Below are 72089 nucleotides of genomic sequence, written 5' to 3' on the forward strand. Positions count from 1 at the left end.
TATTGCCAGGAAAACTCATGACGTCATCATATCATCATCTGAAATCAAAAAAGTGGAATTAATTTTTTTGAGGTACTCTTTCTGACATTCATTTACTCGTATCTCTATTGTTTAAGCTTAATATCACCCCAAATTCAGATATGTTTTACTTTGAACATTTGCCTTTCAAGTCCATGTCATGGTTTTGAAATTTGATGACGTCATCATACTTTAAATTGTGATTAAAGGTAAAGACGCAAAATCGGACAAGTTTACGTGTTATGTCTATGGGAGGTGATTTTTTTTAAAAACCATACATTGACTTGACAACGTTTAAGCACCTTTATCTCAGATGATTTTGCTTCATTTCCTCTGAAAATTAAGTATGTTGTAGCTGTGACAATAAGCTGCAGTAATCATGCATTTTATTCTTTGAAATCTCCTCATCAGGTTGACAATTTTGCAATTTAAAACTGAAAATGAGAATGGAATGCGGACGAAACGATTCCTGATTCATCTTTCACGTACATAAGTTTACGTTCCTCTAATTTTCTCGTCGAGACGTATGGCCGAGTGGTTAGAGATGTCGTCACAGAAACGTGAGGTTGCACACGTACGGGTTCGAACCTCACAAGAGCACGAAAGAAAATAATAATTTTTTTTTTACTTTTTTTCTTCAATGGATACTACACTTTCGTCCATGTAGAAGTCACGTTCGCATGTAAACACACCTATACGCACACACTCACACAGTATCCCTTTGTTTATCGTTGGCGACTGCATTGCTTCGACTGCTGCAAAATATTGCAGGCTGGGCTTTTCAAGCTGATCATGGTATATTGTAACAAAATGAAATTTGTTCATATCAATTCAGTAACACAATGTAGTCGTGGTTACTTTGTGCTGATTTTATACATGTAAGAAGCTATACATTGTAAAAAAGGTATTTGAATTGTTCCTTTAAGTCAGTCTTCTGTATTGCTGATTATTTGTCAATTAGTGGTTTTTGTGGAGTTTCAGATAATGATAAAAAGTATGTATGATAAGTGCAGCGATACTTTCTACAGTTAGTTCAAAGTTGTGTTACAGAGGTTTGATACATACATTTAGCATTGTGTTTGTGTGTCCACGTGTGTATACAGGTTGGCCATATGGCACATTCTAGACAATAAATCTTAATTAATTAGCAAACGCGATCAGCTATGGAACTGAATATGGTACTAATGTATGATGTTCATGATTCTCATTAAACTGTGACGAGTTTAAAGAGCTAGCTTAACTGTGTGTAAAAATAAAGCAATAATAAGGAAATTTTAAGGGAATTTGATAACCATGCCTATAATAATTTCATACAGGTACTAATAGCTGCCTCATATTCGTATGATTGATCGTCATGTCAATAGCAAACTGACAACGTACGATTAATATATTATACAATAAACAACTGTCTTTCAAATCCATATCGACGTTTTCTAGTTTGATGACGTCATCATACTTTAAATTGTGATCAAAGTAAAGACACAAAATCGGACAAGTTTACGTGTTATGTCTATGGGAGGTGATTTTTCTTAAAACCATGCATTGACTTGACAACGTTTAAGCACCTCTATCTCAGCTGATTTTGCTTCATTTCCTCTGAAACTTTAGTATGTTGCAGCTGAGACAATAAGCTGCAGTAATCATGCATTTTATTCTTTGAAATCTCCTCATCAGATTGACAATTTTGCAGTTTAAAACTGAACATGAAAATGGAATGTGGACAAAACGATTCCTCATGTATCTTTCACATACATAAGTTTACGTTCCCCATATTTTCTCGTCGAGACGTATGGCCGAGTGGCTAAAGGCGACGTCTCAGAGACGTAAGGTTGCGGGTTGGAACCCCACAAGATCACGAAACAAAATACTTAGCTATTTTACTTTTTTTTCTTCAATTTTGTATTACATATTCGTCCATGTAGAAATCACGTACGTATATAAACGCACCTATACACACACACAGACACACACACACACACGCCATATCCCTCTTTTTTGTGTGTTGGAGACCACATTGCTTCGACTGCAGCACAATTTTGCAGGTTGACTTTGTCAAACCGATCATAGTATGTAATGACGACGACTGAGGTGTTGTACTTTGAACAATTGTCTTTCAAGACGATGTCATTGTTTTGTAATTTGATGACGTCATTACACTGAAAATTGTGATTAAAGGCAAGGTATCAAAACCAGCCGATTATAGGTTTTATGTCTGCGGGACGTATTTTTCCCAAGTTGCCAGAAATGGCATAGCGACTTCAGTCGTTACAAGGCCGCTTTTCCGTCTAGCAATGCAATAGATGTTCACACGGCCACGTTGGTTGAGTGGGCATTGACTTTCCCCCTGTTATATCTATACATTGTTTTTTTTTTTGTCTTACCATTTCCGTGGATGACCCGTGGCCGAGTGGTTACAGAAACGGTTTCGCATGTACGCTCAATATAACTTCAAGGTGCCTATATCACATTCTTTTCTTTGTCGATCACAGATGACTGTCATCTGATGACCACAAGCGTATCACCTAACTCGTCCTCAATGTGACGAGTTTTCATGTCTCGTTAATTATTAAGTTCTTTTCTGCAACAACGGTTTTACCGGTACTTTCAGGAGGAAAGAGCACATGCCTCTCCAGGAATAGTATTTTTGAAATATATTGAAAATGTCAAGAAGTTACATGCCTTTTGCATTAAAAAGCACAATTAAATGATTTTTTTTTGCATCATGATGACTGTAAACCTTCCTTTAGATAATTCCCGCATGTCTTTTCATGCTGCTTTTCCGAGCATGACATTTTCTTCCAACCCTAAAAGAAGTATGTTAGTAAGCTTCTCACGGTGATAACAACAAATACATTGCATCTAAGGAAAAAGTTGGTTGGACTGGAATTTAGGACCTGTTTCAAAGTCAAGAGCCTTAACCACAATTAAATGGTCAAAATTTGTTCCACTCTACCATAGTTCCTCTTAATATGCATAAAGGTAGGACGATATTCCGATGTGAAAGTCATGATTTTCTTCACGGGCAAGAGTAGAGGGAATGTCCATACTTACCATGAAGATGGTTGAATTCATAATGATAAAGCAATCTCATAGATACTCATATTCGGAAGAAAAGGAAGGTGGGCAATACTGCAGATCAGTTCCAGAGAAAGAGTATTTAGTTGACCATAGTTATCATCCAAGTACATACTACACTGTAAAACCAGAAACATTTGCAGCACTTAACTGTTGTAAATTGGAGCTGAGAGCCTTTTTCATGGCATGAAACTTTTGCAAATTGCCACTAGCATTCAATGCAATGTGTAGACAAAACCTTTTGTGTGCATTTTGCTTTCACGAATCTTTCCTCATCGCAAAATTCGTTAAAGTTTCACGCACAAGAAAATTTCTGGTTTGATGATAACCTATGATGTTATCTTGTCACTCTCTGGATACCCCCTCAAGGTACATATTCCCCAAGTTCGATCTGTGCTGGACGGAGCTGGTGGGCCTCAGGGTGCGAGTCCCGTGCCCCACCCTGCCCTACATCGAGGCCAACTACGGCCGTGAGTGGAACCGCAAGGTCACCAAGTGGAACTGGAAGGAGAGCCCGCCCAATGTGCGACCCAACGGCAGGTGGCCCGCGGCAGAGTGGCCAAAGGTGATGCAGACTTTTCCGATCATGTAGAGCGAGGGCGTCCTCACCAACTTTTGCCACTCTCAATGGTATGAAAATGAATTTCATAAAAAAACAACAACAAACAAACAATTGGTGCTATGACAATAACATTGTGATTGATTGAGCTATATTGCCACATATGAAGAGCTGGAATGGATCCCAAGACTCATGGTGGGCATAATGTAATGGCTAATGAAATATCAGACGAAATTATTTGCAACTCTTTATCATACAAGATGCACATCTGTCAATCTGTACTATCTTCAAACTCATTAAATGTCAAACAAGGACCAAATTTATGTTTCACTAAAAAGATAAAGTTAGTCAGTCGTGATGGAGGGTAAATATTTGTATTAACCCATTCTGTGCCAGGGACTTTGGACAGTGTACAACTCTATGGCCAGAATTCACGAAGGTGGTACAAATGAAACCATGGTTTAAACCATCGACAAAAACCATAGAGCGCCAAGTGTCGCACGGAATATTTAGTTACAAAATTTGACATTTCGTCGACAAAATGACCGTTTCGTTAACGAAATTATCATTTTGTGGATGAAATGTTCATTTCGTTACAAAATGTCATTTCGTTACAAAATGTCATTTCGTTACAAAATAATCATTTCATCGACAAAAAGACTGATTTCATAACGAAATATTCCGTGCGAAACTTGGCGCTCCATGGTTTTTGTCCATGGTTTAAACCTTCGTTTCATATGTACCACCTTCTTGAATTCGAGCCAAGGAGGTTTACTGTGCCAATCGGCACTCGAAGCATGCAGAGGGTTAAAGTGACCACTAATCAAAGTCACTTCTTGATTAAAGATGGCATAAGCATTGAGAAAAACAAAACAAAACAAAACAAAACTGGGATGCGTCCATTTTGTGCAGACATCGCCAATGTCAATTTGATCATTTGCTAGGCATATATTACTAAGGAGTTTTACTGACACTAGTCGTCAAATAGTTTTGTAGCAGCAATGTCAGAAAATTTGCCGTCAGTATGATGGCAACAGTAGAGATAAGACAGACTGATGTTACATTAAATTTATTCACACTTATACTTGTGTAACTTCTATTAATATTCTAAGTCAATTTTCATCTTACAATTGGGTCTCTTGATTAGATTGATTCCATCCAGCCATTTTTTTTTTAAGCATGCTACCTTTGAATGTTATTTTTTACGCAGTCATACTGGTATGGAGAAGAGTTGCCTTCTGTTGTGCCAAGTTAGCAGTTGGGTAAAAGTCAAAGAAATTCTCATCCTAAATACAGCTGGTGAAAAATATATGTCATATTTAATGCTGAGAATTGATTGATGTGTGAGGTGTTACCAACAGCTGGCCTTTAAAATGCTTGAGTTATGATTAATATGCTTAATTTTAAATGTCTCACACAGTCACTGAAATCTATGATTGGTATGATTGGTCACACTTTATTGATTTATCATTCATAAAGTGACATCATATTGTCTTTATAAATTCAGACCTTCAAACCTTGAACTACTTGATAAATGTAGTGGAGTGTGTGAGGTGTTGCCATGGAAATGTTAGAAGACTTTGCGTCAAATGGATTGTTAAACCTTCTGCCATAATTGACAGTTTGCATAGCTTTCATGTGCATTCATGTTGCTATAGAATGTGGAGAATGTGCTTAATTTTAGCTACTCTTAGCTGCAAAGCTGCATTGGCCTTTTAAACAAATCTGTTGTTAAAATTATGTTTTTTGGTAAATAGGTATAATTTGGCAATTACAACTCTTACTAGCAGCACCCGTGGAAATCCACGGGTCTGAGGGGTTTTATTTTTTTTTTTCTCATAATACGATTTTGCACATTTTTATTGAAGAAATAAAAAGAAAAGTCTTCTCATTCTTTCGTTAATTGTGCTGTCTTCTAAATGACCACCCTTCCCAGAAATTTTATAATACATTTTTGTAGTATATGCCAGGCGATCCGGTCCATTGGTAGGGATCATTCCCGCCACTACTTGCTTTTATTATAGAACTTGAGTTTCGAGGGGTTATTTGCACCCGTTGAAGTCCAACAGTTGTCTTGTTGCCCCTCACCCCTCCCCCCCCCCCTCACGCACACACACATTTCCACCTCCGCAGGGCAAAAAACAAAAACATTCAGGGAAAAATTACCAAAAACGCAAATGAGATTCCCGAAAGTTCTGCCCACAGGTTGTTCCCGTTGAAACGGGAAGATATTAACACTATGACTTTGATTACCCCCTGCTCTTGCATCCACGCGGGCACCCGCGGGAATCCACGGCTGGTCTCAAGGCCTCGGTTTGTTTTGTGTGTTTTTTTTTCATGTTTCTTTTCCCCACGTTATGAGAGAAAAATAAGATATTTTCGTCTTCATAATTTTGCTCCCTCCTTGTTGTTTTTAATCACCAAAACTTGGCTTGATATATCATATCAATATAGAACTACATCTGCTTCAGATTGTACATTATCATAATTAATATTAGGCCTACAATTATTGCTCCTATTATTGTTATTATTATATCATTATTATCATTATCCTTATCATTATTATTATTATTATTATTATTATTATTATTATTATTATTATTATCATCATTGTTATTATTTGGGGAGGGGGAGATCATAGTCATCAGGTTTAATAGGCACCCGTGGGAGTAGGTTCTCACGACCTCGTATTTTTTTTCTTTAATATTTTTCCCATGTTATTAGTCTGGTAGGAATGGGGGGTCCCCATGCACCCCCCGAACACATTTTTTTAACTTACTTTTTTGTAACCCTTAGGGTGTCTAGTTAATGATTTTTTTTGTTCCCAAGAAAAAATCGTGTCCCATGGGGGTCATTGGCGGCCATCTTGGCAGCCATCTTGGATTTTCAGGGAAAATCATTATCTTCCATAACTTTTGAACTACACAGCATAAAATTATAAATAAAGCATTTCTTCAGGGTAAACGTGACACGAGGAATCGATTGCAATGGTTATTTATGTAATTAAAGCAAGTCTGAAACAAGAAAAGCCTAAAAATATGCAAATTTCGGTGTCATTTTCACCGAAAAATACCTAAATAGTTTAACTTTTGAATAACACAACATACAGGGACAAATAAAACAGTAATTCCTAGTTAATATGGCATGAGGAATCGTTTGAGAGAGTTATTTACATGATTAAAGCAAGTTACATACAAGAAAAGTCCAAACATGTGAGGAAAACCAGTGTCGTATACTCTAGAAATATTCCCAAGTATACATATATACATGACAATCTCATATCTCCTAAGAGTAAACTAACCTCTTTTTCTTAACAGTCTGGTAGGAATGGGGGGTGGGGGGTCCCGTGCACCCTCCTTTTTGTATCCCTTAGGGTGTCTATTTGATTTTTTTTTGTCTCCAAGTGAAAATCGTGTCACATGGGGGTCATTGGCAGCCATCTTGGATTTGCGAGGAAAATCATTAATTTCTATAACTTTTGAACTTTCCAACATACAAGGACAAATAAATAATTTCTCCAGGGTAAATTTGGCATGAGGAATCGATTGACATTGTTATTTACATGATTAAAACAATTATGATACATGAAAAATCCAAACATGCGAATAAAAAAACAGTGTTGTTTGCTCTGCCCAAATAGTCCATATACATACATGACAATTATGATTGACTAACCACTAAAGTCTAGGATTGGGGGATCCTCATGCACCCTAAATTTTTGTATCCCTTATGGTGTCTATTTGATGATTTTTTTTTTTTTTTTTTTGGTTTCCAAGTAAAAATCGTGTCGGGGGGGGGGGGGGGGGGGGGGGGAGTCATTAGCGGCCATTTTTTATTTGAGAGGAAAATCAGTAAATTCTGTAACTTTTGAATTTCACAACATACAGGGATAAATATAACATTTCCTTCGGGGTAACTGTGTCATGAGGAATCGATTGAGATGGTTATTTATATGATTAAAGCAAGTTTGATACAAAAAGTCCAAAATAGGAAAAATTTGGTGTCATTTACACCGTAGAGTATACCCAAAATCCGTATACATACATGACAAACTACTTCACAAAAGTGACTTGGCACTTTGTCTTTAGATCATAGCTCAAATATGGTGTTTTGTATATCCAAAAAAAAAAAAAAAAAAAAAATATATATATATATATATATATATATATGCAACATGCAACTCCAAGCATTTTGACGCCTCACTTGTTGAAATCAAATGAAAAATGTAAGCACAATGGCAATTCATATGCAGATACCCCTAAAAAAGCAGATCGAAAGAGGTGAACATACAAATTTTGATAACAACATGTGAAAGTGACTAATCGACAAAATTCAAACCTAAAATATAATTGAACACTTTTTGTGTGCATCTTCTATTTCTTATAATTTTGTATTTGAAGAGTTTGAGTAAGTGTATTTTCATAAAGGAAATCACTGTACCAAAACGCTCTGTCGGTTTCACCAATTTAGATGTCTGATTGTTATCATTAAACTTATTTAAGATTAAGTTAAAAATGGTTCATTCAAACGTATTTGTTTAAAGCCTTCCTGTCTGAAAATAAACATATGAAAAGCACTTGATAGTCAGAAATCCACTCTCTCTCTATGACTTTAATTTGTCTAACATATTCTTAATTCTCATCCTATGCACTTATACAAACCACAGATTCGGTAAGCGATAATATGTTAGCTTTTGGTTTTACACTTCTGGTAATTTCCAGTCATCATCAAAACGATCATTGTAATCAATGTCTGGCTCCTCCTCTTCATCCTCCTCCGTCTACGGAGTAACTTTCTGAAGCAAGTCAATGAGGGAAGTGGGAAGGATAGGGCCACTTGACCACACCGGATCCATGATACCGAAGGCTGTCTTATGCCACCTTTGTCCAGGATTAAAGAGGTAGCGCACCAGAAGATTGGCTAGTCAGATCGCTTGAAGACGGCAAGGTGGTACCCATGGTTCACACATTGAAAGTGTGAAATAAGGTTGCCTCTGCCAGGTGGGAGCAAGGAGAAATCCACCTTGGATTTGGTCATCAGTTGCTCGCCCTCTCCCACCATCTGTTTCAGCATGATGCTGCGAACGCCATTATGATAGACTTCTCCCGGGCCTCTCTATACATTTTAGGCATGTGAATGCTTCAATGTCATCTGTCGCCTCTGGCTCCACAGACCACCCATCACCAAGATTTGTGAGGAAAAAGCACTCAACTTGGCATATTGTAAAGTCATATTCTAAGATTTTAGTAGTGTTTATTATGATAATATAATACTGAGCAACTTATTAGATTTCAGTAAAATACTTCTGAAATCATGAAATCAAACAGCTCTCACCTGAATGCTATGTGGTATATGGGAAGACTTTTGTAGATTCTTTAGGGGTCCAACTTTTCCCAACCCATTAAGGCACTTTAATTGTTACATCTTCCCCGGTAAACACATACAGTCCAGGTATTTTGGTATACAGTATATGAGCTCCCGTTGATTCTATATAAATGCAAGTTAATTGACATTGACAACCTGGCAATACGTGAGAGTCCGTTTATTAAGAAAGATACTACATTGTAGAATGGATTAAGCAAGGACCAAGGGGATCAAGAAAATGTGTGTCTGGATTCCTCACCAAAGCTACCTTGTACCCAAGTTTAGCAGCGCACTTGAGGTAGAGCACGAGTAAACAAAAGGAATGTAACAGAAATCACATTATCTGAAGCTTAAGTGATTCCTGTTACATTCTTTTTGTTCACCTAATTATTCATCCCAGGAGACAATAAGCTCTATCCATGAGCTGCCGTCTAACCAGGAGAAGGACACCAGGGTAGCGCTCTACCTCGAGTATTCCACTATTAAGCTTGGGTACAAAGCAGCTGTGGTAAGGACACCAGACACAGACATTTTCTTGATCTTCTTGCACCATGCTTACTCCGTCACCCTCACTATCCTCCTTGATAAATGGACTGTCGAGCATTGCCAGATTGTGAATGTCGTTGAACTGGCATACAGAATCAAAGGGAGCTGGCTACTGTACCACAATACTTGGACGACATGTGTTTACAGGGGAAGATGTAACAAGTGCCTTCGGACCCCTAAAGAATCTACAAAGCTACCCCATGTACCATACAGCATTCAGGAGAGAGTAGTATGACATTATAATCTCTGCAATATTTTACTGAAATGTGGTAAATTGTTCAATATTACATTATAATGAACACTGCTGAAATCTTACAACATGACTTTGAAATGTGCCAATGTTTTTTGTCCCCCACTTAAACCTTGGAGATGGGTGGTCTGTAGAGCCAATAAAAGGTGACAGAAGACATTGGAGCATTCACATGCCTAATGTATGACCATAAGAGGTGGAGAAGTCTATTTACAGCAGCATCATCCAAAGCAGATGATGGGAGAGGGCGAACAAATGACGACAAACTCCAATGTAGATTTCTTCATGCTCCCACCTTGCAGAGACAACCTTATCCCACACATTAAATGTGTGACCCATCGCCTTGCCATCTTAAAGAGAGCTGACCAACCAACTTCTGGTGCTCTGTATATGACTCCTTTGATTCTGGACAAGGATGGCAGAAGGTAGCCTTTGTTATGATGGAGCCAGTGTGGTCAAGTGGCCCTATCTTTCCGACTTCCCTCATTGACTTGCTTCAGAAAATTACTGAGGAAATGAAGGAGGATGAAGAAGAGGAGCCAGATATTGATTACAATGATGGTTTTGATGATGACTACCGGTAGAGAAATTAAAGAAGTGTGAAATGAAAACCTGATATATCGCATAACCGCTTCTGTGGTTTGTACAGTTACACAGGATGAGCATTCAGAATACTTTTTAAAGAAAAGTGAAGTCATATTGTGTTACTTTATATTTTTTCAATATATACGTTAATTCCATACTTCATGAAAAGCATATACACAATGTCATGTCACAAACGTTGAAATATATAGATGATGACTGGCGGCGGAGGGAACATACCCAATGTTCCACTCGAAGGGTTTGAAATGCTATTGAGGGAGGTTATAAGTGCGGTGCGGTCCTAGGCCTTAATTCTGTCATTTGTCACGTGGAAATGTTTTCCCATGGGAGAACATTACAAGAATGTTCGCCCATGGGCGAACATAACGAATTTACTTCCATCACGTGACTGTGTTCAGCCAATCACTAATCGGTATGTGACTAATCCTTTCAAAATATCGTTTTGTCTTTTGATAATAGCTTGAATATTGCGTCTTATATCAGACAACTTTTAACAGAATTCGAAAGGAAACTTAATTCCAATCAATGTGAACTTGAATTGAATGCATACAGGATGTAAGCACAAGAGCGATTCATATGCAAATATTTCTAAATTAAAGTAGCAGCAATCCACATTGATATACAGTCCCTATTCATAGGCTAGATTTCCGGCTGTGAAAGAAAATGAAATGTTTCTCTTTTTATTTTCGGACAATATACTTTAAACAAATACATTTGAATGAACTGCTTTTTTAACCTGAGAATAAATGAAACCATTTTGGCATCTAAATTTTTTAAATCGGCTCGACATTTTGACACAGTGATTGTTTCCTTGAATATATCCCAACTCAAACTCGTTTTAAATATAAAATGAAACGAAATTGAACGCGCACAAAGAGTGTTAAATTTCAGTTCAAGTTTTATCTTTGTCCATTAGTCACTTTTAAGTGTTGTGATCAACATTATTATCATGCAATGTGTCACCTCTTTTTACGGGTATTTGCATATGAATTACCACAGTGCTTACATTCTTATTCTATTTTACCAAGTGACGGGTGACAATGCTTGATATTAATTTTCTCTTCAGATTCAATTTAATGTTTTTGATACAAAACAAAAAAGGCCCATTTGGGCAATGATCTAAAGACAGAGTTGTTAGTCACTTTTGTGAGGTATGCAATTTGTCATGTATGTAGCATGAAATATTTGGGCCATTTCCAGAGTAACAGCACTTAATTTTTCATTTTTGGGACATTTCTTGTATCAAATTTGCTTTCATCATGTAAATGACAATCTCAATTGATTCCTCATGCTGTGTTTCGTCTGAAGAAATGTTTTATTTGTCCCCTGTATGTTGTGTATAGTTCAAAAGTTGAACTATTTGGGTACTTTTCAGTGTAACCGATAAAGAATTTTTCATATTTTGGACTTTTCTTGTATCAAGCATTTTTTAATCATGTAAATAACCATCTCAATCGATTCCTCATGTCACATTTACTCTGAAAAAATGTTCTATTTTTCCTTGTATTTTGGAAACTTCAAAAGTTATAGAAACTAATGATTTTCCTCGCAAATCCAAGATGGCTGCCAATGACCCCCATGTGACACGATTTTCACTTGGAGACAAAAAAAAATCAAATAGACACCCTAAGGGATATAAAAAGGAGGGTGCACGGGACCCCCCCCCCCCCCCATTCCTACCAGACTGTTAAGAAAAAGAGGTAAGTTTACTCTTAGGAGGTATGAGATTGTCATGTATATATGTATATAGACTACTTGGGAATATTTCTAGAGTAAACGACACTGGTTTTCCTCGCATGTTTGGACTTTTCTTGTATGTAACTTGCTTTAATCATGTAAATAACTCTCTCAAACGATTCCTCATGCCATATTAACTAGGAATTACTGTTTTATTTGTCCCTGTATGTTATGTAATTCAAAAGTTAGACTATTTGGGTAGTTTTCGGTGAAAATGACACCGAAATTTGCATGTTTTTAGGCTTTTCTTATTTCAGACTTGCTTTAATCATGTAAATAACCATTGCAATCGATTCCTCGTGTCATGTTTACCCTGCAGAAATGCTTTATTTATAATTTTATGCTGTGTAGTTCAAAAGTTATGGAAGATAATGATTTTCACTGAAAATCCAAGATGGCTGCCAAGATGGCCGCCAATGACCCCCATGGGACACGATTTTTTCTTGGGAACAAAAAAATTCATTAACTAGACACCCTAAGGGTTACAAAAAAGTAAGTTAAAAAAATGTGTTCGGGGGGTGCATGGGGACCCCCCATTCCTACCAGACTATATGGAAGAAAGAAGAATATATACATCACTGCATTCGTCTTCATTTGCTCCCTCTTTTTTTGTCACCAAAACTTGGTTTGATAGACCATAGAACCACACATTCTATTTCCACTTGCAATTTTAAAAATAGGCGGTCGGCAAAGCGAGGTTTTCCTCTACGTCCGCTCATCTTATGAATATGTATGATTACAGCAGCTCTGCAGTAAACGAATGGACACAGCTGCGCGTGTAATCTGATATGTAAGGGTACGATCGGCAAATATATTTAGCCGCGTCCTAAACAGTCTGCGTACAATGACACCGGACTTGAGAGCAAACGGCGAGCAAACTAAATGACGTACCTGAGCTGCACATAGTATTCTGCAGTTGTGCAAAATACAATTACATAACCAACGTTCGTTGTTTTCATTTGGGGACGCCAATAATGGCGAACTGTACGTAAATGCCCTTGTAGTCCATGTCACGCACACACAGATTCGTGAAACCATCGTCAATACATTCAGTACACGTAACAGGCGGAGGCAAAGGTACATCACAGAACTATATACACACAGTGTAGAGTGTGTATAGAGTTCTGCGAGGTACATTGTGTGTGTGTGTGCGCGTCCGCCGGAAGATGTCAGAGATTTCGCTGCACCATCATCTTTAGTATCCCCCAGTGTCTCTGCAAGCTAAAAGATGGAAGATCGAGAAAGCAGGAGGCCAGCGCAGGTTCCGTGAATATTGAAACGCTCGGCTCTTTCGTCACGCACAAAAATGCATTATGCATGTAGCTAATTAATTTTTCTTTTTCGTCCTCGACGTCGACACGGAGGCGGAGAGGGGACGAAACCCACGCCATTCGATGTAGGATACTCTCCTGCGGCCGACGGCACCGGTCGCAACTGCCCGGAGCCGACGGCTCGGGAGGAGATAGAGAAACCAGCAACGCCGAAATAAAACAGGAAATACATAAGGCCGCGACAACAACAACAACTTCGAGTATTATAGTATAGGATTCCCATTTTTTTTTTTTTTTTTGGGGGGGGGGTTGTAAATTCCCCCATTCTGTTTATCCAAGTCAACTTAGACATGATTTTGGATTGGCACACTTTATGTCGTACATGTAGCATCTAGATGCGTTCCCGAGTATGTGCAATGAAATCTTCAGCACTGTTGGTTTCGGAATTGAGCTACATCTTTTTTTTTTTTTTTTCTTTTACAAATTTATTTATTTCCTCTTCATTATACAACATAACATACAAAATCATATTACAAATCATGTTTTGTTTAACAAATTAACAACAACAACAACAACAACAACAACAACAACAACAACAACAACAGTAAAAGATGGGTATCAAACTCTTCAACAATTGAACAATATCCTAAAGATACAGTCAGCTCTCGTTACAATAAACTCCTTGGGCCCAGCGAAATCACCGTGATCTTGTCACTTTTGAAACCTTGCCGTATCCAGGGCGCAAATACCTCTGAATAGGAAAATTTTCAAACCCTGGGACCCCCAAAAAACTACCCCATCACGTCGGGGTTCTGCCATATGGATATTCTTTATCACGAGAGTCGACTGTATGTTCTTCTACAATGACCTAAAAATATTTTCTACAGGGGACCATTTCTTATAATGAAAATTTAATTTGTTTGTTCGTTTTGCAATGTTGGATTCTATATATCGGATATTAACAATAAATGCTGTCAATCCATGAAATTTCACACCTGTATCTTTGCATCTCTGAATATATATGTACCTTTTGTATAACAATATTAAATGATTCAATAAACTCCTGTGGGGCCCTTTCCAGTCTTTGATGAATCCAAACATTACTCTAATTCTTGTACAATCCTCTAATTTGACATGAAAGATCGTACCAATTTCATCCACAAATTTTTGAAGTAATTCTTTGGCAGCTTTACAATCAAAAAACAGATGTACAGGGGTCTCAGCACATGACTTACAAAGCGTACACAACTCTGATTCTGATATTTTCATCTTAAACAATCTTTCATTTGTGTAAAGTATATTATGCGACAACTTGAACTGAAATTCTCTCAATTTTACTTCAATTGTACATGTAAATGGCATCATATATATTTGTGTCCAATCTTCTGGTTGAATTCCATACTTGCCAGCAAAAACTGTTTCGCAAACAGGTCTTGATTTAATCTCTTTTAAAAATTCCTCATATATTGGTTTTGATTTCACATTTTGTAACTGTGAAATAATAAGATCCTTTTGTTTTTGAGCCACTTCTTCTTTCCAAAACATCTCCAATAGGAGTGTATTGAAGGAACATTTCGAGTATTTTTGAACAGAGTCTACAATTGCCATATACATCATATTATATTTGCTTGGCACTCCTTTCCTTAACCAAAATTCAAAATCAATGAGCCGTCCATCAATATTAAATATTTGATATATATAACATAAACCTGCTTCAAAAAAACGGCCTGCAGAATATTGAGTGCTTATCAATCAAAATATTCTGGTTATTCCATACTGGTTGTTGTAGGATGTCTGCTTGGCTATTTTCATCACCAATAAAATCCTCATGTATGTTTGTCTTTAACCATATTTGTAGAATATTCTCATAGAATGGAGGGATACCCCTCTTATCAATAGTTTCAAGGGAATAATTACTTTGAAACACTAGAATTCCACCAAGCCTTTTTAAGAAATAATCTCCCAATAGCACCCATTGATGGTTACGATTTCCATAATATCTTTTAACCCACTTAACTAACTGCGTATCAATCATACATTGTAAATTGGGGAATTTGAGACCACCCTCAGCATATTGTGCATACATAGTTGACCTTGAAATCTTATCTGGGCCATTCCATAAAAATGAAAACATTAACTTCTCTACTTCTTTCACAAAATCTTGAGGAATTTCAATGTTTGACATCAAATAAATTATCTTAGACATAATAAATGTTTTCAAAATTTGAATTTTACCAATTAACGTTAAATTACGATTTTTCCAAATAAAAAATGTTCTCTTAATCTCACCCAATCGATCTTCAAAGTTTCTTCGGATTGCTTCTTTTTTGTCATATGAAAACCAGATTCCAAGAATTCTAAGACCATTGTCTGTCCACTTTATCATCTGTGGCTTTTCTTTCGATAGTCTATCATTTCCTATCCACATTCCTTCTGATTTGCTTCGGTTGAGGCAAAGGCCTGATATCTCAGAAAATTCTTGAAAGCTTTCTAGTAATACTGATAATGATTCTGTATCCTTACAAAAACATGTTATATCATCAGCGTAAGCTGTATATTTAATCTGTTTTCCGAGTATCTCCATTCCAATAATATTTGGATTATTTAACAATCTCATTAGATATATCTCGAGCCCTAATATGAATAAAAGGGGGGCAAGGGGGTCGCCTTGGCGAACACCCCTTCCAATTTCAAAATAACCAGTGGTAAAGCCATTTATCAATACACAGCTATTTATACCTGCATGCAATGTTCTCACCCATTGTATCATTGACGGACCAAAATTAAGACATTCTAAACACTGTAATAAATACCTATGACTGAGTGAATCAAATGCTTTGGTAAGATCTAATGCTAACACAATTCCAGATACATTGTTGGCATCTGCATAAAACATTAAATCTGAAATCAGTCTTATACCTTCACCTATATATCTGCCTTTAATAAATGCTGTTTGCTGAGGATTTATCAAATTACCAATAATTTTGGACATACGTTTCGCTAAACATTTAGAAAGTATCTTTGCATCCACATTTATTAAAGTGATTGGTCGCCAATTGCCCAATAATCTCTTATCTTTATTGGATTTAGGAATCAATTTAATTATTCCTTGCCTCTGTGACACGGACATACTTCCTTTTTCAAAAGCATGATTAAATGATCCTATTAGTTCTTTAGAAATCAAAGGCCAAAATGTCTCATAAAATTCCACCGATAAGCCATCATTACCAGGTGTTTTATTTTTTGACATCCCAAGGAGGACTTCCCTTGCCTCTTCATGTGTTATCAGGCCTTCACAAGAGGCCTTTTCATCTTCCGTGAGGTGTTTTAAGCAGGAACTTTTTATGTAATCATAACTCACTTTGTCAGACACTGTATCCCTGTTTTCAAACTGTTTACCAAAAGATTTCATCACAAAATTTCGTATATGATGGGGATGTTCAATAAGTTCCTCACCTGTATCTAATACATCTATGTTTGTACTCTGTGCTTGTGTCTTTTCCAATGATAAAAAATATTTTGTACTCTTCTCTCCTTTCTCGTACCAGGTACATCTTGAACGTAATATGGCCCCCTCTGCTAAATAATTGTACATGCAGTTAAGTTCCTGTTCAATTTTCTCTTTCTTATCCCATTTTTGCTCATTCATTTCTGTCGGGTCCATGTCATTTATTATTTTCAATTCTTGTTCTAATTCTTTTCTTCTAATTTCTTTTATATTTTTCTTCCTTTTAGAAAATGTGATTGTAAATTCTCGTATTTTGAATTTTAACCAATCCCATAATTTTCCTTTATCATTTTTATCTTCCCATTCATTTACCCACATCTCATAATGTCCCTTTAAATTTTCAACATACTCAACATCACTAAGTAAACTGTTATTAAACTTCCAATAAGATGGGCCCACAGTGTACTCTTTAATTCTCAGATGTAAATTCACAAAATCATGATCTGACAAAACACAGGGGACCATATCACAATCTGTCACCATATTTTGTACAGACTCATGGATTAACCAGAAATCCAGTCTTGACTGAACACAAGGATTGGAGCGTCTCCAAGTAAATCGTCTTAATAACGGGTTCTTGTCTCTCCAGATATCTATTACATGATAAACGTTTTTAATATTTTCTATTATTTCACAAGAGTGCTTCCAAGTGGACTTCATATTACCGCCCTCTCGGTCCAATGCCAAATTTTGAATAAAATTAAAATCTCCCCCTATTAATATTGTCTGTTCAGCATCATAATATTCTTGTATAGTCAAGTCTACAGCTTTAAAAAAATGCATGTGGTCTTTTTCATTATTTGGTGCATATACATTACATATCATAAAGTTTTTTCCATATACTTCCATTTTAACCAACAAAAATCTCCCGTTAGAATCTTTCACTGTCTCTATCAATTTTACATGTGGGGTTTTCCGAAATATGATACACACTCCCCTACTAGAGGAGGTTCCATGACTGAATACAATATCGGCTCTTAATTGGTTCTTCCATAAACTTTCATCCTTATCAGTCGAATGGGTTTCCTGTAATAAAATAATATCCTTTTTTAATTTGGATAAAAAACAAAAATATTTTTTCCTGGCTTTAAAGTCCCCTAGCCCATTAACATTATGGGTCATTAACTTCAGATCCTTATACATATTTCACAAGTAGGTAACCTTGTAAATTCTTATGACCCACCATGATCAAGACAAAACAGACAACAAAACATTGGCAATGAAAAAAACACACATACAATTTGCATGAAATCGAATAAAACATGATCACAAGGAATCCAAGTGCCCCTGGGCATCTTCACAGTTATTTTTTCCTCAGGTTGGCAAAAACAAATGATTTTCCTTATCACTTAATCACATGAATAGTGTATCTTGTCTTCGGAGATATCAACTGTTAATATACTGCTGGCATGACAGGGTGCCGACTGCTGAGCTATCGCAGTCGTGTCAAGAGTTTTTCAAAGTATTTCGTATTTTGTTAGACCATTGTCTACTGTGCAAAAGCAAACTGCCAATATCCATTCTATCTTGTGGTGTGCTGCTTGTACTCCACTTCTTTTCCGCTCTCAGTCTCCCTGTAAAACAATCGCGCCGGATATTTGAAGTACACCTTTCGCTTTGGGTCCTCCTCTTTCAGCTTTCGTTTCAGTGACAGCAATTTCCTCCTGCTTTCTCGCACTTCTACCGGCAGCATCTCATCGACAAATATCTGGTGATCCTTTCCGTTGTGCTGAAAAGGCCTCTCCTTCAAATATCTGCGGGCACTGCTGATCACTGTTTGTCTGGTTGTGTATCTACTGAAAGCTACCACAACTGGGCGAGGAGGGCCGGGTTTTGGCCTGATGCGGCCTGTGCGATGAGCTCTTTCAATGCTCACTTCACCTTCCATTTGCATATTTGACTTGGCAAATTCTTTGATCAATTGCTCACACTTCCCAGCGTTTTCAGCACCTTCAGGAAACCCGTAAAACACAGCCGTATTCCTCATCTCTCTCGCAGTGAGGTCAACAAGACGCTCTCTCAATTTCATATTCTCCTTTTCTTGCTTGTTTACTTGGTCCTGTAACTGTTTGATATCAAAACGGCACGACTCTTGCTCCTCTTTCAAGTTACTGATTTCTTTCTCATTTGTTTCAATCTTACCAAGAGCTGTGTCCAACCTGGATGTGAGATTGGAGTTCATTTCGTCTATCTTGTGGATAAGGGCCGCGAGTAGTTCATCTGTGGTTGACTTCTCCCCGTCTACTTGTCGTTTTTTCTCAAGCGAGGAGCGTGGAGGTGATTCCGCCGACGCACCCGGGCTGGTTCCCTCCATATCTCGGTGAAGTGGTTTCACTACCGTGTGCACTGCCGAGTCAGTTAAGCCGTGTGCATTATCACTGTCACTGTGTTCTTGCGTAGCCTTCTCCGTAGTAGCGTCGCTAAAATCCATCTTAGGGTCAAAATCCTCCTTTTCCTTGAAATAATGGGAGATTGTAACGACTCCTTGTTCTAAGCTCCTTTTTCTCGATGTCATTTTGACTTTTCAAACTGTAATAGGCGAAATGAGCTGCAATTTTATTTCCTCCTAATGCCTCCGTAACACTCAGGCACGTCCTAACCGCACAGCGCCATCTTGGATTCACTTGAGCTACATCTTCCATAGACTCCCAATTCATTCCAAAACCCATAGAAATGTGAGCATGCTGCATCGAAACAAACACAAATCTGTGCCAAAAAGAAGATAATTGATATGTATAAGACTTTGGCCAAGAAACAAGCAATATTTTACAGTGGTATTTTGCACGTAGGTATCTAAAAGACAAGCAAGTAGGCTTAGAAAATGACTTTACAATGTCGACTTTTTCCCAAACAATGTCACATCATGATCTTTCGCTCTGATAAATAAGATTGTCAGAAGTGAACTTGCATTTTACTTCATTGTATTGTATATTTTATTCCATTATACATGATTATGAAATAAGATGTACAATTGAATGTATTTTTATTTCACTTTTTTTTTTTTTGGTGGAGGATAATGACAAAAAGTCTTTACTTGCCGGGGTGAAATCAATTTGAAACATTATTTCAATATGTGAAGTCTGCAAGGGTCATCTCCCCAAAGTGTACATAGACTTCTTGTTTGTTAGACACGTAAACCAAATCTTGGCCAGGAGGCCCTTTTTGTGTGATTCACTCACTGATAAGCTGCACATAATTGTTGTGCTTGTATTACTATATGTAATACTCACACCATTTGCTGAGTCTCTGTACTTTCAAGCCTAATCTGACGAGGTAGCATTAATCTGAAATAGCGAGAAGAGAACGGGTCATTTTGTCTTGAAAGAGTCAATTTCACTTGTACCAGGTACTGTATACGCCGAATATTTCGCGAGGTTTTTTATTTTTGCAAATTTCGCGAGTCGGGTGCTATTCGCAAATTTAAAGACACGTGAAAATATTGACTCTGACCCTGATATGAATGTGATCTGCACGTAAACATTTCTACGTTCAGTACTGTGCTCCACGATCACAAATTTAATCACTCGCAAAATCGTTGGGAAGTCCAGATTCGCAAAAATTCAGACTCGCTAAATATATGGCGTATACATTAATTCAAAATATGAATGAAATGTGCTTGTTGTATGATGATGTGAATTTATTGTCAGGTTGTTTCTATTTGTACTCATTACCAGTCAGTATTATATTTCCTCTTTGTTCTTATCATCTTTATTATTATTATCATCATTACATCATCATCATCATTATCACAGTTGTCATTATCATCATCATTATCTTTATCATCATCATCTTTATCATCATCATCTTTATCATCATCATTATCATCATCAGATTCATTGCCACCACAATTTTACCATCATCACCTTTCTGGGTGTCGTCCTAATCACCATTGTTGTCACCACCTAAATTGTCACAACTATCATACAGTTATCATTTTGTCATAGGTCATGTGATTCAACTTTGTAAACAGTGGCATATCTGTGATGGGTTGCTTCATGCAGGGCTGGCGGAGCGTTTTCAAAAGTGTGGGGGCCCGTTTCCGGGTTTCATGAACTAACAAGCAAAAAAAAAAAAAAAAAAGGTCCTCAGCTCATCTCTCCCCTTCCATTTCCGGGTTTCTTCAGCTGACAAGTGAAAAAAAAAAAAAAAAATCCTCAGCTAATCTCTCCCCTTCCATTTCCATTTTTTTTTTCAGCTGACAAGTAAAAAAAAAAAAAAATAAATAAATAAAGGTTTTCAGTGGAAAAACACAAGCTTACCACGCTCACACTTCAAGATCTATTTCTATTTAGTGCCACTTACGTACTTCCGGGTTAAAAAAAAGTGTGGGGGTCCAAAGTAATGACACCTTATGTATTCCTCTGTATGGTGCGCAAAAAGTGGGGGGGGGGGGGCGAGCCCCCATGGCCCCCATGGTTCCGCCGGCCATGTCATGGAGGAGGCGCTAGCACTTTTGAGTGGTAGAAATGCATGGAAGCAGAACCGTGTAGGTCAGGGTCAATCTTGAAAGGGAAGTAGGAGGGCTGGCCTGAATGCCATTGTGGGAAACATTTTAAGATTTATGATCAGGGCCCTGTTTCATAAAGCTGTTCGTAAAGTTACGCATGACTTTACGAATGTCTTAGATATCATAACAACATGGCAAGCCAATAGGGTTTCGTAAGCAATGATAATTTCAATAGTTAAAGTTGAAATTTGCAGATGATAATGATTATTCTCACATGTTAACACATGTTTTTAGTTGAAAGTTTATTTTTGCCTCAATGTAAATGAGATAGTGACATACAGTCACTTTATTAAAATGTAAGGAAAAATAATGGGCACACATATTGGCACTTCATATTCCAGTCATTTGTAAATTCATGCGTAACTTTACGAACAGCTTTATGAAACAGGTCCCTGACTGGGATGCTTTTGTGCAATTGAACAGGCTCAACCTGACGGTCACCATTATGGGCACTTGCTCTAGTAATTTTTGTTACAACTCATCCAGTTCAAAACAAGAAGTCATTGCCTGTGATCTCAGAATGCAAATAGATACATGTATTTCAGTTTTATTTTGTGACATGGAGAAACTTCCTGTTTTCATTCAGAGTGGAATGTGTAGATGTGCATCTGATGTAAAAAAAAATCAGAAGTCATTTAAAGAGGAAAATGACTTTGATATTATAAATTCACTCTTTGGCAGTTGTGGATTTTTACTTCTGCTTTTGATCTAAAAAAAAGAAAGAAAGGATTTGTGGCATTCGTAAGCCAGTTACATTGATGGCTATTCTCAATATCTGCTTGGTTTACCATTATTAAAAAACAATCATAGATTATCTAAAATTGGGTAAAAAACATCAAAAAGTTTTGTAGGTCTTACCACATCTGTCATGTTCTAACTTGAGGAAATGAGTAGAAAGAAGAACAAATAAGAACCCATCTCTGCTTGGAAAATCTGTGCAATTTTTTTTTTCCAGATTTACCTCATTTTGTCCATCCATAGGTCTTTAATAAACACCATCCCAGAGTTTCTGTACAAATATCCTCTGTGTGGATTAAGGCAAGATGAAAACTTTATTATGACTTAATAAAAATGAATCAACATGATAATGAAGTTTTCACTGGTTTCAGAGGTTGTTGAAGAATGCCTACATTGTATGTCTCATCTCACTTTCACAATTGAGGGGGTTGGTGCAATATAGTGCTAACCCACACAATAGTCATTTTGAGATAATCACTGTTGAATGTTTGGAAAGTCCATACATTGTACATTAATAAAACATGAATGCATGCATTTTTTACCATCTTATTGATTGAATTCAAATATGATATTTTCACGGAGGTTAGAGTGAAGGATAAAGATTATGAAAATGCATGTAACTCATTTTTGACAGAAGTGTGGGTTAGCACTATATTGCACCGACCCCTTCAATTATCAAACAGTTTACATTCTTTCCTCCCCTTGCTTTTGTCAGTATTATTTTCCCAGTATTATTTTGTTTCTCACTTTAGCATGTGACACAAGTCATGAAAAAAAAAAAGGTCAGAGTCAAAATGGCAACTCTAAAACACTTTTTTTTTTCATGATTGACTCTTTTTTCTTGTGGCTTTTTTTTCTCTCATTCTTCTGTTCCCTCAATTCCAGGTCACTTTTTTCCTTCTGTTTAAACTCAGATTATTTTCTTACATTCCCCTTGTTTGTGTTCCAATCGGGTAGACAATTATTCTACATATGTGACATGATTGTATATGTCGTCTTTACCTATAATCAGCACTATTTAAACATTTGAAGTGACTTTATCATGATAGTACTGTAGGTTTAATCTTCCTATGTAGCAGTGTATTTTGTCAAAGAGAAACCATGTTTTACTATAGGGAATTGATGTGAAAGTAGCATATAAAATTATATTTATCATACATATATTCATCACGACATATCCTACAGTCTGTATATCATGTAGCAAGAGTTGTAATATATATCAGAACGATTCATGGTGTATATATATCATATTTCATTGAAATGAATGTCGAGTGTGCCTAAAGTTGTATAACATGCTACGCAGTCAGAAAGATCCTCCCTGCCAAATCTGAGTTGCTAGATTTGCCAAAGGTGAGAAATAAACCTGAAATCAAAACATTTGTAAGAGCGAAAAGCTACATATCATTTGCTGCATTTAATGTTGTGTTGTATAGGTTATAAATATGCAAATGTTAGTGTAATCAAGGTTCAGACACACATGATGTGCCATCCCCATGTCATATCATTGTCAAATAGGTTCGGTTAGTATTCAGAGGAAAACTTTTACCCTTACTGTATTTTTTTTTTTAACCAATTGACACAGATACCTAGGAACTAATTGTCAGTGGAATGAGAATACCCAGTCCCCTTCATTCCTACTGTGTCTCGTTGGCCTTCTTGTTAGACTGAGACACATTGCTACCCCTGAATGGGCTTACTAACTTTACAAAGTAGATTAACTTCGGAGGGATTACTATAAAATGCTGATGAAAAAGCTTGGTGAGTTGACTGAAGTGCCTAGACACATAAACAGTTGCCATGGTAATGACAGACATTCAAGACAGGGACAATGCCATAGCACACCAAAATGTTACTCTGTGCAGTGCTTACAAAGTCATGGGGTATTTGTGTGAAGATGGCCATGTAATCAATCAGGTGATCATTTTATAGAGTTGTGAAGCAATGGACATAATCTCACATGTGTTGCTGGAATGAGTGCAAGAAAGGAGCTTTGATAGTTTCCATTTGCACTTTTGTTAGCACGTGATCTGGAAGTGTGATTTGTTTGTTCTTTGCTTGTTGCTTTTTACTTTTTCCTTTTACCAATATCCATTATTGGTATTGCAGATGTTGATATTAATATTGATATTTTATTGATTTCAGCTTTCTGTCAACATAAAGTACATTGCAATTGATTGCCATTTGCACAAAGTATATTATTGCAATTTTTCACAATTCGCTGATAGTACAGACTTACAACAGAGACAGAAAGCAAAGGGAACTGCCGCTTTATCACAGCCTTGATATACTTGTAGATCCCAGTCCATACCTGTGCATTCAAATTGCCAGTAGTAAGTCTTTTGACCAACTTAGCTTTTCTTCACGATGCCGAGCCAGATCTGGAGTATAATTTTCCCTCCTCTTAATAACCTCTGCATGCATTGCTTTTGTGGTCTTTGTGTAAATGCTTAGTCGGCAACAAAAACAGAAGTCCATTCATATTACACTTACACTGCACCACTTCATGAAGCCAAATGGTATCCGCATAAATGACAAGCAAGAAATTATACAGCTGCCAGAGAGAAAGACTGAAATTGAGACTATATTGTTTTAGAAAGTATATGTTTCTACTACTTTGCAATGATTATTTGTCTTCAATAGTAGCTTTTGTTCTACCTCATTCAAATACAAAAAGAAAAAAGATGTTATATAGAAATGAATGGGTACACATGTAGCTCACGAAGTGTGTGCAAAGATAGTGTTTTTCATACTGGCTGTAAGTATCTAATGTTCATAGAAGTATAACTCAATCATGTCTAAGCTGAATTGCTATTGTATGACATAGCAAGCAACTCAAAATCTTCAGGGAAACCAAAGCAAGAGAAATCACAGCCCATTTTTATTTTTGTTTGTTTTGTTTACCAAGTAATAACAAGTGTTCTCACATTATGTCCTGACTTGTGGCAGAGGAAGATTTTGTCATAACAGATCTGAAAACAACAACAAAAGAAAGATTATGTGTCAGTATGTGCACACTAGGGTCATGTCAGTGTACTTACTGTAAGTGTTATCAAGCGACGCTGAATTGGCATATTGCACCTACTCTGGACTTTATGCATGATGACTGCATGATAGGCATACAACATGATTTTTCTTCCATTGTGAAGTTGTTACAATCAAGAAATTCTGAATGACTTTACAGTAGTATGTGAGGATACATTGTGACGGTCAAATAACTGTTCTTGTTATTTTTTTTTAAACTGCAGTGTGCAGATATTGTAAATCACAGTAATGGCAGTTGTCGTAGTGACAAGTGAAATACTCAAAGCTGAGTGGCTGTTGCCATGGTTGCTGCAACTGTTGTAGCTTATGCTATAATTGTGTCACATTAATTAGTCACATAACACCAATTAACAGAAGTGGCCAGGTCATTAGACGATATGGCCCATGCTGAGATGAAGCCTACAGAAAATATCTGTCAATCCTGTCATGCTGGTCGTTCAAAAAAAAAAAAAAAAAAGAACATGCACAGCCTATCAAATATCTTCTTTTTTGCAGTTACAGAAAATTCTATATAATATTGAGTCTATGTTATAAATGCATTCAGTTTGTAATTACATTTATGGCAGATGTTGTGTTTCAATTTATCTGTATGATATGATAGTGTTAAAGATGGTATGGCAAAGCTGTCTATGATATATGCTAGGTGTTGTAGTTGTTGCTCTTTAACACTGCAGAAATGCAGTCAGTATGAGACTGGTATTTCAAAGGCTTGGTAGCACAGGAAGCCTGTGTAATGGGAAGGTTTGCCCGATTGAATAGATCTACATTCACTACCCACCAGGGTGTGTTAAAAAACCACATCTAGCACAGCCCTGCTGGAGCGAAATAGCCAATTGGCAAATATGTGCACTGAAGTGCATGCAGTGGCGTATCTAGGGGGGGGCAAGGGGGGCACGTGCCCCGGGCGCCACTCCTTGGGGGCGCAAAAACGAAAAAAAGAAAAGAAGAAGAAGAAGAAAAAAAGAAAAAAAAAAGAAAAGAAGAAGAAGAAGAAGAGAAACTCGCCCGGGCGGGGGGGCAGAAAACCAAATCAAAGAAGATAAAAACAAAACATGATGATGACGCGGACAAAATGACAATTTTCATTGTGTTCACACAAGAATTCCATGTTCTGTAAACTGAAATACAAAAATTTTCGGCTCGCTCGCTGCGCTCGCTCGCCAAAATTTATATAAAAAAAAAGAAGGTAAGAACAAAACGTGATGATGACGCGGACAAAATGACAATGTCTATATGTGTTCACACATGTCATTTTATATTTAGCAGGCAAAATGTTTCACGGAGCAGCGGCTGCAATTTCTTTCGTTCTGAAGCGATCGCCAATTTGTTTAAAAGAAGGCGCCAACGGTTTCGAACATACGGGGGGCGCAAAAAAAAAAAACCCAAATCAAACAAGATAAGAACAAAACGTAATGATGACGCGCAAATTCGGCTCACTTGCTCGTACTAATTTAGAGTATTTTTTTCAAGTCCTCAGTTTGTTGGTATATCGTTATCTATAAGGCCGTCACTATATCTTGATTAGAATTGTAAGATTTAATAAGCAAAAAATGACAAGAGTTCCATGTTTTGTAAGCTGAAATACGAAAATTATCGGCTCGCTCGCTGCGCTCGCTCGCCAAAATTTATCAAAAAAAAGAAAAAAAGAGATAAGAACAAAACGTGATGATGACGCGGAAATATACAAATTTCGGCTCACTGGCGCGTACTGATATAGAGTATTTTTTCCAAGTCCTCAGTTTGTTGGTATAAATCGTTATCTATAAGGCCGTCACTATACAATTTTTGATTAGAATTGTAAGATGTAATAAGCAAAAAATGACAAGAGTTCCATGTTTTTTAAGCTGAAATACGAAAATTTTCGGCTCGCTCGCTGCGCTCGCTCGCCAAAATTTATCCAAAAAAAAGAAGAGATAAGAGCAAAACGTGATGATAACGCGGAAATATACAAATTTCGGCTCACTCGCGCGTACTAATTTAGAGTATTTTTTAAAATCCTCAGCTTGTTGGTATAAATCGTTATCTTTAAGGCCGTCATTACATCTTGAGTAGAATTGAAAGATTTATTAAGCAAAAAATGACAAGAGTTCCATGTTTTTTAAGCTGAAATACGAAAATTTTCGGCTCGCTCGCTGCGCTCGCTCGCCAAAATTTATCAAAAAAAAAAAGGGAGAGAAATAAGAACAAAACGTGATGATAACGCGGAAATATACAAATTTCGGCTCACTCGCGCGTACTAATTTAGAGTATTCTTTAAAATCCTCAGCTTATTGGTATAAATCGTTATCTATAAGGCCGTCACTATATCTTGATTAGAATTGTAAGATTTAATAAGCAAAAAATGACAAGAATTCCATGTTTTGTAAGCTGAAATACAAAAATTTTCGGCTCGCTCGCTGCGCTCGCTCGCCAAAATTTATCAAAATTCATTACATTTAAATCACCCTCAAAAAGATCCCTTTTAAGTGCTTGAAAAAGCATATCATGTGGACTTTGTTTAAAGTCCCTATACCGGGATGGGGATGGGGTTGAACACTTTTTCAGAAATTAGGGGCGCAATTTTCTCGCTTGCCCCGGGCGCCGTTTTCCCTAGATACGCCACTGAGTGCATGCTCATCTGTAACATTTGACTCCAATTGAGATTCTTGGGCTGTGTATGTGCTGCATGTGGAGCTCTACACAATTCATTGTATTGGTTCCCCAATATATTCAAGTTGGGACAACCTTCACAATACACAGGCTCCCAATGTTTTTGAGTCTTTAAGAATGTGGTTGGTGGATGATATCTTAATTGTGATTGTGTATGGAAGATGGGTCATAGCAATAATGGCATGTTCACAAAAGTTTAATCTAAGGTCAGTGATGTGCTTGAAAATTCGACCTCGGATTTTTTAAAATGCCATGAAAAGTTCTTCAAGCTTGAATTTATTTGTGCCTTTGCAACTAGCAGTGTGTGTAGAACTAGATAATGCAGCATAATAAGTGATATTAAAGCTTTATATTGTGGCTGCTGATAATGCCTGCAAAACTGGGCATCAATGAAATCAAACCAGATGTATTTCCAGGTACACATGCAAATAGATAAGTAAATAAAGAAAGAAGAGATATAGATCAGGCAACTTACGGTTTCTCCAATTATTTATCACAAATTACTTCCTTTTATTTTTATTCATTTATTTTTTTTAACCACCAATTGCCCAGGAAAAACACCTGAAAGTTAGAGGGAGTTTAGGGATCATGGTATTGGTTTCCTAAATCAACCAATCAGCAAAAATAAGGAGAAAATTGATCAAATGATAATACAAATGTTAAACACTATATACATGTATAGTATATTGATGATATTTATATTCATTTATAAGTACATATTAATCATATTTAGGGCTTTTTTGAACAATCTTGCAAGTGGTCAAATTTGTGATTGAGAACCGCACTGATAAAGTTATTAAGGAATATTATCCCATTTCAAAAGCAAAAGTTATTCCCCAACATGAAGACGATATACAATGTATTTGTGTGACACTAGGCAATATTATCACAAGTATCGGGTAGGTAATTTTCTTAATATTGGTCAGCTCATGAAATCCCCCCCCCCTCAAAAGAAAAAAAAAGCACAGCAAAATGATGTAATGAATAAACAGTATTATGTAGCTGTGAGACCACAGTATCTTTCAAAATGGCCACCACGACAATGGTTTGACATATATATATGCCACTCCGTCATTTTGTAGAGCCATTGCAAGGATGCCTGTTGTATGCCTTATTCAATGACACTGAAATACGAATGGTCAAATCCTTCTTAATATTTGTCCAATGTCAATCTGATGTTCACTTTCAGTGTTTGCTCGTAGCTTTCTGCCTCTATTAAAATTTGCTTCCTTTACTGCATATAAGCTTTTAAAATGGGAATGTTAATGGTTTTCTTCGTAGGTAGTAATTGCATTGCACATGATATACAAATTTACATGTTTTCTGCAGTGAAGCACCTTGTAGCTTTTTCAGTACTGAATTTCTGTTTCTTGCACAGCTTGATTTTGTGCCAATCAGGACTCAAAAAGAAGACATGAGTCCAACCTTGCACTCACTCACCATTTGACTTTCATGTGTGCTATTATTTATTTTTGTAAAAATCTTTATGTGTTTTATATCAACTCCCTTGAGTCAGCATATTGGCCCAGAATGCAAATGACATTCATGCACCAATGACTTTAAGATATAAATCAGGTGATGTCAAATATTGTATACGCTGAATATGTTACGAGTCAGGTACCATTCGCGAATTTAAAAACACACAAAAATATTGACTTTATCCCGACATGAATGTGATGTGCACCCATACATTTCTCCGTTCAGCACCGTACTCCACAGTCACAAAATCGTCGGGAATTCATGAAAAATTAGACTTGTTAAATGTATGGCATATACAATCGTAGATGAACAAACTTTTGATTCATTCTTTTAGTATGCCAGTGTCATTTCAGTACTTACTCAAAATTTAAAGTTTATAAGGTGAACAACACCTCAAGAAAGTCCCGAGTACTTAAAAAAAGAAGTGTTACCTTTACAGTACGACATGAATGCACCGTACTCAGCTTGACATCAGGTGAAATGTACTTTTGAACATTATTTTTGATCCAGTGAGACACAGGTTATCATCGCAAGCAGACAATCGACTTTATGTTATCCTGGTTCAGAGCCGATTCTTGAGGAGAAACAGTACTTTATTTTATCATTTCCTTGTGTTAGATGTTGTTTCTGCAGGTATGCTCTGATTGATTCCAATCACTAGTTGAGTTATTGTTCTTAATATATTTGTGTATGATGTACAGTATCTAGCTTTTTCAAAGCAAGGATTTAACTGGATATCATGTAATCACGTGTCTCATTACAAACATTATGCTTGTTGTGTGGAGTTGAAATTTGTTGGTGAGCATCCATTGATATTATCATGAAATATAACAATTTTACACTTATTTTGTGGCTAGCGTGTCAAATTCTTTTGTACTTTGTTCGCATGTCAGCATTGTTCACCAGAGATCTGATGGGGCTGCTGTAGTTTCAAATTTCAGAGAAAGTGATTGTTGGTGTGAGTTTGTGAGAAAGAGACAGACTGACAGACAAACAGACACTGTGGGAAGGGTAGTTGATCAAAAAGCACCAACTTTCTCTTTGATACAACAGTTCACTCCTGTTATAACGAAGATGGTTATAACGAAATTCTGGTTACAACGAAATATAAATTCAGGCCACAAACTTATCCTATTGTTTTTTTTATTATTTGTTCAGTTGTAACAAAATTTAAATAAAACAAAAGAAAACTGCCGGTCCGGAGGACTTCATTATAAGGGGGAGTCCACTGTAGTACACTATCATTGGAAATATCCCGAAATCAATTCTTATGTGATTTACAGCTTTTGAGAGTTACATCAATAGCTTTTATTGTCTGTATCTTTGTGTGATGGTGTGCATGTGTATGTGTGTATAACTGTGTATGTGTATGTGTGTGCAAGTATGTGTAGGAAAGAGAGCATTATATATTGTATTCTCTTTCTCAATGCACACACATTTTCACACACACATGAAACACATAGACACAAACATTCACATACACACACACACAGTCACACCACACTAATTATGTCCCCTGACCCACCTGATCCCACTCACCTGCCCTTCTCCATACACAATACTGTAAAACGAGAAATGTTTGCGTGCATTTTAATTTCGCGAATTTCGCGAGCGTGAAGATTCGCGAAATTAAAATGCACGCGAAAGTTCTTTTGTACACTATATGCACTGAATGCCAGTGGCAGTTCGCGAAAATTTCATGCCGCAAAAAAGGCCGTCGGCTCCAATTTGCGAAAAATTCATGCCGCGAATATATCATGTTTTACAGTATGTAAGAGTATGCAAATTCATTTACACAGACACAGACATATTAGTAGGGCAGATATGTAACAAAAATTGGTCGAAATGCTCACATCCGGCGGAAAGTATGAAATTTTGCATGTAGGGGTGTTTTGGGGCGCTGATTTCAAATATTGCCGGATCCAAGAGATCTGACCACGGGGTCGGCCGCCATTTTGAATTCCAATATGGCCGCCATCACAAAACAAATTTAAAGATCCCTATCTTCAGTTCTGAATAACCTGTGGCACCAAACTTTGGAACATATTAGCGTTTTGACATTTTGAATTTGATGACAGATTGATTTAAAGTGTCTGACAAACATCGAATGGCCGCCATTTTGAATTCCAATATGGCCGCCTCGACGAAATATTCAAAATCCCTATCTCGATTTCTAAGTGGTGATTGACGTTGAAATTAGGTGTAAACAAGTATTTTAACATACTGAGTTAAAATATTAACTCATAAGATGTGTCTGACAAACGCAATGCCTGCTATTTTGAATTCAAATGTGGCTGCGAAGACAAACACAACATTCACGAGCATGTCAAAAAGTGCAGCAAAAAGGAAGCATAATGCACCTTTCACTGACGTCACAATGTAAATACAGCACCGCGCACTCAATCAGTTACAAACGCGCGCTCAATCAGGTAGCCTAATTTACAAACCCGAGATAGAGATTTTCAACACTCCAACATGGCAACTTTGTATAAAATTCAAATTGGCTGCCGTGCAGCTTGTCAGACATATCAAATAAGTCTTTTATTGAAGTCATCACATCACCATGCTTTTATGTATCAAATTCCAATGGCTTATGTCATTCAGAACTGAAGATAGGGATCTTTGACGGCGGCCATGTTGGAATTCAAAATGGCGGCCGACCCCATGGCCAGATCTCTTGGATCCGGCAATTTTTTAAATCAGCGCCCCAAAATACCCCTATACGCAAAATTTCGTACTTTCCGCCGGATGTGAGCATCTTTTTCACATATCTGCCCCACTATATACTTTATTGAAAATATGCACAACACCTTCACACACACACACACACACACACACACACACAAGCATGCGCGCGCACACACACTCACACACACACACACACACACAGCCAAACACACAAAGACAAATACTATAAAGAGGGAAACACAGAATATGTTTATATATGATTTTATAATAAGTTCTTTAAGCCAAATCATGATCAAAAACAGCTCCCACTCTTGCTTGACTATTCTGTCTAAAACAAATAATTTAAACTACTGACTCCTGTACTCCCATGATACACATGAAAAGACGTGGTAACAAAGCACACATTGCACCAAACACTTGAAAGGTTTTTCCTGACGGGATGTCCATTTCCAAATGTGGCAGGTAAATTCTGGACGATCTTTTGATGGTTACTCAAGAGCTTCTGTCACAACTAGACTTGTAAAAATCAGTATTCAATTTTTGCTAGTCCTTGTACCAATTTTAATACAAGGTGCACAAAATTCTGAACAAACTTCATTCACTCATTTCATTTATTCATATTATGCATCTGCTATGGGTGTACTGTAAATCCAAAGTTGACTTAGAAACATAATAATAATTCATCCAATCATGAAACTTCAAAGCCCATGGCTGAGATTGAGAACCACAGACACAAAACAGTGTACATGTACTTCTACGCACTGCTTCCAGTGGTAGAGGATATCACAGTACCCAACTGTGTGAAGACAAGGTTCATTGCATATACATGTATATGAAGTTGACTAAAAAAAAAAAAAAATGCAGTACTTTAACAAATCCCCTTAAATAGTACTACTGTAATGTATACAAATTAGTGTAACTGCTATCTTAAGAAATCTTCAGCATACAATTATCATGAGATCTTGTTTTCTATGACTGGTCCATCAAATACAGTAAACCCTATCTTAAGCGGTCTTCTGTCTACAGTGGCCACCTGCCATATATGGCCACTTTAAAATTCCCTCTGAGAGAGAACTCATGTTAAAAACCCTGTCTATAAAGGCCAACCGTCTGTAGAGGCCACCTTTTTTTCGTCTCCCTCGGGTGGCCGCTATAAACAGGTTTCACTGTATGTACCACATTATGTGAGGATTAACATTCACTGTATGATTAAACCACCCAAGCACAGCAGGGATAGCTTTCTCATGCACTAATTGGATGCACTTAACCAGCTCTCTGGGGCTTTTAAAGCTCAAGGACATTACAAATGGAGATATTGTTTCACATGCCACATATAGCAAGTTTGCAGTGTCGCTCGCAGCAGTGCACATTTACATTTACCATCCATTTCTGAATAAATCTAAAGGGTATAAATGTGCCATTTGGTAGACCAAGGACAACATGTCATCAGGTAAAGTGGTTTCAAGGTTTTTAACATTAGAGCCTGTGGAATACAGCTGATTATACCGGTAGTCAAATCTGCCTTGGTAACCATCTGTCTGTAGTGACTGTCTGCTTTACACGACAACTACATTTTCTGAGATCACAGAAATATGACCTGTTTAAAACCCTAGATATTGCATTCAACTGCATAACACTGCTAGCCATCACCTAATTTGTGTTTATGCATCATCTCTGCAGTACAAATAATTCCACGACACCATACATACTCTGTACTTCAAAAAATGACCAAGTGCATGTTAGTAAAATACTGCATGAAAATAGCATTTCTATACATGAAAGACACATCATTATTTCTTTTCTGCATTTTCCTTTTGTCCCCCCAACCCTGCATTGCCCATCAGCTTGGCAGTAGTGTAGGTAGCACAAGTAATCTACATGTATGCACTGATGAGCAGACCAAAAGCATTGTCATGTACTGCATTAGGGTTAAAAATAGGTAAATAAACATTTTTAAAAATCCATGTGCCAGGGGTCAAAGGTCATGGTTTCAACTTGCACTATGTAAATTATGTATTCAGGTTATGTTACTTGCAGATTTTATTGTAAGTGCCAACATCCCTCTATCACATGACATAAATGGCACTACAGCATGATGTATCTCATTGAAACTTTATATTGAAGATGCAAATGCCATGCCAATGATACAAAACTGCATAAAATTCTTCCTTTCTCATAAATGTAGACTACTGTCACACAGAATGCCTAGCAAATATAATTTGTGACTGTATGTAATTCATTTCTATTCATTGGCAACAGTTGGCATTAGATGCCATGACTCCAAAGAACATGGGGAAGTCAGACCAATCAGCAATTAACCCAATGAGGACGGACTAATTTTGCTATAACACACATTTCCCATAGACTCCTGCCCGATTATTCTCAGGACTCATCCTCAACAAGTTAAAGAAACATGAGCATATAGTAGTGGATCACTTATATTGTTCTCTCACGAGCAGAACATAAAGAGATGTGCTCCCTTAAGGGGCAGAATATTCAGGAATCTTCTCCCATTGAGAAACATTTTAAAGAAAACTAATGGCTAGTGATATGACTCAACAGAACATTTTGCAGCAAAACTGATGGAAATGGATTATCTAATTACATAATGCTAAAGCTCAAGTGTCTGATGACTTTTGTCATTTACAGAAATGCCACCCCATCCAAACAAAAAGAGAAAAGTTTGAAAGCATCACATGCTAAAATTGGATGCAAGTTCCACATATTTGTGTTTGGTCTTGTTTCCTCTCTCAGTTGCTCATTTCAAGATGAAGAACAAACAAAAAATGTCAAAAATGAGAAAAGAGTAGAGATATTACATTCAAGGATACCATATGTAGTTGAACTGATACCATCAAATTGCTATGCTTATTTAACTTGAAGTATAGTGTGTTGATAAAATAATCTTCCACAGAAAGTATTGAACGCAAATTCCAGTTAAAAAAAGTCAACATTATTTGCTTATACATCTGTAACTGGAAAGCTCAAGTGCATTACATTCTTTATTATCTATTTTGTAAGAAAGGGTTGGAGCATCAAAGGGATGTGTAAAATGCATCAACAATGTTTTTATACCATTTCTTTATAAATAATATTTTCTTTCCTTTCAAGTGATTATATGACTAACACTTGCAGTGTTTGTAGACAAAGCCTTGCCTTCAGCATTTCTACATTTCTTTAGTATGAACTGGGTTAAATGTCAAAGTACGCAATATTTGTATCAGTGTTTCTTGACATTTCTTTAAATATGATTGGTTGAAACCTACTTTGCAATCTTTAGATTATAACTATAGATAGTTTCAAATGAATTAAATCTGTGACAATACCACTTGAGGAATCATTTTGTACTCATTTGTATTCCCAGAATAATTTCATTATATTGTGTACACTTGTATGCAGTATCATCTCGTCAACTTTGTTCTGACAGCAAAGGTTTGCCAATATCACCTGTAGGGTGATCTCCTGCACAATATCTTCTTAATAACTGAAAAAAAAGCCAGTATTCCCAATAAAGATCTTAAGTGCTTCAAGTACACTGTTGGACATTGAACACAACATGTTACTTTATGATAGAAATAAACACTGTAAACCATACCATGATACCGAAATGTACTTTTATGCAGTTATAATCTGGCAGGCTCTTCTTCAACAACTTAGAACCAAAGTCATTCCAACATGAATAACAATGTGACTAAAGTGTACCTAGGACACCATTTTTGAGAAGCTCTTGAGAAGTTCAGGTACATGTATCCTGTTTTACAATGTCACAAATCATGTGTGACTGCACTGATTGCCATCAGATGACTGCCCATTGAACATGGAGGCACAGATCTTACTTTGCAAGAGTAAGAATGCATTTTTTGCAAACTTTTCTTGTCAGAAAAATGGTCTTAAAACTGTGTTTTGTGGTTTACATTCTGTAAACAAAGCGGGTAATGATTACAAACATGGTTTTGAAATGCATGGTGGAGGTGCAATCAAAAGTTACATTTCATTAGAAACAAGATTTAAAAGTCTTAATGCGACCATGATCTAAAACACAGTTGTTTCATCTTTTTGCCAAGGGACAAGCTATGCATGCATAATGAGATGCGCAATGACACACTTGAACACTTGGATGGCGCAACTCTTAAAATGCTCCTAACCTGTCAAACTATGTACTGGTACTTAAATCTGTGTTTGGGGTATGCAAAATCTTACAAGTGCAGTCTCAGTTTGGCATGATACATTAAAAGCAGCATGGTTTGTTCAGCCAAGAAAAGTGAATTACTTTGTGCTGACATGTATCACTGTTAACAGCTGCATCTCTAAAAAAACAAAAAAACAAAACGGTTTCTAGAATGGTAGCCTATGGAATGATAAAAACAGCCATGTAAAAAGGTACAAACACGTAATTCAAAATTATCAGCCCACAACCAGGGAATCCATGCCCAACAAGATTCTCAATAGAGACTTTGTGGTACTACCAGGATCCTGTACCATACTTGCCAACAGTTTCATTTAAGAAAGCGGTAGAATCGAGGCTGCCTATGCGAACAGCGCTAGCTTGAAATCTCTCAAAAGCGGTAGTCTACAGCCAAAAGCAGTAGAGTTGGCAAGTATGCTGAGCTGTGGACAACAGGTTAATACTGTACAAGGTAATGGAGTCCACACCTTCATGGATCTCAACTGATCATGCCATGGTTTAATAAAAAATCCTGTCAGCTCTTGAGGTCAAGCGTGGCATTATCTTGATTAAAAGATGTGGTGGTCTGGAGATATTGATACCACCCAAAAGAGCTTGTTGCCTTCTAAATTTTTACAATTAAAACATTTTCAGATTTACATTAATAGTTCTTATAAATATGAAAACAACATGTAGCTTGTAGGTTTTACCTATTACCAGGGAGGAGGAATTTCCACCTTCCTGTGGTAACCAAAGAGGTGTGAGTTTATATGTGACCCGCTACAACAAAAGGATCCGAAAGTCGGGGGAGGACAATTTTCTGAAACTGGCATGACATTATTCCCTTAATCTTCTTCTTTAATTTCATATATAGCACAACTCATAAAAGTACTCGGTTGCGGAGATATCGATGATTTTATTAGCGCATGTCAAGTGGTTGAGGAAATCAGAGTTTGAGAAAAACGCCTTCAAAGTTTTCCTTCCGACGCTATCATGATCAAGGGGAGGCGAGACAGTTTTCACCGCTTGACAATAGAAGGCACGCTCCTAGCGACCTCCGCGATGTTCATTCAAGCTTAGCGCCAGCGGTGTACGCACGACCAATCAGTAATCAGGATGCCACCCACTGACCAATAAGATCACCCCCTCGTTGCTAGGGGCGGAGTCTAGCTGAGGCGCTAAATCCAAATCTTCAGACACGTTTCTGTTTCGTTTAAAGTCGGAAAATCATGGCTTAGAAAAACGGTGATCTCTTGCCTTTTCTTTGATCATTTAGCTTCGAAATTTCGGCAGATGATAGAAAAAACATTAGACTACAAAATTATGCCAAAAACAGAAATTCACTGGTTTTGACCAATTTTGATGATGTGACTTCAAACTCGATTTTCTCGGCTCAGCCGTCAGCGACTTTAGGATCCTTTTGTTGTAGCAGGTCACATATAATTTTGAGTAAGACAAAAGGGGCTCTGTTAGCGTGACTGTTGTTTGCACCCTTCTGGATTCCAACAGGAGATATAAATTATGAAGAGTGACGAGTTCAGTCCGAGTGTTACCATGAAAAGAAAAAGTACACCAAGATCAGTTTTTGAACAGTTGAGTGAGCATCCTTGAACGTAATCCTCCACATTTCTAGGCAGAATTCTTTCACAGCAATATTTACGTAAACATCCCTGATTCCACATGGACGAGTTGAATTCAGACATTATTCTGCATCAATGTAAAAATCATGCCACCTTACGTGGATTTTCACAGGAGAAATGGGCAGATTTAGTAGTACTCTCACGCCCCTGTGACTGATGATTACTGTTCATACTGTCGTAGACTGGGATTCTTCATCATCCTCAACATCTGAAATTGAAAAGCTTCTGTTAACTGCCACGTTGTATGAATTCACGAACGGTCCGCCGGCGGGCCGCCTGCCCGGCCCCGAATCGGAGTACATCGTTGGCCCTCCCGTATGCCCGGACTCTCCTCCTGTTACCCCGGTAGAAACATCCATACGCATACCAACATTATTATGAAGCACACCACCCGGTCCCGATGACACACAATTTGGGCTCGCCGGTCCGCTGGCGCTGCGAGATCGCGCACCGCTGGCGGCGGCGCTGGCGTGACGACTTCTGACGCCTCCCGTGCTCAAAATGAGATCGTGTGCCTGCTTTAGAGTCCAAACGCAACTTTCCAGAGCTGGCAAACTGTCGCATGCATCTTCAAGAAAATGGACCTTGGCTTCTAGTTGCTCAATATGAGCATCTTTTTCTCTGTTTTGGCCGAGAAGCTTTTGGACCCGTGCCTCCGAAGCCGCCATACTCTTGTGCAGCTCCGCGATTTCAAGATCTTTCTTGCGGACGGCTTCCCTGATGTTCGCCTGGCTCGTTTCATCTCTGTGCATGAGAGCCGACGCCTGTTCCTTCACAGTATTTTCCAGCTCCGCGATTCTCTGGTACAGAGCTTGTAGATGATCATTAGCCTCCTTAATGCTGGATTTGGTCGGTGAGAACATGATTTGCGGAAAGATGCGGTGATTGCAGAGTCACTGAGCATGTAAGAATTAATAGGTATTAAAATTTCACTGGGTACGCCTTTCATCGAAGTCCACGCTGAATCAATACAACACACGTGTAACCGGAAGTAAATTTCGCGGACTTTCGCAACCTCGCCCCCATTGACGTCAAGACAAGTCTACTGCCGGTAGTCAGCTGTATGCAGGTTTTTATTTAGCTGCTTATACAGGTATAGTCTATCACAAATCAATTTCATTTTATTTCCAGTCACAACTCACATCGAGCAGATCATATTTGATAGAACATCCAGATGTAGAATGCCATATTTGGGGAGTTGTAGAAACTACATTTAGAATGTCTTTCACTACAGTCCCATCTGTATAAAACAACGTAGGTTAAATTATAGAAACTTCACAGCGACAATGTCTGGGTGAACAAGATCTAACGTTACGTTATTTGAGTACCATAACGTTCATAACACTTGAAAAGACACATCCCGACCAACGTATCATGTCATGCATCTACTAGCAGGACATTATCACTTTAATTTTCCCTCTGTTTGCAGATTTTTAATTATCCCCCTAGCCTCGGCCTCCCCATCCCCTCCCCTACACACAAGTTGGCAGCTCTTCAGTGTTCACTCAACAGCTGCAGTACCCAATGTGTTCCGTGTGTTTAATGATAAAAAGACAATAGTGAACGCAGGCTTTACCTATTGTTGTCATCACACTGTATGATTAATGTTGTTATTCATCTCTAGCATAATGCCAAAGTCCAAGGGAAGCAGACAGAAACTGGAGTCTACAAAGGGAACCGACTCTAGCGCTACCAAGACACCTTGCAACACCGCCGCCAATTCACTGGATGTAAACTCATCTCTTGATTATGGCACCCTCTTTGTAAGTATCTCTACAATACATCCCACCACCCACCATTTGTCATTCTATTGATATTAATTTTAAAGTGTAAATTGCAACTTTGCAAGTAAATGCACTTTCTATTACGTAGTGTTACACTAGCTCCACCATAAATAGCAAAAGGAGAGGATGGCAATTACCTGTTCCCAACTTTAAGGCTAACAGTGAATGAAAGTAATGTACACGATGTATCACAATTTCAGTTGGCATGACATCAACAGCTGATACCCTTTATAAGTCCTTTTCCAAGTTCAGGGTGTTTAACTATTTTGACAATGACTCTCATGGTTAGAGTCAACTTTGGGCTTCAAAGTTTCATCGTGGATGAAAGCAATGAGAGTATCAAATTTGTGATGCTGTTGCACACAATCCAAGATATGAATGATTCTGGTCTTTGTCCATTTAAACACCCTGATCTGTTGTGCCTTGTCCTGATTATCATGTGAAATCACTTCTGTGTCTCATAACTGCTTAGCAATTGATTTGAGTATGATTGAATTCATTATATTCATTGTTTTCAAGTTAAGACTGATTGGTTGATATTGTGAATATGAACTATGAAATGGTAATTTTTGTGCCTTGATCAAATATGTACAAGGAACATACTGTGGTTCATGGGGGAAAAAAAATTGCTCACACACTTTCTAATTGTGAAATTCTGTGTCACCCCTGCAAAGGTTGAGAGGGATGTCCTCACACCCAAGAAGCTGGCCGATCACATCTCAAGTGCCTGCCAGCCCGATGGCGATGCACCTGTCAAGAGGATGCCAGACAGCATCATGCTGCAGATCTTCGGCTATCTGTGCATCAAGACACTCTGCAGGGCTGCTTGGTAAGCAGAAAGCAGAACAGGGGAACCTCATTCAACAAGCTGCATGGGACTTCTGAAATTTCCTCATTTCATCAAGTATCTCATTATATCAGGATGAAACCAAGTCCTCTTCTCTATATTCTGTTGACTTTAATCCCTCATAAGTCGAAGCTACACCGTATTTCGTCAGTCCAAATAGATTCGACTTAGGCAAGGTTGACTGTGTGTGTATATATATTGCAGCCATTCACACACAGGGCGCTGATTGGTGTTTTCATGACTTGTGTTATTGGTTGAGTTTCCATTTAAGGGATATTGCAAAAGAAATTCTTCAGGAATAGACAACCAATAAATCACTTGTCATTCAATGATTTTTCTCCTTTTTTTGACAAAATTATGATAATAGATATTATATACCTCATAAGTGAGATTCGTATCACTGATTGGTCAAAAGTATATCACGTGACAAGGTGTAGTCCCGTCTATCTTGCCTTAGGGTTTTCATGTAAGTGATAGAAAGGCAAAACCCTCGTGATAGAAAGGCAAAACCCTCGTGATAGAAAGGCAAAACCCTCGTGATAGAATTCGTAAACCCTCCGCGACTTTTGTACACATAACAAGTACACTAGACTTCGCGCGCGGTGTCCGCAACCCCTCCACCCAAAGACGTTCACTACGCGCATCGTATAAACGCATGCAAAATCATCGCACAGCAGGCATGTTTCAACTTGGCATGGTGATCGAGCGCTCCTCCGTGATTTGAAGTGAGCTGGATCAAAGATCGTACACTTTGCAATTAGGATTTCTTAGGATCCCGAAGCAGAGACAAATCTCAGCATGTTGGAAATATCAAATTAAAACACGAGCGACGGGAAACTGGATGTATACTGTAATTTACTGCCATGATTTTATGCAGGAGCTCGCCGAAGGCCGTGTGAGTGTACCGTGCGTACTGGGTAGTCTACGAAATGCACGAAAACCATGCAAGCAAGCGCAGGCTGTGGCCTGATTTTTAGGGCTAACGTTTAGGCCTAATTTACAACTACTTCGTATTTGTCTAGCCCTAGATCTTGGTTAAGTCTTAAACGCGGATGAGGTATATAAAACAAATATTAACTGCTCTGTATTCGGATGGTGGAGGAAATTATCACTCCCTCGGTGCTTTTCATACCGACCCTTCCATCACCCCTCGGCTAACGCCTCGGGGTGATAGAAGGGTCGGTATGAAAAGCACCTCGGGAATGATAATTTCCACCATCATCCTCATGAGCAGTCAATATTTGTATAATGTGCACATTGTATTTATAGAACGTAGGGGTTTGTGTCATATCCAAGTATTCATGAACTGTGTTAAAATATCAATATAAAATGCAATTGCATTTTAAACAGTCTTGAATAGAAATCATGACTGTAACCTTCACCAAGTCATTTGATTTCCACATTATGACCTTAAATTCATCATCATTCCATAAGTAATGAGTAACACTCTTGGAAAATGGTTGAAATACTTGAACTGAAGTTGGAAGAATACCAATATGATAGATTCATATTAAATTTTGGATATGGAAAGAAATGAAAATTAGGGAAGAGAGTACAATGTAGGAATGAAACCACAGGGCTTCCTGCGGTACCTCTAAAATCACAGCTGTTTAGTTCCTTCTGCTTAGATTTGCAATTTTTATACAATTGTCAAACCCATGAGCCTGAAACGCTTCATTCTACATTTTACTAATGCATATATTTTGTTTTTGTATTCCGCAGTGTCTGCAGGGGTTGGAACCATCTTGTCAGACAGAAACCACTGTGGCGCCACGTAGACCTTTCTCCGTACAAAATCACGCTTCCAAACATTCGTAAACTGGTATTTGCCTACTTCACTGACTCTGTCAGGAGCTTGAGTCTCACTGGGTTCCTCCAATCTGTGAAGAACACGGAGTGCATCTCTGATGCCTTGCTCATTGAGCTTGGGAAGCGATGTCCAAATCTGTCAGAACTTTGCATCTCTTCGGCTAACCTCTCCGAAGTGGATTCATCAAAGCTGCCCCCAACGCTCTCCACCCTCAAACTTTTTCGATGCAACTATCCCATGTATTGGCTCTCGGCAGCTTTCAAGAAGTCTGTCTTTGGTGCCCTCCAGCACCTTGACATGTCTCACTCAAACGGCTTTGGTTGCAGGGACCTCGAGGTTATCCTTGAGAAGCCGCTGACTTCCTTGGTGACTCTTCGCCTCACTGGGTGCTATCGCGTTGCAGATCGAGGTGTAGGTGGCATCGTGAGCAGCTGCCCAAACTTGGAGGAACTTGGGCTCGCCCGCACCTCTCTGTCGAATGAGGCACTCCAGAAGATCGGCACGGGCCTCCCAAAGTTGCGGACTCTCGATCTGGAGGGGACTGTCAGCAAAGATGGTGTGATGTTTGATGTGCTCCATCTCTCCTCAATGCGAAACCTTGAGGAACTCTTCCTCACTGGATTGGATAAGTACAGTGGGGGTGTTCTTGTGGGACTGGTCAATGCTCTGCCCAAGCTGAAGCTACTAACAGCATCCAAAGACGTGGTCAGCGAGGCAGATGTCCAGAAGATGAAGAATGTTTGTGTGATGCCATCAGAAGAAGCACAGACTGCATGGAAACTTAACTTTTATCCCCAAGACAAGTTGAAAAAACTGGCAGCTCTGCAGTCTGCTACATAACGTGTTTCACTCAAAATGTATAATTTATGACCTGTGATCTAAAGACAAATATATCTTCTTAAAGTTGACTGTGGGATATATGAAAATGATTGTGAAGTGCATATTTACCATATTTTCGGCACATGATTTTATTTACCAAATGAATACATGGTACATGTATTTATGCAACAAATACATATGTGTATCTTGTGAGTCTTTATATGAACTTGCCTTACTGACAGTGTGTCAGTACGCAACTGAAATTGTTCCTATTAAGGAAAAAAAATATATATGTGACTGTGCATCACAAAACGAACAAAAAGTCGCACACACTGATTTTGTGTGAGAACTGAAAATAGGTAAATTCGGTCAACCTAGCCGATCTTGACTTTTTCATATTTTCTGAAAGAGCAAGTCTTCTTCTACAATATGCTAAAATTTGGGATCATAAAACGGGCAGGAAAATTAATTTTTTAGCAGTTTATCTCGAACATTTTTTCATCATGTTGATAGAATAGTGCGTGTCTTTAAAGTCCCCTTTTCATTTCTTAAAAACCTTGTACACTCTCTTCACTTTCAATTGTAATAACTTTTGAAAGGATGATGCTACTGCTTTGATAGTTGGCATTTATTATGGGCCAAATGTGTTCATAAGGCATGCTCAATTTCACTTAAATCTGATAATCCTATCATTGTTACTCCGGTGGTTTACATCCTGTTATTTGTCCCATTCATCGCACAGCCAGCACGGCTTGGTAAAGATTAAGTGCTTGAATAGACACTGTACTTCAGAGCCTCTTTTCTCAGTTCACACTTTTCCTAAAGGTGTGCCTTCTTTCCAATATTTAGGTAGGTTAGGAGAGTCCATTTGATAAGAGTTATACATCATTTTAAAGCTTAGAGTCTGCTCTTTCAGGATATACTCTTAACTAATATTTCATGTCTGGCGACTTTCTTGTTTTGTTTGGTGATGCAAGGTCACATATACTGTATATATATATGAATACATAAATTATATCTGTATGCATTACATCAATTAATTGTTGTTTTTTTCAAAGAAAGCAAATGGAATGGAAGTTCAATTAGAATGTGAGCACAATTGTTCGTAGTTAAGGCAAAATTAATAAGAAGTGTTTGACACAAACAAAATTTTGTGCATACAGCTGTACATGTACTTTGTTGTTAAATGCTCTTTTGAAATGCCAGTTCTTCAGATGACCAGAGAGTGTAACATCATAGAAATATTGTGCAATCTGCATATCACATAGTTTGTCACCATACGTGTATCAATTTGTCTTTCATTTCATTTTGTTTGTTTTTTTTCTACTCAGCCAATGCAATGGAAAATATAGTGAATGTAATTACGTATCAGGAGGATATGTACATGTATTATCCCATTGAAGACTAGTCCTGAGTATACTCTAGCAGGTGTCTGGGAAATGTGTGTTATAGCAAAAATCAGCAGGTCCTCAATGGGTTAAGTAAGAAGATTGTTACAAAAGGTCATGTTTATTGTCATATGTCACTCTGAGGAGGTATATGTAGCTTGACTACACATGGAGTCTACAGAGGCTTGGTCATTTTCTTTAGAGGACAGCATTATATATGTATTATCTTTTTTATGAGGACTGTATTTTTTTGTAGTTTGAGTGGTAGCACTGCTTGTTCTTTTGACAGGTAAAGTGACTGTAATGCAGAGAATAAAACACGATTACAGACGTAGCCAAAATTTTACAGTATGCAGGAAATATTAACCTAGATTATGTAGGATTAAAAACAAATTTAAATATATGTTGACAGGTAACATAAAGAGCCTTTTTCCCTCACAAAGATATTTTCTACACTCTGACATGTTACTTGTACATCCACTGTACATTGTATTAAAGAATCCATTGAATTAAATTCTATTTTATTAATACGGCGAAAGTGGACATTTTTGCAGTGTTGAAATCTTTGCGCAACCAGAAACTAGTGCGAAAAAAGCACATGAATATTTTTGCTTGCTATCTGTTCCAGCATTAATTCATGTCCTGATTCCACAGAGTTTAAAACAAGCAAAACTCATCTTACCCAGCTGAGCGCAAAAAATTACTCACACGAAAATATCCACTTTTACAGTAGTGTCAGAGTACCCAGACATGTTTCCAACTCATTGAAGATCAGATACAGTTTGTAATGCAAATGTTTATGAATGCAATCTTCTTTCTTGACATTTATGTGTATGCCTATATCTGCATGCATACAATGCACATGCTTATGTGTGTGTATATGTGTGTGTGAAAAGTGGAAAACGTTGTATATTGGGATCGGTGTATTTTACAGAGGTACGTTCAAGGAAGTATCGTGGTACGCAGTTGAGTATCATTTAGAGAGTAATTTATATGAGAGGTGTTTGGGAGCGATATCCTCTCTTTGAGCTTCAGATTGCAAGTCCTTATTCCAATCATACAAGTCTCTTCCTACTTTGAATCGTACACATTGGTTATACAGTTGTAACATATTATGAATGGGTGAATGGGGTGAAGTCTTGGAGTTAAAGGTTTTCAATCGGGCAAAACTTTGGTTGTTATAGAAACAAGGGTGGGACTAGTTTTAGAAAGGAGGTAGTATTCGTGGATTTGGATTCAGCAACAATTCCAGGTAATCAATGCATGGGGGGGAGGGCAGAATGTTTGGATTTGACTCAACCTGGTCGTAAATTAGATAGGGCTAGATGTTGCTTGATGTTACTCAGGGATTGTGAAGGTCGGTGACTACCAGAAGGTGGAGAGTTTTGAAATACTGCAAAGCACTGGGGAACAGCAAACGGCAGCGAAGGGATCTGAAATTTCGCTGCCAAGAGTGCCAAGTTGGGCTGCATGGCACAACAAGTCAAACGTCATGAAGTAGGAAAGGCAGAGAAAATAAGTGAAAGTGTTCTGACCCAAGAGGATCAACTGAGTTGGAAAAATGTACCCAGGCGATAGAAATTGCCGCTGTTAAAGCTATTGACAAACTGATGGAGCAGACAGACATAATGGCCCAAGCATGAAGTCAAGGATCTCGGTGATTACCTGTTTGTACAAGTGCTTCTATCATCTGCTCACAGAGGAGGTGTTCCATCAAATACAGTTCGATCTCGATTATCCGGCCTCCTTTTATCCGGAAATCTCTATTATCCGGATGCGTTCACGCAGTGAAGGACTATTTTATTTTCATCCAAAAATTGAGAAAAAACATTGACTTTAAACTCAATTAAAATTTCTACAAAACTCACACGATTTACCTACAATATTCCCGACAGAACTAACATAAATTCACATCACATTATATTATCATCGTAAAAGTAAGCAGTCATCACGACCGTTGCGGGGTAGGCTACCTGCCTAGGTGCCAGTGCACTGGGACAGCAGCTTGGACGGCAGCTATATACATTAATATTGCATCTCACATATCCGGCCAATTCGCTTATCCGGATAGTATGAGCGCCGGTCCCGACATGGCCATATAATCGAGGTCGAACTGTATGACCATTGAAGAAGTTGCGAAAAACTGAGCATCATACAGAAGAAGGAGTGTTTGTCATTGCGGTGGAAGATCACAAGACTTGCGACACCTATGGAAAGGCACACGTCATCTTAAATTGTGCTGTATACAACTGGCTGCAAGTGTACTGCAAGTTTGGAAGACGCAGATCGCGAGGATACCAGGCCAGCTTGGATGGCCCTCAAAGGCCTGTTCTGCTAGGCACCTGCGTGAGGGGGATCAAAGCTGGCCAGGTTTTGTAAAGGAGGGGGTAGTGATAACTTTGTGTATTACACAACCACATATACAGTATTTACACCATGTATACGCTTTTAGATCAATACCTCCTGGCTTTATTAGACTAGAACAATTCCGAAATCTTTAAAGTACGCGTAGTATTGTACAATAACAAACTGAAATATAATGTACGAAGAAGTAGATAGAATGAAGACATTAGTAAACCTCAGGGTCGGGAAATGTATGACAAATCGGTGATCTTATCAGTTTATTATGTGAAATTGATTGTGTAATAAGACTAGAATTTGATAGGAAAGGAAATTTGTTTTGTTTGTAATAAAGATTAGAACCCCAGACAAGTTATTAATGTTACTGCTTACTGTTTGTATTCTTTGAGGTGAGTTCACATTGTACTTTATATTAATGTATGAAGAGAAGCCTTATGGTTGGAGAGTGAATGTGTTTATGCAACAAATATATGTGTATCTTGTTGGTCTTTGAATGGACTGGCCTTACGGACAAAATATCGCTGCACAGGTACAATTTCTCCTATTGCGAGAAAATTTTTATTGTCAGAATGCTTCAATTCAATCAAAATATTTGATTCAAAGAAAACAAATGCACAGAAAATTCCAAGTTACAGTTCTTATTACATGTTCATAATCCAGTGATTTTTTTTTTGTTCTTTTTTTTTGTAGTCAATCAAGTATTTGTTAAACAAAGGATTGGCAAAATAGAAAGAAAAAAAACATTAAATCAATCTATACCAACATGATATCATATCCGTGACAACGATATAAGATGTGTCTATTGTCATGATTGTGTTACTGATTACTTCATTTAAGTCAAATGTTGGCGAAGCAAAGTGTTGTCGTTTTTTATGCCTCCGCCACGAAGTGGTGCCGGAGGCATTATGTTTTCGGGTTGTCCGTCCGTCCGTCCGTCCGTCCTTCCGTCCGTCCGTCCGTCCGTCCGTCCTTCCGTCCGTCCGTCCGTCCTTCCGTCCGTCCGTAATGAATTTTGTGGACAGGGTAACTATCAAAACCTTTTGAGGTATCCTAATGAAACTTGGCATGTATGTGTATTAGGAGGTGAAGTTGTGCCTATCAACTTTTGGGTGCACATGCTCAAGGTCAAAGGTCAAAAGGTCAAGGTCAAATGCTTAAAATTTCACTTTTTCCCCCATATCTATGCAATGCCTGAAGATATTTTCTTGAAACTTAGTGTATACATGTATTACCCAATTAAGATTCTCTGGTGAAAGTTTGGGGTCATGAGGTCAAAAGGTCAAAGGTCAAAAGGTCAAGTAAAATGTTAAAATTGCACTTTTTTCTCTGTATCTTGGAAATTGTTCAAGGTATCTTTATGGAACAAAGTATATATGCATGTACTGACTGGCAGTGGTTATCTAGGGAATTTAGGGTTCATGTGGTCAAAGGTCAGGGGTCAAAGGTCAAGGGCAATACTTCAAAATTTTACTATTTTCATTATATTTATGCAATGCCAGCAGGATTATTTTTTTAAAAACTTGATGTATGCATGTATAACCCACTAGAGATTCTCTGGGATTTTCTTTTTTTTTGCCAAGAAGGTCAAAGGTCAAAAGGTCAAAGATCAAGTGAAAGTGCTGAACTTACTTCTTTCTCCATATCTCGGAAGTGGCTCAAGTTATCTTTAAACTTAGTACATATTTATGTATGTTCTGCCTGACATTGATTCTCTTATGAATCAAAGGCCAGATGAAAATGATAACAATTTACTTTTCAATACAGAAATTGCACTTTTTCTCCATACAATTTATACCTTGACAATTACTCAAGTGGGTAAACTTATGAAAGGGTCAAAGTCGAAGTTAAAGTTCTTAAATCCCCAAATACATGCTCTCCTATTCATCCAATTATATAGGTCAAGGAAGGTGAACATTTGATACATTTGTGACAAACATGTCATTTTAATATTTTGCCAATTTTGTGAAAATGTAATCACACATTGTCCACATGTACTATAGACCTATTAGGAGAATCATGCATTATGGCGGAGGCATACCAGTCGCCATAGCGACATTTCTAGTTGTTTTTTGTTTTTTTTAATCCAGCCCCAGTCGATATTACTCATTCAGAGATTGAACAAATCATTGTACACAGCAATCATAATACCAGTGAGGTGAATGTTTATGACTATCATCTCAGTTTTCCTTTGCTTATTTTCTAATACAAGAGAACAAATACATTAATCAAAGAGAAATCTCCATATATCAGTTGACAGTCTTTGTTTTGAATACAGAGTGTAGCTGATCTTTGCAAGGTTAACACAGATCAAGTACACCATCAAAATTGAAGCAATAATAAAATGGAAACAGTCGAACTAATGTACAGAGGGTCTATTCAATGCACCTTTTGATCTAACTCAGCAAACGTTTGGTAAAGTAAAAGTGTACATGCATCTAGTAAAGCTGCACTGTAGCAAAATGACAGCCCAGGGTGACTTTGAAAATTTTTAGCCTTGAACACAGCCTTAGTTTATAGGGGACATAATATAAAAGGCCTGAGTCTTGATTGGTCTTGTTGTTATGCGGTACGTCATCACTAGCATTGTTATCATTATCACCTCATCATCATCACTTGTCAATTTGTTCGTCATTATTAGGTTAAAGTCACTCATTCTCTTCTTTATGATACAGTGCACTACCGTTATAACGAAGTCCTCGGAACGGAACCGGGGATTTTCGTTCTTTATATCAAAATTTCATCTTAGCTGAACAGTAAAGTATGTAAAGATGTAGAAATAATAATTTTTGGACCTGAATTTTTATTTCGTTGTAACGAGAGTTTCGTTATAACCGTGTTTGTTATAACGAGAGTGCACAGTACGTGTGCTGTCAAGAATGAGGAGTCACATTGAAAGACTGGTGACGTGGGGTAGAGACAGAAGAGGAGTCAACTATAGAGGAAAAATGAAACGCAGAGTACAGGGGTCACTGGGTCAGGGGTGTAAACGGGTGCAAGTGTAGGCCTATATGACTGTATATTCAGCAGTTGGATAATGAATTATGATAATATGGAGGTCATGAACATTAGCGTATGGGGATTGAGAAATAATACCTTCATCATTTTCTCATATCGTCATCATTTTAATCTACGTAGTATAATTATTATCTATCCCTACACCGATGAAATTAAAGTAAGCCTGTTTATAATTTTTCCTTAGGATACCTAATCATCTCTATATTATTTGCTTGCACATAAAATTGTACATGATTAATGCATCGTTTATACAGGTTTACCTGCTCATGTCATTCTTTATTGAATATTGCTTTGTTTGCCTTTTTTCTGTTCTAGTGAAATATGAAAATAACTATGGTAACCAATCAGACAGTGAAAAGTAAGGTGGATGACTGTGTGCACCATCTCCCCCGCCCCCTAACTTTACCAACACATTTCTCTCCCCTCCCCGTTCATTCCCCTTTCCCTCCCACGGGAGGAGCACTGACTGCACCCCTATAGGCATCCCGGTTCTTCCCATCTTCTTGCTGCGGTTGCTGCGGCGGCTGCTGCTGTCGGTGAAAACGCAATTCGACCGCCCTGCGGGACTCCCGCCGAAGCCTCTCGCTCAGAACACCTCCGACCTCGAGGATGAAGATGAATACCTCACCTATGGACATGAACGACACGCCGATGAACAGACCGGCGATGCCGCCCAGATCCCCGAACAAGCTCTCCAGCTGGGAAGGGAGACGAAAATGCTAGTAGTGAAAGGCATTCTTCATCCCAAGAAGTATCAAACTGCTCTTGCTCCAACGACCAACTCCCATTAACGACCTCACATGAGAAATAAACACGATGTGTACAATGTTTATTTTGATAAATGGCGTGCTTAGCAAAAGCGTCAATTAAAAAGTAACTCTTGCAGGTCGTACTGAATTGAAATATTGTATACGATATATTTGTATATACAGCTGTATATCAATCTGTTAATATAATATGGGAGTAATGTTTCATGACAGGCTTAGTGCGGATGGTCTCAAAAGAAGTGAAGACGATGTGTCTTTTTATTAGATACTTTTGAGATGAATCATCTGATATAAACATGACTGTATACAGGTACACGTATACGGCAATTTGGGGGTAAACAGTATCACACGTTTGTTGTGAAGCAAACTTTAGGGTTCATTAAAAAATATTATAGGCCTATATACCGGTATTGATATGATATGATATGATATGATATTCTATATTCTGCCACAGCTTACCGTATAGGATGGAAACTGTTGATTGTGTTCGTAGTTTAGTTGCTCAAAATAGACGATTAGATTCACCACGTTTTGCCTGCGATAGGGAAAAAATAGTAGTAGAATGTTATGTCATATGTTCACTGTACGTCTATTATACCTTTCCGTTATTTATGATATCATCATAAGCATATAGACAACATCCATTTTGTATCTGCATGTTTTATTATGTTTCTGGGCAAATTTGAAGTCAGAAAATGTTTGTTTTGTTTTGTTTTGTTTTGTTTTGTTTTTTTCGCATCAGGGCCATATACCAATGCATGTATAGGCTGTATAGGTCATTTCCCAATGCATCGCAAATTATAGAGGTCTTTCGGCTCTTAGCATACAATGTCATAGAATTCTGTTGTTTGATATCGTTTGCCATCATCACAGACTGCTCTGCTTATGACCCACTATCACTTGATCATGTTTATCCAATCGTTGACTCCTATTTAAACAACCGTATGATATTGCACATCACCGGCACATGCCATAGTCAGTGTCAAAACGTTAATATACATCGTATCTTCAATTCGATAAAAGTATTTGTCTATTTGTCTTTCAACTTCATTGCCAAATGTAACTGGACAGATAAATAAATACAAGGTACGGTATACAGTAGGAATGATAGCAGGTGTAATAACACATCAGCATGGAATGACAAAAAAAAAAACAAAAAAAAAAACCAAGAGCATTTCATTGGCAAAGACTAATAATCTCAGGACAATATATGGCATAATTATACTATGCATAACTCATGCTTCGGGGAAAATCGTCAATTTTGTTATAAAGTTTTGCACAAAGATAAAATACTGTGTATAATCGAAAGCGAGTCACACGACTCCCCTTAGATGGTTCCATGACATAAAATTTGCTCCTGCGACAATAAATTTGTACCCATATGAAATATCTGCACGCTAAGCCAAACATAAAACTTACCCACAAGCCTAACCCAAACCCTAATCCTAATCCTCACATCAAACTAAACCTAAAACCCTATCACAACCCTAACCCTACACTCTTATTTCTGCCGAGTCAAAATTTCAACTCTGAATCCGAGTCAAAAATTTTTAACTCCGATCCGTGTAAATTTAACACCAACCGTGTACTTCTGACTCATATCCAAGTTATCATTTTGGTTATCGGACTTTTTACACCTGCGCAGAGTCACATCAGGAATACCCAGCGCGGTGTACATGACATACGCGCGATACAATTGGACAAAACATGTCATGTGTCCTATGTGACGTAGTACCCCCCGCGAAAAAAAAAGCGTCACTTCTCGACGATCCGCCGTGGCCGCGAGATGTCTTGCAACTTTTTGTCTTCAAGATGGACAATTTCATGTTGCACTTTTCTAGAGGAATGCGGAATGGAGGAATACATAGGAGTTTTCATCGGTGAGTACCCACCTCATTCACAACACTCATATAAATAATTGCCTGAAACATGGTCTAAACAGTCAGTTTTATTTAGGGCAAAATGAACTTTCGACACGGACACATTGACTGGTAATGGCGTAGCCGTAGGAGGCCGTACCACGGTAGCTCGTACCTTTTGTACGTAACCCTTGGCTATATGCTATACGTTAGAACCAATATACAATAGATGTGAACCTACCTATAGCTACACCTCCACTGTACATGCATAGAATACACATACGATCTTGATTGCCAATTCGAGCTACCGTACGGCCGCCTACGGCTACGCCATTACCAGTCAATGTGTCCGTGTCGAAAGTTCATTTTGCCCTAAATAAAACTGACTGTTTAGACCCTGTTTCAGGCAATTATTTATATGAGTGTTGTGATTGAGTTGCGAGCTAGTACTCACCGATGAAAACGCTTATGTATTCCTCCATTCCGCATTCCTCTAGAAAAGACTACACCAAATCCGAGTCATTACTACACCAAAACGAGTTACTTACAATGCGGGAAACGACACCGTATCAGAGTGAAATTGTGATCTTTTGATTCGGAAATCCGTGTCATTTTGCTGGAATAGATTGCACAACTGACCCCATTTCCGAGTCAAATTTGACACTTTTCGAGTTAATTTGACGCCACAGAAATAACTCGGAAAGTGACTCGGAATCCGAGTGAAATCATTTGACTCGGAAGTCCGAGTAGCTTTCACTCTGAAGGAGTTGACTCCCAGCTGGCGCCATTTCCGAGTCACATTCACACTTTCCGAGTTATTTTTGACGCCGCAGAAATAAGAGTGTAACCCTAAGTTTTTGGAGAAAATAAGACCAAAGCAATGAATTGTCGCAGGAGCAAATGTCGTATCACCCGTCTGGATACCGTACCTGGTCCTCTCAGAGTTTATGAGAATCTTTCCCGTCTTGTTGTTAATCTTCACCAGCTGTTCCTTAAGGTGGTTCTGGGAAAGCAAAAAAGTACGGCACACTCTGATTTCAGTGCATGATGGGCAAATTCATCCACCTTGTTCCGTAAAGACACATTTTTGTGGTTTAGTGCGATATCTTTGTAGATCTTCGTAGATTTTATTTCTACATTTTCCATGAAAATCATACATGAATTAACGATGCATGTAAATTGAATAAAAATCCACATAACAAAAAAATAATTGGCAATGAAATGATCACTATAATCTTTCAGATATTGTGAATGAAGTATTATTCATTGTAGTCTCAAGTGTTTCCCAGGGTTCAATTTGAAAACCATCTTTCTCTCTTTTCATTTTACCCATTTGTTATATTCTTTGTTTTGTTTGCAGAATTTCAATTGATACATCTATAACTGATTCATAAAAATTGGTATCACATAAATTATCAGAAGATAAATTGCTATTTCTCCCTTCATCGGCATAGACTTTGTAAATGTCTTTCTTATTTTGTGCAAATTTCATAGATTTAAAAAGATCCGTCTAATATTTCTCCAAAGATATGCAGGAAGATTTAAAAGCACCAATTTAATGCCAGGATGATGAATTCTACTGCAAAAACGTCCCATCGGATTTAATGGGCTAAAAAGAACAAAGGCAATGTCTCATCCACACCAATATGGCTCAGGATTAACATTGCGCTTCCGACGTTACCATGGACATTGTGATTAAGCTAACTTACCTCAAATCGTTTGGAGGGCCATAGAGAAGACGAGATTGAACGGGAATACGACAATTCCCTGTAAACGGAGGGAAATGGGTGCATGTCACGAGACCGACACCCACGAGTCATACAGCCCACGAGTCATACAGGTCACAAGTCATACAGCTCATGAGTTATACAGCTAGCTCACGAGTCATAACACAACAGCCCATTAGTTCGACACTAAGCTAACAAGGCCCACGAGACCGACACCTTGAGCCCCGTGTTGTATCTGTCGAACTCGTGGGCTGTTTTCACCTAGTATCGAACTCATGGGCTTTATTTGCCTAGTGTCGAACTCATGGGCTTTATGACTCATGGACCTGTTTTCAATGTCGAACTCGTGGGCTGTATGGCTCGTGGGTGTCGGTCTAATGGGATGACGCCAGGGAGATAGCTCACAGATTTTGTTTGTTATTGCATGCTTTCATCATGATCGACGATATACTGTTATCGTCATTATCGTAGTGGTTATCATCATCACCGTTGTATGAATCATTGATTATACTGTATCATTATTTCTATCGTGTCAGTAACATAATATATTATATAGGGATTTCTGGAAATATTTTGTAACTGGTACTGGTACGACAGCGTCATCCTTCCTTGGTCTCAAGCACGAAAATATTGCAAACTCTGCTCTAAAAGATATTACAGGTACACTGAACATCTCCTTTAGATGTGGAATCATTACAGTATGTCATGTTTGTACATAAACGCAATTATAAAATAATGTATATCACGCGAACCAGACATTGGTTACTTGGGTAATCACCCTCTTCCTTTCTCTCTTATAATTGTACTGTTTTCTTGTACTATGGAGAGGGGTGGCGTGTCTTTATTTCCCCGCAAATTCTCTTCCTTTTCTTTCTTTCCTTCTTCCTCTTGTATTATCATATTCACCATTTCCAATTTTCTTTTGAATGTTATTGTTTTTCTTCTACCTATATATGTTTTCATATATTTTTTTTTTATTGATGTCATCGTATGGGCTCTCCGTACGTAATCTTCCTGGACGTATTTGGTATCATGAATGGGTAAAACCGACACGTGACGGAGACGAACCGGAAGTGGCTTGTATACATATTTAAAAGTGTGCCTTTGGGAGACAAATACTTAACCTTCTAGAAATGTGATATAAATGGAAATGTTTAACTTAAATAACGAAGCTTAACTTAAATAACGAAGAATATTACTTACACACATAATTAAGTGAGGTTACTGTAAAATTTCAATAAAGCAGATAGTATACACTGCGATGGGAGTACCTTTGCCTCCAGCCCCCCCCCCCCCCCCCCCCCGGCTGAAAACAATTTCATTTTTATTCCTGCGTGATTATGGTTACATACCTGCATGGGATAGGGCAGCGACACTTCATCGAGCTGCTGTGATATAGATGTTCAACCAACTGTCGACATCGCGCTGTCGAGGTAATACAAGGAACGAACAAGAGAAAGGGTGAGAAAGACATGGTATAGTGAGAGGGAGGGGGTAGCCATCAGAGGAGTGAAAAACTTATGTGAGGTTAATACGAAGTAGACGTTTCCAGACCATCTCAGAGTGTACGAGATGAGGTACCATCGCAATACTGGTAATGTTTAGTAAGTATAAAGGGACGAGCGACCTCTATTATTGAATAATCCAGAAATGTATTCAAAAGAGACCTCATAATTATCGTAATACTTAGGATGGGAGGCAATATCATTTATTATATGGGTAAATTTGCTTTGATGAGAGCCTTTCACAGTTGTCGAAAAGCATGTCATCATAATGAGCCCAATTAAACCAACTCTGCCATAATGGATTTACCATCAACGACACAAAAAGGAGCTTCCACAATTGAAGTTAAAAGTGAAGCAGCCCTAACGGCGTATACGAGTAACAAGCAAAGCATCCAATGATATTTGCAGCTACATGCAGGTGAAAAATGACTAACATTGGATGGTGCAAATAATTTCAATGCCTTTGTTTCAGAGTGAGGATGCGACTTGCTCAAACACACCCAGGTACCTTGAGTGATATAGGTCATTATGAGGAGAAATTTATTCTCAAAACTCGGATGTGCTTTATGAACCGTTCCTGAGGCAGAGGGAGTCTTGAAGAAAGCGCGAACTGTTAGAGATCTCCTCGTCCTAAACAAGGCACCTCGGCGAGCTTCAACACTCGGGTGCTTTCTCCCTTCTCGTCCTAAACAAGGCGCCTTGTGAGCTTCAACGAATCGCCTTCTCGCCGAACATTAAGCTTCTCTGGATAGTTGAATACCTCAACAACTTTGTGTATAGTTTTACCTTGTGCCGGATCGAGCGTGCTGCAGTGCGTTCCGTTTTTCAGTCTGATATTGGTGACGCAGCCACAGACTTTGAATAAGAATTCCTGCAGACACATCTTCATACACGAATCCATGGTGTAGGAGAATCGGTCCGAGGAGAAATTTGTGTCCTCCCCAGTGTACGTGCATGGGACATTGTATTTCTCCCCGAGACGGTCAATCAGAATCTGGGGTAATGATGTTATCGAAGAAAAAAGAGGGATTTTATAGCAACTCTTTGACATATTATTATGAGAAGAACAATCTTATAAACAATTCTCTTAGATGCTGCTTCAACATGGGCGTATTTGGCTGTAGCATACACATAATACTTTTAGGGGAGAGAGGGTATCTCTCTATCAGGGATGCCTTATAAATCTATTCAAGATGAAATAACAGATGCATGTATCAAGATCTCTGCATATAATGATTGTCTTTTTACTCAAGAAATTACGAATCAGTGCGACTTCTGTGGCAATCGGCACTCAAGCACAGTATCGGTTAACCCTTTCTGTGCCAGGGACTTTGAACAGCGTATGCCACGTTATTGGGTTTTCTGTGCCAATCAGCACTCAACATGCTGAAAGCACACAATGGGTTAGGGCGGTCTCACCTGCCTCAGGCTGATGGTGGTCATCTGCCCAGTGGAGGCTGTCAGTCCCTCATCCTCCGGGAAGGGCTGCTCGGTGGGAGGGTGAATGGACACCTTGACACCCGACTCGGTGGAGAAGAGACCTACGTACTCAGGCTGCTCCACGAACAGAGTCAGGTGCAGCCCTGCAGGTTAAGAAGGAATTCATCGTAATCAGGTATGATGGATGCATATTTAACATGTTTAATGTCCTAGTATTAAGGAAAGACTCCAATGGGCGTAAATCGGTCTGCTGCATGTCCTACAAAGACCAAATGGGAAATCCCCATGTCACTAGCAAAACTCAGCAACACCATCAGCCGGGCGAATCGTGCAATACGATAGAAGCTTTGAGAAAATAACCTTATCGTTGGACTGCTAGTCGAAGATAGGGATTGAACAGGAATGGAGTCACTGTAAAGTTTCAGGCATACAGGCCTACCACACCTCATGCGGATGTACCATGTCAAACTAGCATGAAAATTGCCATGTGCCAAATAGCATGAAAATTGCGAAAGTAATTCCTATTTATAAGAAAGGGGAGAAGGATGATGTCAATAACTATAGACCCATATCTTTATTATCTTCTATTTCTAAGATTCTTGAAAGAATAGTCTACATCAGGACAGTACGTTTTCTTAAAACCTGCGACATATTTTCAAACTTTCAATTTGGATTCAGGGAAAATCACAGCACAACACACGCACTACTTGCCCTCATCGACAAAGTCACACACGCACTCGACACACTTTCACACACAATAGGTATCTTCTTGGACTTCTCCAAGGCCTTTGACACGATTAACCACGGAATACTTCTCGCCAAACTGTCTCATTATGGAATACGTGGAAAGGCCTTGGAGTGGTTCACGAGTTACCTATCAGAAAGATCCCAATTTGTACATGTCAACGGCTTTGACTCTCAAAGTAAAACAATTGCATGTGGTGTTCCACAAGGGAGTTTATTAGGCCCATTGTTATTCATTATTTATATTAATGATTTTCATAGATCCTCGGAGAAACTATCCAGTCAGTCTGCAGCGTGTGCGATAATGAGGCACGAACGACAATTTTATTCAGAATCACGTTTACGCAGTTTGTGCCCTTGAGACTGACGAGATTTCGCGATACTTTGCGAGAGTTTTTGCAGAGGTCGCAACAACAGCTTTCATAGCTTTCGCATTGCATTGTTTGACCCAGGATGGTTAGTTAAGTTATAGAGCTGATTATGCTCATTAATTTGATACCTAATTTCCCTATTTTTGATGTCAATATAGTAGTCCATTTTAGCATCAAAGTAAACGATTATTTTGCCAATGTTCAAGAAGCTTTTAGATCATAGTTTGATGTTTTGCTAGTTCCTGACTGGTATTGAAAATAGATCTCCGTAATTTCTTCGATTTCACACTCGTGAAACTTGAGCGAGTATGATCAATTAAAAAACGAAGAGGGGCACCATTTTTAAGGTTGTGAATTTTCCTGTTGAAAACAAGGCAAATTATGTTTTCTTACTGGAAGTGGGGTAGTGAATGAACACGCGTGGAATGTGTTGTTGATACCCAGACAATGGTCGTGGACAATGGCCAGGATTGGAATGTTTCATGAGGAATTCCACTATCGCAGCTAGTCTTTGTTCATTCTGAAATGTGGTGTGTGCAAGCACATGGAAACATGTGCTTACTTCTTTCATGTGCATGCATTTCACCCTGTGTCAAGAATTCAGACTAGCAGTGCTCGGGGCAATCCACATGAATAATTGATTAAGCATTCATGTGCCTTGCAGCAGAGCTCGGGACAGGTGGCAGCCAGGTCCATTGTTCAGGGTCATTGTAAGTGCACACTCACATACACATCATTGGTTCCTGTGTAAAGTTCAAGTTTTGTATAGAGAGTGAAAATTCAATCACAATCTGGAACCTAACATTTAAAACTCACAGCATTGAGTCAGCAGCCAATGGATACTACGCAATGCGACACGCCGCGTCTTGCGACAGATTTCGACCAATCACAGACCCGGAATTCCGGTGCGAATGCGAGGATAATCTTTTCAAACTCGACGCTAGACATGTCTCTGAATTTTGCTAGTTCCTGACCCGTATTGAAATGAAGATGGGAAAACGTGCCCTTATTGTGATACTATATACTTTAGCGGACATAGTCTTTACCATATTTTAGAGGGGCATGAAAGATTTCAGGTTAGTTTTTTGGCGTCAAACGGGAAGGAATATTTTTGAATACAATACCGAACTTCGAGAGGGATTTTGATATTCTATATTCTTCTTTTCTGTTTATTTTGATCATGAGCATATTTGCTTATGTTTTCTCTTTCAGTCGATACTAAAAGTGTCGAAAACTGACGAGAAATACTCGTTCTACACGGATTTATTCATGACCATGTATCTGCTCATTACGTATGCAAGCACCGCTCAGCCGTGCATACGACTTGAATAAATACGTGCGTTTTCGCTCGCGCTGCGGACTGAATGTATCATTCATATTATTCGCGGATGACTCTAATCTTTTTTTTTCCCACCCTGACCCAAATATCTTAATAAGAACAGTCAATGAAGAATTGATAAAGGTTATACAATGGATATACGCAAACAAATTGTCATTAAATATTCAAAAAACAAAAGTTATGCTTTTTAGTAATTCTTTAGATAGCCTCCCAGGCAATGTAACATTTGATACTACTCCCTTAGAAGAAGTTTCTTCTTTTAAATTTCTTGGTGTTTGCGTTGATAACAAGCTTTCATGGAGGAATCATATTGATAACATATGTAAAATTATTTCACGTAACATTGGCGTAATGAATAGATTGAAATATTATCTTCCTTCATCTGCATTATTAACTCTTTATTCTAGTTTGATACTCCCTTATTTAAACTACGGGATTCTTGCTTGGGGTAATACATATCAGATGTTACTTGATAAACTTCTTTTATTGCAAAAGAAAGCGCTTAGAATTGTTTTTAATTTACATACCCGAGAACATACAGATGCTTTGTTTTCTGACCATAGAATATTAAAAGTAAATGATTTGTATGTGTTTCAACTTGGTCAGTTTATGTTTAATTACAATAGTACCTTTTTACCTAAAATATTCCACGATTTATTTCATCGAAACAGTCATGTTCATAACTATCCCACGCGACGATCCGACGAATTCCATCTTCCGTTAATGAGAACCGCACATGCCCAAAATACATTTCTTTATACCGGACCCAGACTTTGGAATAATTTAGATAATAGTTTAAAAGATTCCCCCAGATTTGTCACATTTAAATATAAACTCAGAAAACATTTACTTTCTACTTATAATCTTAGATAATTTAAATTGCTATAATTTATGTTTGAGCTTTCACCTGTCCTGATGTCGCAGCACTTGGCGTGTTCTGTGTGCAGACCTCTCTTCTTTCTTCTCTCCTTTTCCTTTCCCGTCTATTGTTCTTCGTAGACTTGTATATTGTTACCGTCTTCTCTCCTCTCGGTACTGTTTCGCGTCCAACAGTGTATATGCGTGTGGGTAATTGAATGTGTGTACGAATGTATTGTCCTTGTCATATTTCCCCGGTACACGTGGTTCAATGAACAGTGTCCGGGCACTATAGCATTGGTATTCTATATTTTTTTCCCGACCTGTGTATCTCAAAATAACTACATGTATATTGTTATAGAATAGTATATCATTCACTCATTATTTATCTAGCGATCCACGTCCGACAAGCTTTGCTTTTTAGTGGATCACTATTTTCCATGATCGAATTTATTTTCCGCTCGCCCACGTAGTATTTGTACAGTGTTCCTCTTTATTATTGTACATATATGTTGTTCTATAATTTGTCTCGTATATTACATGAATCTTTTGCAAGCGTTTGAACAATATCATTTAATGACATGTATACATTGTACTATGTTTTTGATTTTCGTTGATTGGAAATAAACTATGATTGAATTGAAACTAATCTTACCAAGATCATAATTTATGGCATAACGTTTAACACCTATATTGTGCTTAAATATAAGAAAGAAGCCAGAAGTAAAGAGATTCAGTGGGCGAAAGGAATGATTACTGTATACATCATGTACATGGTCTATAAGCTATATAAGCATCTCTTTCTTTATCTTATTGCATGGTGCATATTTTCTAAAGCCTCGACTTTAACGCGCGTTATAAGTGGACTTTGGGAATTTTGAGATGAAAACTTCTTCATACATCTGGGTACAGGACATTACGAAAGTAAACACCATAGCACTTGGACAGGTGCAATGTGCTGTTGTCCTATAGCTAGCGCACCTACATAACTAACTTGTCCCCTTGAACGCGAGGCCTGTCCTTACCGTACTGTGCTCCCGTTTTCCCTGTCATCACAGCTTGATGGCTTTGCTCGTGCACACTTCGCCCGTTGAAGGTGAAGCAATTTCCGTAGTCTCCATGTTGAAATACCGTGAAGTTTCTGCCGTAAAATTATTTGATAAGGAATTATTGTAGATATTAAAGTGTGTACATACACGTGGACGCATAGCACTTGTAAACATTATGTCAAAGAAGTCATAAAACGTTTTACGTTTGTGCTCGCAACAAAGAGATTCAACAATGTGAAGCAGCATGCATTGCCCGAAAATTCTATACAACCAATAAGAAGTACAATATCATACTAAAGACCTTAATGCTGGATCAATGAAATGTGATCACTTTCCTATGTTCGAAAAAGTCTATAAGATACTGTTTTTCGACATGATTGACCATCAATATTGGAGGAATCATAAAGTGTCGCTATATAAGGTTGGTTATTCTATCTTTTAAACACCATGCTCAACTTTATAATCTTATGCACCTTACATAGATTCTCTGTAGATCTTCAAGATCTCACCATATTTATATCTTCCTTATCATTTAACCATCAGACCATTATTCTGCTTACGAGTTACCCCGTCAGTTCCGTTGATAACATTTCCACCCCTGAAATACATTCATATATATCTATATTTGTGGATTTCGATTCTGATTTCCTGGTAATCTCAAACACCCATGTAAATACTGGCTTAAGGCTGGTCAATAGTCTTCTTTGAAATGTTTGGTATCGTTATTTTTCATCGCGCATTAATCAACAAGGTGAGTCAGTTCGTAGCGCGTCCACCTTACAATCGAATGGTAGGGGTCCGAGTCCTATAGTGAGCCTTGCAACCTTGGGTGATATAATTACGTCGTCCCTCTAGCAAGAAACAATACACTCTGTCTCTCGGAAATATTATCGTGACATACGTAAGCAATCACATATAAATAAATCATGTGCTGCCCAGTTGGACAAGACACCATCATTATATAAAGTGACATAACTATACCTGTAACTGCATTGCCGTCTGTCGAAGTTGCACTGGAGGATGAAGTCTTCGGGCTGGTGGCCGAAGAGCCGAAGTTCCTCGAGTGTGGGTTGGAGCAGGCCTCGGACGTCCGAGTTGTCAGGCAAATGGGCCTGCTGGAGGAGGTGAGCCCAGTCGTTCTCCCCTGCAGAAGAGTCATCCCGTTGGGCCCCACCAGCAGTGCCACCAGCAGAGCAGAATGGGGAGAGGACACAGTCCGAAATCAAGGGTAAGAAACGTCGCCTGAATTAGTCACGGATCCTCCTACAAGATGTGACTTTCCCGTATCGGTACATGTATAAGGATTATCTTAGAACTTCCTCTTTATCTACCGGTGTTTCTTCCTTTAATAATGGCTGTTCGTTTAGTTGATTGTGATTAACCGTGATTGCCTCTTCGTTCTATCTTGGAGTGGATTAGGGTATTCAAACCTTTTTTCGGGTCAAATTACGGAGCAAGAAGGAGCACACTCACTGGGCCGGATGCATAAACGCTAGCAATTGCTTGTGCTAGCCTTTTACTCGAATCCGTATGCATAAAAATAAGCAATTGCTTGCAAGCAGAAGCTTTTGCTAGCAAGCACAAGCAATTGCTTGCTGCCCTCAAGCAATTGCTTAGAGACCAAGCGTTTGCTTAAAAACGTATGCATAAAACATACCTTTTGCTTGTTCTTGCTAGCAATTGCTTACGATTTTCCAAGCTCTGTAAAATGAACTTGAGCTTTTGCTTAACTTGGACGTTCCCTTTTAAGTACCATTTTCACATTCATACAAGAAAGACCACACTTGTGCAGGAGTGGTATAAATCTACAAGAAATTACTCGTTAGCAGTGTTAGAAACTTTTTCATTTCAACAACGGGGATGTCCAGTGGTCAGCACGCAAAATGTGATGAAAAACAGGTAGATGTCTGACTTCGGTGGAGAGCAAGGAGACCTCTCTCCACGTGAGATCTGGCAGATCCGGGCTATCTCTGTTTATTATGCAGTGATGGGAATCAGCCAGTCTGTGTATGTGTATAGATGTGTGTGTGCGTCTGTGTGCGCATTTATGAGTCCCATTTCATAGCTCTATTGCTATGTCAGGAAATGTTTCGCACACACACATCCTTTCAAATACATGCTGTCACACTCGCCTTTGTTCTTGTGTTCGCACAGGCGTGACGTTCCTTTTGTTGAAAACGCAAGCAATTGTTTGTGCGGGACAAGCAAAAAGTATGGGCACAAGCAAAAGGTTATGCATAATTACATGGAGTTAAGCAATGCTTGAGCTAGACCTTTTGCTAGACGAGCTTGTGCTTCTGCTTGAAGCAATTGCTTACAAGCAATTGCTTGTTTTATGCATTCGGCCCACTGTTATTGGATATATTGTCAATTTGTTACGTATTTGACGATATGAAGACATGTTTGCATGTCACTACATGGTATAACAACTCTTTGTGATGATTTTGATGTGTAACAATGAAAATGTTATTCAATGTATGAAATACAGAACCACAATCAGAAAAAAAAGAACAGCCTTGGTAACACTGCTTGTGTTCGGGGTCATCGGATCCCACGAGTCGATACCCACGAGTCATACAGCTTATGAGCTCGACACTTGGCAAATAGGGCCTATGTGTCCGACAATAGGCAAACATGGCCCACGAGTCCGACAGTCGATAAATAAAAAAGGTCCCCGAGACCGACACTGAATACATTAAGCACCATGGTGTGCTGAGTGTCGACCTCGTGGGCCTTGTTTGCCTAGTTTCGGACACATGGGCCTTACTTGCCTTCTGTAATGTCGAACTCACGTGGGCTGTATGACTCGTGGGTGTCGAACTCATCCTTTTTTTGTTGTTGTAGTGGTAATTGCCTTGCATTTTACTTCTGTCATATTTTCTTCTGTGTGGTCTGTATATATGCCTAACATGTTTTCTTTTTTTTTATTGATTCCACAGCGTTTAGCTTCTTGTAGAGAAGTCAATGGTCTATTTATTGTTTCATATCCCTCACCGTGGATGTTGCGCCAGTTGTAGTCATAGAAGGCGAAGTCGTGATCGTCCGCGGCCAGTTCCTCCGGTGACATATTGGACAGGTCCTCGATGGTCTGCTCCTCGTGACCGTGCTCCGAGTCATGTATATCTTCTTCTGCTTCGTCGATGTTCCCGTCATCCTCGTCATCATTGGCCATCACACCACCGCCAATCTCCTCGTCACGACTTTGGCCACGGTTCTGTTCAAGCTCCTCGCTGTCGTCCAAACCGTCGCCACCTGCTCCGTCATTCAAAGAATCTCCCGTCTCGTTGTCACTGTCGCCATCAGTTTCAGACATGATGTCATCGTCGCCTGGGCCAACGAGGTCTCGTGTCCCGTTTGAACCTGTCTCGCTGTCCGTGCGATTGTTGGATGCTTCGGCGCTCATTTGAGGAGTTACTGTGTTGTTTCCTAGTGTAATTGCACGTAAAAAGTTGAACCATCATGTCAAGCTAACAAATGCACGTGTGATTATAGGTAAGTTTCAACTCTGTGGTTATTTTCTAGCAGTACTCGTAATAGAGAAGATCAAGGGTTCCTACATCCACATGGCTATTCGTCACCCTATACTCGTACCCTTTAACCTCTTTCCGTGCCATGTCAATCAACATCTAATTAGCCAGCAAAATGGTCAATCTGTAAGGAAATATTACTAGTAACTAAACCAAACCAACATAATTTTAAGATATGGAATAATTCTAATCCAACAAGAACATGAAGAGAGATTGAAGATGAGAACTATGGCGCATTGCATAGTTTGATATGCCGTAACCAATATAAAGAACAGATAATAAAGCTTAAAAAGAGGGTCACACCGATATATTGAATATCAACCTTGATTCTCGAGTATTCACGTGTATGGTCATGCAACTACACAAAGGATAGTTTCCCTTCGTGCTTCCGAATTCTAACGGGTACTGTAGTGGTATACACACATGCCCTTACGACTTGTATCAGTCTCATCTGCTGTGATGATTTATTAGAAGGCACAAAAAAAAAACCAAGAGAAGGAGGAGGAAGAGGAAGAAGAAGAGGAAATGTTCAGTGCAGCAACTCGTACGTGAAAATTGGTCATTATTGATTATTAAGAGACGTTATTGAGATGAGGTGAATCACTTCCATGACTTCGATCAATTCAACGCAGTCCCCCCACCCCCCCCCCCACCCCAAAAAACACCACGTTTGTTACTCGTATTTCCGTAAGTTCCGTTTGCAGCTCTCTCCTCGTCGTCATGATGATCCGAGTTTGCTTCGAGTTCGTCGTAGAAATTGTCGTCGAACCACCAGGCGTAGTCTCCTGTGGTTTCGTTATCTGCATAGATTGCGAAACATCGCCAAAAAAAAAAAAGAAAATCATATTTTCCTTTACTTTCTCATCAAAATTTAACTGCGACTCTGGAAGAGATGATACGGAATTTGAATAAACTCGACAATCATAGATTTAACTTTACCGTTGCAGTCCAAGCTTATATACAGAACTCGACGGACTACTATGTAAACGGAATCTCCCAAATCACTTCATGATAACAGAGGTTTGCCCAAAAGTTGTCCGACATTGCACCGATTATATTTTATCTGCATTCTAGCTTTAAGGTTGCCTTTCACATTTTGAACACTCGCCCGTCATCATGCCAAGGGTTTTGGGGTGTCACGAATTGTCCTGCGAGACCTAACCTGTCTCCTGCGTCTCGGCGTGCGTATCAGATATGCCGTCGTTGTCGAGGAGGACGATGTGCGCAAACCTGGTGTTGGCCAGCATCGACCGCCGCATCATGTTCACGTTGCAGATGCTGACCGCCGGGAATTCTAGCTCGCTCATCGACACGATATCGTTCCTGGTCGAGTACGGGTACGACAGAAACGTCTTGATGAGCCGCGTCCCTATTCGACCGTCAGAACGATAGGATTGCCCATTTAAGACACCAGCAACATAAACAAAATAACGCATATACGCACATATATAAAAAAGACACTGAAAGACAGAGTTATAATAACTTATGTCCAACTTCAATAGACAATGATTTTTATCTATTGGAACTTGCAACTGTCAAAATGTTATTCTTGAAATTGGAGCCTGATCTAACTATAATATAATTTAGAAAATGCCCCTCTGTCAAAGCCGTTGACCTCTGTATACTTATCAATACAAGAGTCAAACTTAGAAGGATATCACTATATCTTCTTCACAATACGATAACAAAATTTGATTCATTGTCAGTCGCACGCATAATATCAAAGCCTTGTTTAATGACGTGTCATCCTGAGCAGAACTTTCCCCTTTCAAACCGTGTATGTCATCATCCCTCTATTTTTTATCCTTGTTTGTTCAAAGGGTGCATAAATTGAGTGTATGGGTGCATCTGTAGACATGTGGGTGTGATGTGCATATGTGTTGTGTGTGTGTGTGTGTGTGTATGTGTGTGTGTGTGTGTGTGTGCATGTGCGTGTAGGCCTACATTGATAACTATGATATTATTTGAAAGTGATATGTTTTGTATAATTGTTCTTCTATTTGCGTTTTGATAATATTTTTTTTTTATTTTGTTATGTTTATGTCATTCTTATTTGTCATTTTTGAAACGTTACATATTCATAATAATTATATGTTGTTTGTTATAATCATGTTTTACAATGTAATGTAATGCATTGTTATTTAGCCTTCGGGTTACTACTTTGCACGTGTTTTTGTTTTTGTTTTTTCAAATTGAAAACAAAAATCAATAAACTATTATCAATCAATCAATACTTCCATTATTGCACAGACAACAGCACACTCTTCATCTCAAAACCTCAACAATATCTATCAATCATACGTATCCACGTGTGCAGTAATCACTGGTAATAAACCACATGTGTAAAATTATTGGTTATCAACAATCTTGAGCATGTCCTGGGGCCCGTTTCATAAAACTTGTCATCAGTGACAAGCTACTGAAATCCTTGCATCTGATTGGCTGAGAGCAAATTTGTCATAGAAATGTAGCAGTTGTCACTGATGACAAGTTCAAAACTTATAGAATACACTCTTTGAATTAAATTCATAACCGGATAATCTGTGCAAAAATCAAGACATTAAAAAAAAAACCAAGATCATCCAACAAAAGGCGTAGACTCGACACTCATTAGCCGCTCATTGTAACACTATATTGATATAGAATCAGGTCTAATAATATTTCTTAGTGGGTGGGCGAACCATTGATTTTAAGCCCCTACCTCTCCCCGACAGCGACTTGAGGTTAATTCGCTCGTGGAGTTGGGAATACATCTTTACTTGCATAAATATATAAATTGCATCTTTTGGGGTCCCAAAAATTGTGTTCAAAGTGCACATAAAACTGTATTCTAAGAAAGATAATTCCCAAATATCCCCTATTAGGACAGTGCCATTCATTCCAGGCTCTACGCGCCCTCGATTAGACCTAACTATTGAAATGTCTGTATATCCCTCTCTTCGCTCATTCAAATCTTATTAAAAAGTCTGCATTAAAAATGTTCATCAGCTGAAATAAAAGCTCATAGTATCTATCAAACAATCTATATGATATGTATCATATTCTGCACGTGACTTTGTTACAACTATATTGTACACGAAAGATGAAGAAAATGATTCACATGAAATATGGTAAACAGACAACAATAAAAAAAAAACGCCCATTAAAATGAGACAAATTTGCTTAACATATTGCCTTGCGAAACATATTGCCTCTCTTCACCACGTGACTTGATTAATGGCAGTGCAACGTCATTGATACAAGGCTTCTCTGCTTTTTCTTTTGCAATTGATTTACATCGCATGTGCTGTTAATACATACAATTACATGCTGTATACTGAGTACATGAAATAGCACGTGGAAAGGATTCCTTGAAATAAACTACATGTGTATTATAGTTTTTATTGATTACAGGTTAAAGAAACTTGTATTACGTGTGGGGGGAATGCAGCCTACAAGCTCAGCTTTTTAGCATTCCTCCCCATTTCCAACATTTTCCTATACCTACAAGTTTTCTGTAAATTTATCCTTTACTCTGTATGATGAAATTTATGCACTGTATTCAATTTTTGTAATATATTTATATGTTTTTGTTGGAAATGAAAAATAAATGAATGAATGAATGAATGAAAGAAGATAGATTATATTGTTTATTTTTTTTTTGTATTGCAATTTTAACATAATGTGCTTTCATCTCGCATGGGGCTTGAATTATTAATATGAGCTGCATGTAATAAAATTGGATACTAGTATTAATGAGCCTGGTCAAGGTGACCAAAGACTTGGATAGATCTGCATGATCGCAAGTTCTCGTATACATCTCTCTGTTTGTGAATCTGTATAATATAAAGTCTTTATTTCATGCATCAATTCATATAGTGATCAAGCAGCATGAGGGGTATATGAGTGGAATACTATACTATACGCTAGACCCCCCCCCCCCCAAAAAAAAAAAATGGTATAGCTATAATAGCTATCATTTTTTCTGGTGTATATTTATTGTGTTATTGTGAATGATATTATCGAACGAAATTCGAATAAAGATTATCGGAAAAAGTGTGTGTGTGTGTGTGTGTGTGTGTGTGTGTATGGGTGTGTGTTATGGTCAAATAACATTGTACCTTCGAGGACAAATGCGCTGAGGCAGACGAGCACGGCTAATGTCCAGAAAGCTCGCTGCATCGTTGACTTCGAGCGGTATATATTTGGGATGCCGTGTGCCGTCGTAGTGTTGACGAAGTTTTCGATTAATCTGTTCAGCATTGTGGCCTCGTCTGTGGTATCTCGGTCTTCCGGCGCTTCGACGTCACTGGAAAATCACCATAAGACACATAAAGTGAGGCATTGAAGACATTTTTTTTTTTGATAGAGTGTATATAATTGCAGGCTATTCATGTATTGATATAGCTCACACTGCAAAAATATTGGTGTTAGATTTAACACCATGGGTTTAAATCAAACACCAATCAAGTGTCATAGAGGACCACACCGACAGGTGTAGAAAGTAGGTTGTGATGGTAGTGAAAAGTGTTCACCTGGCACTTCGTGGTGTTAGTTTAATACTGTGCTGGTGTTAATTAAATAATGTTGTAAATAGTGTTGATTTGATATTGCTGGTGTTAATGTCAATGGTATAGCACCCGCCCAATAGGAGACCACACCAACTGGTATTACTGCGGTGTAAATGTGTTCACGCCTTTTTTTCCCCCCAAATCAAGCCCTTTTAAATATCGGAAAGTTCTTGATCGTCTTGTTGAAGTTCAAAATCAACAAGAAGAACAGTAACTAAGTAACTATTTAAAAAACAGTTTTATATTTTGAAGTGACACCCGGAGGTATTAATCTAACACCACAAAATGAGCACCGGAAATTTAACACCAGCTCGGTGTTTCATATTTAACACCGGACTTTTTGCAGAGTAATGTTTAAGGCAAATGATGCTTGTTACTCCGAAGGTTCGTTGGTCCGAAAATGAAATTTGTAATTCCTAAGGTTCGTTTGCCAAAACACACAAATCCCGTATATTGAAAGAGGGTTCATTAACTATTATCCCAATATTTGTGGCGCTATTCCGAAGATTCGTTAGACCGATCCGAAAATAATGATAATGATAATAATGATAATAATGATAATAAATGCATGGGACCTACAAACAAACCTTCGGAAAATGATCCTTATTGCATTTTCGGAATAACATACCTTCGGAATAACAATATGTAACCGTTCTTACTTTGTGCCACATTATGCTGGGTTCCGATTGCAAGCGGCGTCTAATGATTTCGCTAAAAACTATATACAGATTTCCGTATTCCATGCGATACTGTATATCAAGGTAATCGATACAAGTAATAAACAATGGGAGCTGATGAAGGCTCAATATAGTTTTTGCTTTGTTTTAATTGTTCTCCATTGTTAGCAAAAGCTCTTTCCTTGGACGTGTATTATTGTGTAAAGAAGCAAAATCACCTATTAGGATGGATTTAGATTTTGCATGTTTTTGAAATCACTGCCCTGTATACCCATCTTTATCAGGATTTTCAGTGTATCTTACACAGTCATTGTCTTATAGGTTGATTATCGTTCATAAGAGCCAATAGTATAGGGCCGACACTCTAAGAAAATATAAGTGACTCCTCATTTTGAAGCTCAAATTGATTTGGGATTTATATATCAACAGATGTTATCATGAGATTAGTCGCAATATTGTTTAAATCCTCACTTGATATTATTTGCCATTTAGCATGAAACTCCCTACAAAACATTTTACTTCGATGAGTTCTTAAGTACACATATAAGTACACAGCATGCATGTGAGATATTGATCGATAGATTTATGACAAGAAATATGCCACGTCACTTACCCGCGGTTCTGAGTACGTTCACCATTCTTAAGTGGACCATCCTTTCTCTTGACCTGGTCTTGACTTGTCCCTTCTTCGAGTTCCAGAGACTCCCTTGGTCTATGATTATCGTCTGTCATGATTACTTCTCCGCAAAATTTTACCCCTTCGTTTTACTATCACGCGTCTTATTGTGCTCTCCACAGGTACTTGATTACTGTCGCAACTGTCACAATAACCGATGTGATCCACTCCAATGTGCTGCATCGATATCGAACGATATCTTATTGCTCTACAGTTTCGTTAGAACCGGACAGTGGTTCAAATCCCATGTGAACACGGCGCTTTATGAGTCGTTGGACCTTCACACGTCTTCTTACATTCTATCAGCACGCGTCTTCTGCATAATTGGTAATAAACACTTACTAGTATGATATTGCATGAAGTCATTAAATTGCCACAGAACTATCTTTCGGGTTGTTACTGGTAGTCATTGAGTGATAATCAATTAACGCCTCCAGGAGAAAAAAAAACACACAACCTTTTGGCCACAGTTTGTTGTTCTTATGTTTTTGGGGTTTTTTAAGCCCATCTCGTGTCATTTGACGCCGACGATCGAACATGAACTGTTACACAAACTGTCAACTTTTACTGATTGAATTAAAAGAGGCGCCCCCATAACGCTACTGAGTGATGATAAATTGCGAATATAATAGTGTAGCACTATGAGATGTTAATTTTGTTAATGTGTATTGTTTGCTAATAATAAACAACTGTTATTGTATCCTATCATAAAATACACACATACACACACACACACAGCTGACACACACACACACACACACACATACACATGAGTACATTATTTGATATAAACAGTAAAAAGTATATATTTGCATGTACAAGTATCTCGCAAACGTATACACACTAACCGTACATCACCAGAATATGATCTATTCAATGTTATATGCTGAAAATGAACTCAATCGTACAGCTTTAATAACCTTCACGTATAGCTAAGAATTACGGCTGCAATAACAGAGAAATTAATGCACGAGTGTACCCTATAGCGTGAATGTGTATTAAAAATGATTCGAAGAGTTCTGCTTTTCATTTTGTTGTTACTGTGCTGCTTGCTGTTTTGAAAGTAGGTTTTCTGAGTATCATTAATGTTGAAAGTTTTATTCTCTTTCACTGCTGTGTATAGTTGCTGAGGTCCTT

General features: G+C 38.2%; 5 protein-coding genes across 5 annotated transcripts in view; 2 read left to right on the forward strand and 3 right to left on the reverse strand.

The window, feature by feature from the left end:
• LOC139733694 (ribitol-5-phosphate transferase FKTN-like) overlaps positions 1–3685 on the forward strand; it is a 10360-nt gene extending 6675 nt beyond the window's left edge. Inside the window, exon 8 of the mRNA XM_071644506.1 lies at positions 3463–3685. Within this exon, the coding sequence (XP_071500607.1) occupies positions 3463–3685 (223 nt within the window). The remainder of the gene's footprint in view (positions 1–3462) is intronic.
• A 14040-nt stretch (positions 3686–17725) lies between these two features.
• On the reverse strand, positions 17726–19362 carry LOC139733665 (uncharacterized). Its single transcript, XM_071644479.1, has one exon. The coding sequence runs from the start codon at positions 19360–19362 to the stop codon at positions 18454–18456; it is 909 nt and encodes a 302-aa protein (XP_071500580.1). The 3' UTR covers positions 17726–18453.
• An 18196-nt stretch (positions 19363–37558) lies between these two features.
• LOC139733695 (vimentin-type intermediate filament-associated coiled-coil protein-like) lies at positions 37559–38791 on the reverse strand. Its single transcript, XM_071644508.1, has one exon. It carries the CDS (start codon positions 38700–38702, stop codon positions 38007–38009), a length of 696 nt encoding a protein of 231 aa, XP_071500609.1. The 5' UTR covers positions 38703–38791; the 3' UTR covers positions 37559–38006.
• A 676-nt stretch (positions 38792–39467) lies between these two features.
• LOC139733666 (F-box/LRR-repeat protein 12-like) lies at positions 39468–43120 on the forward strand. The gene is made up of 3 exons (XM_071644480.1): positions 39468–39602; positions 40298–40452; positions 42193–43120. The coding sequence occupies exons 1-3, from the start codon at positions 39468–39470 to the stop codon at positions 43118–43120; spliced, it is 1218 nt and encodes a 405-aa protein (XP_071500581.1).
• A 7174-nt stretch (positions 43121–50294) lies between these two features.
• LOC139733667 (uncharacterized) lies at positions 50295–71008 on the reverse strand. The gene is made up of 14 exons (XM_071644481.1): positions 70890–71008; positions 69150–69337; positions 66212–66418; positions 65727–65849; positions 64517–64948; positions 62504–62666; positions 61499–61614; positions 57141–57304; positions 56508–56715; positions 55569–55641; positions 54199–54256; positions 53419–53492; positions 51090–51165; positions 50295–50561 (listed from the first exon to the last, which is right to left on the reverse strand). The coding sequence occupies exons 1-14, from the start codon at positions 71006–71008 to the stop codon at positions 50295–50297; spliced, it is 2268 nt and encodes a 755-aa protein (XP_071500582.1).
• Positions 71009–72089: the final 1081 nt, after the last annotated feature.

Source organism: Diadema antillarum, unplaced genomic scaffold (assembly GCF_040938485.1).
Source record: "Diadema antillarum isolate AM-2024a unplaced genomic scaffold, OU_Dant_1.0 seq00000486_RagTag, whole genome shotgun sequence".
In the NCBI taxonomy this organism is placed as follows: Eukaryota; Metazoa; Echinodermata; class Echinoidea; order Diadematoida; family Diadematidae; genus Diadema; species Diadema antillarum.

Bases quoted from the DNA above. Each gene is read 5' to 3' on its own strand.
- LOC139733665 (XM_071644479.1), bottom strand. From the start codon at position 19,362: ATGGATTTTAGCGACGCTACTACGGAGAAGGCTACGCAAGAACACAGT.
- LOC139733695 (XM_071644508.1), bottom strand. From the start codon at position 38,702: ATGTTCTCACCGACCAAATCCAGCATTAAGGAGGCTAATGATCATCTA.
- LOC139733666 (XM_071644480.1), top strand. From the start codon at position 39,468: ATGCCAAAGTCCAAGGGAAGCAGACAGAAACTGGAGTCTACAAAGGGA. The intron at 39,603-40,297 runs GTAAGTATCTCT...ACCCCTGCAAAG, and splicing joins TTGATTATGGCACCCTCTTT to GTTGAGAGGGATGTCCTCAC. The intron at 40,453-42,192 runs GTAAGCAGAAAG...TGTATTCCGCAG, and splicing joins ACACTCTGCAGGGCTGCTTG to TGTCTGCAGGGGTTGGAACC.
- LOC139733667 (XM_071644481.1), bottom strand. From the start codon at position 71,008: ATGACAGACGATAATCATAGACCAAGGGAGTCTCTGGAACTCGAAGAA. The intron at 65,850-66,211 runs GTTAGGTCTCGC...CAATCTATGCAG, and splicing joins CGCCGAGACGCAGGAGACAG to ATAACGAAACCACAGGAGAC. The intron at 50,562-51,089 runs GTAAGCTGTGGC...CTCCCTTCCCAG, and splicing joins AACAGTTTCCATCCTATACG to CTGGAGAGCTTGTTCGGGGA.